Source organism: Motacilla alba, chromosome 2, assembly GCF_015832195.1.
Source record: "Motacilla alba alba isolate MOTALB_02 chromosome 2, Motacilla_alba_V1.0_pri, whole genome shotgun sequence".
Taxonomy (NCBI): Eukaryota; Metazoa; Chordata; class Aves; order Passeriformes; family Motacillidae; genus Motacilla; species Motacilla alba.
Window position 1 is genome coordinate 15,926,622 of NC_052017.1, and position 62,664 is coordinate 15,989,285.

A 62,664-nucleotide genomic window follows, 5' to 3' on the forward strand; every position below is an offset into this window, starting at 1 on the left:
CCACATTCCTGGACAGCACATGACAGGAGGTATTGGCTCATAAGGAGCTATTTTGCAATTTAACCATGACTGGCTGAAGGGCTTGGAAATAAGAAGTGTTTTTCCGCATGGACGCTATTGAAACGTGAGCCTGAAAGCTAGTCCAGCCAACAGCTGGGACTCACGCCTCTCTTTCTGTACCTTTATTTCTTGGTCCTGCCAAGAGTGGGTAGTATCTGTCTGTTTGATAGGTTTAAGACTGGAGAAGGCCTTGGATGAGCTGAGGGAATCTGTCTGAAAGCAAATCATAATATCAGGGTTAAGAAACAGGCAACTTTTGTTGCTGGTGCTGTTTTCTGCAAGAGGAGTCTCACTGTTGTGTGCTGAGCACCCCAGGCCAGTGGCTCAGGTACGAGGCTACTAGACATCACATCAAGGAGTGGCAGAAGGGGCCAAAAATACCTTTTCTGCATGATTCTTCTTCCTAACATTGTGTCTGACTGGTTCCAGTCTTCTGTGACCACAAAAAGTCCTGCTCAGGTTCCCAGCATCTGTTACTGTAGGGAGATCAAAAAATGTCTTTCTCTGGAGAAAAAGATTTCACATGTTATGTAGAAACAGAAAAAGAAGCCTGCAAGATCTCTCATCCAGAGCACCAGTTTTGAGGCTGTTTACCTACTTTGAAGAGGAAATATATTGAAGTCCCTGTTCTTTGTCAAAACAACAGGGTTTTAAAGTCTTTGCCTCCTTCTACTAAGCGAGAGAATAACTGTTTGCTGGCTCGTGCCTCTCGTGAACAGCTCCACAGACAGACACTCAGCTTGCAGCTTAGCAGTTTGGTTTTAATCTTTACTCTGGCTAATCCTTACACAGAGCAGAGCAGCTTTAATTGCAGATGATGAGCATGTGAGAGAGCAAGCGAACCCCAGCATTTCTGGCAGCCAAGTTTGGGATTTGCCACACAGATGAGCAATTTGAATTTTCCTCCTCCATATGTTTAACAACTATTATGGTCTGCTGGGCTTTTCTGAAATAGAGCTGTCTGCCTCTGACCAGAAATTCTGTCATGGCTCTGAGAAGATACCCCATGCAGTCAGTATTTTCCTCTTGCTTTGTCCCAAGGCTGCTGCTCTGGGTGAGTGCTGTTATCACATCAGGACTTGGTAGTGGAGAATATTCCATTCCTGCTGTGCTCACCAGGACCACAAAACTGGACTGTTAACTTAAAAAATGCTTTGGCTTAGACATGGAGTTTCAATAATTCTTGAATTTTCAGCAAACAAGAAACCTGCACTGATTGAATGGGTCACCTTGTTTTCCTGTGTGTTTTTAAAACAGCACCATTGAGCCATAGCAATAGCAATACAGATCCATGCACCCTTCACAGCATGTGGGATGGCATCTCCCCTGCACCAGCCTCCAGAGTTGAAGCCAGGAGGTTTGTGTGGGGAGGGGAGGTGGGATTTTACTTCACTATGCCTAAGGCAGAACAATGTTTCCAGCCAAAGTAAGTCTGTATGCAGCACACCCTAGTCATGTACCATAGGGGTAGAGCACTTCCACAATCCCCTCTCCTTGTATTTGACATGTGTCATTACTTACCTGTCGGAGGAGGAAGAAGTTGGCTTTGCCATTCCCACACTCTTCAGTTGCTTTGGTGGGACAAAGCAGCACAGCAGCTGACACCCCTCTGATGTTCTCAGTTCCTTCTGCATGAAATTTACAATGGAAAGGTTAAAAATTATCACACCACTTCATATTGCTAATTCTTTTGGGTTGTCAAAAATTGCTGTGCTGCTATTTATCCCTGGATTTTTTCTTCTTTTGGGCAAATAAATGAGATGTGGAGTGGGAAATCCCTCAGCCTACTACTTACGGCTTTACACACAAGGCTGGGGTAAAATTTGGAGGACAAGCAATGGGAAAGACCATCTCCAGTGGCACACATTAATGGAAGAATGGATACATGTGACAGAAGGCAGGTTTTCTGTTTTGTTACTTCCTTTCTGAGCCTTCTCAGTGCAACTATACTTCAGAGGCTTATACTAAGCCATGCTTGAGGAGAGGGAAATGAAACCAAAGGATCCTCCATCTCCTTGGGGTTGGGAGGCAGCTTGGGTTTTCTGTGGGGTAACTGGGGCAGCATTCAAAAGGTCTTGTGGGCTTTGCATGCTCAACTTGTTCAGCATACTAAGTTGCACCCACTGGCTAGTCTTTATGAAGCATTTAATTCTGTAGTTTTAGAGCTGTTGAAAAAGCAAAGGGAAGATTTATAACAACATTTGCTAACTCTAGGCCAACTGGTTTGGCACAGGAAAGAACTATGTTTTTCAGAACAGATTTTCAACATTCCACTGTTAGCTAAAATGTATGAAAATTACAGTTTTTAAATGACCAGATGTTTTTGCTGAGAAAGAAATAGATTGCCTGAAAGGGGAAGATGAGGCCTGAACTCGGGCTTCTATGCTACTACTGTCAACTTTTCAGCTAATGGATGACCTACTACCATCTAAAACTACTAAATTTGTGTGATTAATGCTGCTAAATTGCAGCCACAGTATATTTATAATTTTCTCTGTCAGCTTGATACCATTTGTGCAGCATCGCTATAAAAGGTGAAGGAGAGAAAAGGCGATTAATCTGTTGTCCTTGTACAGAACAATATGGCATAGCTCTCCTCAAAGCAGAAGCTTTCAAGTGAATTAAACTAATGGTTTCATCTGTTTCATTTCCAGCTCTATTTTTTTTTAAATCAAGAGCAGCAGATCCTTTCCATGTTGTCTGCTTCTCTAGACAGAAACCGAGACTAGAAATGTTCTTGCTTTTGGCTTCAAATTGCTCAGCACAGCGTGATCATCCAGTACTTTATTCATGTGACTTATCAAGAGCATGGGGATCTTATTTTGGCCACCCATAATAGTCTAATTGGACTGGCCTGTGTTAGAAATCTGTGCTGGATTGATGGGATTCTTCAAATGCTTTTCTTATTGCTCTGTTGAGCAGTTACCAGTCATACAAGATTAAGAACAAAGAGAAAATGTGATGATCTTGGGTCGCAATCCTCCTCCCTACTTTATAGCCATAGTTTAAGGTGTCCAAAAGAAATCCCATAATAGAAAAGCTCTTTTTGCACCTTTTCCTTCAAAGCAGGCATTTGTTAAGGGGGGAATTAAATGAAGCTGAAGATGGTGGAGGAATTACTGAAACTACAATTACTGTGCAATGTCATTCTCCCGTGAAAAGGTGCCAGATCCTTTGCAAGGCTCCATGCCCAAATACCAGGAGTTCTTGTATTGCCACCATTGCACTCTAGGTAGGAGCAGGAGCACCCCGAAGCTCCCTTACCAACCCCACAAGTGCAGCTTAGCCCATGCAGGAGAAGCCAGGGGCAGTCAGCACCATGGGAATCAAGCCCAGAGAGCCCATGCTTCTGCTCCTAAAAAGGCATTATCATCTGGCTCTGCTTCTCTTCTAACAGAGTTGACAAAAAAGCTACTTAAAAATCTGTTTAAAATTACGTATTCTCTGCTTGAGGGTTTGCTAAGCTCATTATAGAAGAGGAATGAAATTCCACAGCACGTTTAGCATTTTTCTTGTTCTTATTTTCTGAGCTTTTCCAACCTAATAGAGAATGACTGATCCTACTGGTGATCTGAGAAGGACACAGTGGAGGAATCGCAGCAGGCTGAGCACCATAGCAATACTGTGACTACCAGTTTGGCTACTTCATTGTGCAGGCTGATCCAAGCAGGGATTAAGAGGATTTTGTTTTCCATTTTTTAAGTTGAATGGGCTGGGATGAAAGCTTTTTACTGCATTTCTGAACAAGTCAGGATATTTAGAAAAGCAGTAACAATGGACTGCACCAGACTTGGATCTTGAGCAATGTGAAATAATTTTCCATAGGAGACTGACTGTATGAAACCACCCAGCTTCCCCGTCTTTGATCCTTTAGTGGTCACTGATGACCTCTTGTCTTTCTTTGTTCCTTAAAGCCTTCTGCAAGGAGCCACCCTGCCGCTGTCTGGCAAGTAATGGGAAAAACTCAGCCCTGGAACGAATACATTCCCGATTGCCAGGATGTATTAGAGTCTGAGGGATGTGTGGTGGTTCAGATCAAATACAAATCAACCATAAGCCATGGCTTAAATTTAGGTTGACCTTCACCTTCTGACAGGTTTGAAAATGATTGATTGTTTTTCATTTGTTCCTCGGCACCCACCCCTCACCCTCCCCATCCCTGATTTCTAATTAAGGACAGAAGCAAAGGGAACAACTAATTGTTATCACCAGTTTGGATTTCCAGACTAAGAAACGTCAGTTCAGGGAAATGTTGTCCAAATGTTTTGCTAAACTGACCCACAGCCAGGAATTTTCAACACTGCACTCATTGCTAATCTGTATGCACCAAATGATGCACATTTTTCTCTTTTAGCACCTAGCACTTGTGCCTGAGGACCGTTCAGGTCTTGACCAAAGCTTCTGCCATAGAGGCAGGATTATTTTTTTCCAGTAGCAAAGAGACTGCAGGCGAGGAGGGAGTAAGCCTCGTGTTTAATGACCAATACTACATTGTAGATTACTGACTTTCAGTCCCTGCCACCACAGCCAGCTGCAGACTTTGTTGACACTTTTGTAAAACCAAGGCCTCAGTACCTCAAATATATTAGTTTTCGTGACCCTTTGAAGGCTACTGCTATTTAGATAACTTCACCCACATATCTGCTGCTTGATATGTACTCGTTCGATGCAATTAAGGGCTTTGCAGTTACCTCACCTAAATTGGGCACAGTTTTACAAAAACTATTACCAAGGTTGTAGAAATGGCTAAGCAAGTGCTCAGTTCAGCAGACTGCAAAGGAAAAAAGGGCCCCTTGATTTGAAGCAGGCAAAACAGAACAAAATTTGTTATTAACCATCTACTGCAGCTCCTGCAAAATTGCACAGTAGGGTGGGCACATATGGAAGCAAAGGTTCATCATCTGCCTCTCAGAGGAGAGGAGAAGGTGGGTTTGTCTTCTTTCCCTCCCTCCCCATCTGTATCCCAGCAGTTATCTTAGCTGGCTCGTGTTATAAATGACCCAACTTCAAATCTTGCCTGTCTGATTTGGAGGGCTCCAGAGGCTTACCCCAACTTTTAGCTTCTTTCACAAGGAATACCAGACATCTACACCAAGCAATTATTTTATATAGTTTCCCTTTAGGTCATCTTGCAGCAGGAGGCCCACCCTGGGAATCACTCCAGTCCTAGCACATGGGGACTCTCAACAGGCCAACACACTGAAGGACTGTTTCTGCTTTAAGCACTAACAGCAGCAACCTGGGCCAATAAATCTTCTATCCTTCACAAATGAAAAATCAACCAGAAAAACCTGTACAGAATCTTATCTAAACGTAGGTCACCACTAGATTATCAGGTGTACTAAAGTCTATTTTTGTGCTTAGTAGTACTCATCAGAAATCTACCAGATTAGAAAATACTGGAAAGTTCTTTTTCAATATGTAGATGGGAAAGGTGTCAGAAAGACAACAGATACTGCCAGCAATCACATGTAATAATTTGGAAGTACGTTACACCTCTAAATGAAGCATGTCTGTTAGTGTTCACACACATCACTGTGTCTGAGTTTATGTTTAAAGATCATAAATAATTGTGCAGCCAAAGTAATAAAGCACATGCAAGCTACTAACATAGAGACTGCATGACTACATCAGTCCAAACTGTCAGGTATAGTTTACAACTTCACAAAATTTTGGAAACAACAACTGTGAAAACTGGCTATCCGTATGTAGCAGAAATTTCTTCTACTGGCTGAAATCAAGCACAGAGCTGAATCCCATATGTGTATTTTTGTGAGTATCCACACTATAGGTATATATGCACACATATTAAGACCACCAAAGATTTTTTTTTGTTTTGACAATTCCTAAAGCTTATTTAGATTTTTCTCTAACAGATGTAATTAATAACAAATAAAGCAATTAAAATCATTATGAGGATAATCCACTACCATTCAAAGTTTTTAATAATATGCATAGTTTTAAGACACATAGCCAAGTATGACTGATACATTTCAATTCAGCCTATTGGTCAATATATTTGGAAGATAACTTTTATTTATACTGATACCATGCAAATGAATTCCAAAGGAAGACAGTGTAGTCAGATTGCTCTGTGTGAATGATGTTATATTTATGAAAATGCATACATACATACATACATACACACATACATATATATATATATTTGGTGTATGTTATATATATATATATGTTATATGTTTTATATATCTATGTTTTAACTATATATATAGTTAAAATACTGTTTACAAATAAATATCAACAAATTCTGTCAAAATCTTAATCTTTTAAAATTTATTCTTTGGAACAATACATACAAACTTGAGCTTGGTCTTGATCTCAGTCAGTGGAAGAGGTTTGTTGGTACTCTCAAGCAGACATTTTTCACAGTTCTCATTTCTAAACTTCTGCAAAGTAAAAAATCACACCTGAAAATTACTACTCATTTACTGTATTTCAAAATTGCTTTGTTCAGAAATAAAATTAAGCTTGTGAAATGGCAGCAGCTATACTTTCTCATTAGTTCAGACTACAATTTTTGTGTAGGGCATTTCTATTTGAGTGTTTTGAGTTATCACTGTTTTTTAATTGTACACGTGATAAGTAAAATCAACCAGATTCACAACTGACTGTGAAAGAACGGACTGTGGAAAGCTCAGGATATATCTGAGCAGACAGTGTAATGTTAATTACAAACTTAGAGGTAATTCCCTAAAATTTTATTGGATTGGTTCTGTAAAATATGCAAAAATGATGCCCATTCTCAGTATTAAACACTTTAGAATATTTTCAAATACATGTATTTCTGTTTGTTGGATTCAGTTTTGCTCATTTAGTACTTGAAGCCCTCGGCTGAGATTTTGAGGTGAAAGAGTTAATTCCCATCAGCTTGTCTTCTTTCTTTCTAACTGAAGGACAAAATCCCCATCCCTCTCAAACCGCTGAAGGTTCAGGTTCTAGGCCAGAATCTGACAAGAAATGTGTTTGATGTCAATCACTTTCTCTTGGGTCTCTCTGTTGATCTGTTCCTGTGGGAGACAAGGGGACCATCACAAGTCAGTTTCTCACCTGGTGCTGTCCAAGGTAACACGTCCTGCCACGCTCGGCTACCCCGGACTGTTCCATGGCACACAGCTCAACACAGCCAGGGAGAGCATGGCATCAGCAGCACTGCTTCCATGTTTGTGGGACTTGAGTGTCAAAGTCATGGCTGAAACCTCTTCCTCCGCTCTAAAGGCAAGACATCATGCACAGATCCAAGCACCAGCTTTTCAACTTCTCTGAATCTCAACAGGCCCCCTCAAAACAACTCAAACCAAGCAAGGTTAATATCCTTAAAGATCCTGTGAAATTTTGGCAAACATCTAATCACAGTAATTCAAAATGCATCATATATTATTTCAAGCTTCCATAAACTCCCCAGAAACATGCCTATTTGGTGTCTCAGTAAGTCTGGTAAAGTCAAAATTGCAAGGACACAAAAGTAGCATTTTTAACAGAGACTGCATGCAACCACAGAGATCTACTTGGCAGGAAGGGAGAAGGAGAGATCTGTGTGCATGCTTGCATTCACCTTCACTGTTTCAGGCAATGTATAATAATTTCCTTTGTGAATAGCTATAAAGTTATTGTAGCATTAAAGCTGGATAGACCTACAGTAATGGTATTTCCTGACTTTTCCAAAATGTTAAAAGGTCAACAAAAACAGTACGTATGGAAACAATCTCTTGTCATTACATTCTAGCATGAATTAAATAAACATTTCCTCTTTTTTCTCCCTTCTCCTGTCATTCAGTGTAAAAACCTAAACTACACTATGCCACCAAAACAGCATGAAGGCAGTAAGAGCTTTAATTAAAGAAGAATTCAATAAAAGCAATCTATTCAGTTTCAGTCCGATCCACTTTTTCTTCACTTACTAAGAGGTAATAAAATTACAGCAGTAACCACTGACTTAAACATGAATCTGTTCAGAGGAACTCTTCCTCAAAAGGAAACTTCTAGTAGCAAGAGCCACCCATCCCTAACTAGTACACAGCCTGTTAACACACTGTGTTAACTGCCTTTGCTTCACACATTGTGTGAGACCACAGGTCCCAGTGAAGCATAAAAGTTCAGACTCTACCTTGTACACACTGAAAAGCCCATCAACAATAACTTTTTAACTGCTTATGAAATCAGAGTAGGATCCAGCTGCTCTAACATCAGCCTTTATCTCGATAGGTCACACATTAATAGACAGCTCAGCACTGGGAGGGCCAGCACAGATGGGCAATGCCCATAAAATCCTAGAATCATTTAGATTGGAAAGGACCTCCAGGATCATCCAGTCCAACCTGTCATCGAACATCATGTCAACAAAACCAAAGCGCTGAGTGCCATGTCCATATTTCTTGAATACCTCTGAGAATGCTGACTCCACCACTCCCCTGGGCAGCCCATTCCCATGCTTAACCACCTTTCAGAGAAGAAATTCTTCCTGAAGTTTAATGTGAACTTGCCCTGGCACAACATGAGGCCATATTCTCTTGTCCTGTCACTGGTTGCCTGGGGGAAGAGGCTGACCCTCCCCTTGGCTACATCCTCCTTTCAGGCAGTTGTAGAGAGTGACAAGGTCTTCCCTGAACCTCCTTTTCTACAGGCTAAACAACCCCAGGTCCCTCACTGTTCCTCAAATTATTCACTCTCCAGACCCTTCGCCAGCTCTGTTGCCCTTCTCTGGACATGCTCCAGCACCCCAGTGCCTTTTTTTGCAGTGAGGGGCCCAGAACTGGACACAGGTCTCAAACTGAGGCCTCACCAGTGCTGAGCACAGAGGGAGCAATGTCACAGCCTGACTGTCTGGTCCACGAGAGAAATGCAGCTATTTTTGCAGGATGGATCTGAGACACTAGTTCTGCACAGAGGGCAGAGGTTGCCCTTTCTTAATGGCTTCTTATATTGCCAGACAGCATGGATAATGTCTTCAGTGTGTTAAGCTGTAAATATTATTTCATGTAAAATCTTGGTGGGCACAATGATGATCTGCCAGAGCATGACTGGGCTAAAACAGCAAAACTGTGACTTATCTGACCTGATATTTTTACCAGATGACCTCATCTATTAGACTGGAGCAACAACTAACACGACAGGTTCCATGAAGAGCTGTCAATAAACTTTGAACCAGACTGTTGGCAGCAATGCTTACTATAAAAGCAATAGCACTGTGAAGTTCCCTCAAGCTGGGTATAAACAGAACCCTTTTTCATGATGAGACTGAAAGGCCCTGAACAGAAGACCAGCACTGCAGTGCAAGAGGAGTGGAGATGTGTATTGACCAGGGAGAATGAGACTGTCCTGCTGCATCACCCTGGAGACTCTGCTGTGTTCAGATGCATATGGCTGTAATGTACAGCAGGTGTGAAGAGCTACACTAGCAATATAGCATGAGGTAGAATATACTTTCATTAAAGCCCCTCACTTTGGGCCACTGATAACATTATTTTTTAGGTTTGCTGAAGTTCAGGGTGAAAGCCAGTCTTCCTCTGGAAAAACTGCAGAAGTCACTTAGCTTTTTAATGGACCCATGTAAAGAAACTCATGTCCACCACTTCTCTATTGTTATGGACTTCTATCACCAGTCCATTTAATACCCTGTTTTGGTTGTCTCTATCCCAGTTTTCCATTTCTCACTCTTGAGTGACCTCACTTCATCTGAAAATTATGACAATATTTAGGCAAATACATCAGGAACACATGCATTACGTACAGATACTAAGTCCCTTGGATGAGGAATTCAGACTGGTGTTTTGTGCTGCCAACAGTGGGAAAAGGCCCTGGGACCATCAATCCCATATTACAATGGCACTTGATGATAACAACCACCCAGGGACAAAGAGGCAATAATAAATCAAAGTTCTGGTCAATGAATCAGTGCTATGAGAGCCCTGACAAAGTATGTCTGAAGGAGCAGGCAGCTCTGTCAAAGTCAGTAAGTAAGAGAGACTTGGAAATGTCTTTTGCTGCTGCAATTTGTTTCATTGCTGCAGATGAGTTTCCTGTGCTTTCTCTGTATCTAAATACATAAACAAATAGATAAATAAGTTGGTCTGTACCAAGGATGTTTCTCACTTCGTCACCAGTTTCTTTCTTCTGCTGAAAATAACCTGGTAAAGCACAAGTAAAAAGGAAGATTTCTAAAATGGCACCACCACCTCTGCTGTCCAAAATGCACTCCCTCAGGCAGTACAACCACGCCAAGTTCTCTTCCCTCCCAAAATAACCAGCTGTGTCTGTTGGGGAATACCAACAAAGCTGTTGCTCAGTTTTGATTCTGTCACAAGGCCAGTTTACTCTAGGCATCCTCAATGCTTTTGGTACAGCTCACCAAAAACATCTGGAGAGCAGCCTGACATAGTGAAATTCTACTTTGCTGTCATGTTGTGTGTGAGTGTGACAGTAAGTTCTCTTGTGGCCCTCTGCTTTCATAATTAGTGCTGCTTCTCTTGTCCCACATCTGAAACAGGGCCTGAAAACTGTATCCCTCCTAAAGAGAAGCTATTTGCCACCCTGGCTTTGGCACTTCTTGGCCTTCTAGCCCTCTGTTATCTTCAAATGACTTTTCACAGACAGAAAATGCACGAACTCATACAGTGGGGGTTGCACTGTGCATTGTTACTTCTGTCACCCTCTCTATCCTAGGGTAATTTTTTTCTTCTGGAGGAAAAATTACTTTTGCAAACATCTGGAATAAGGCATTCTTAGCATTTGGACCCACTGCTTTCAGCTGCACAGTAGCACACACCTAATCTATGCGCAGAGGATGACACTTCACCTTTCAGCAGACGTGTAGCCTCACATACGAAATGGAAAAAGGAGAGGGTCTGGTAAAGTAACAGTTCAGGCATAAACTGCTGGTCAGATCTTCAAACACACCCCATACCCCTCACTTCAGAGGAAGACACATGAGGCTCTGAGGACAGATTAGGGTCAACTTCAGGAAGTTCCATCCCAAGTTTTCTTTCCAGGACCTGGACCCAGAATGAATACGGTAGGAAAAGCCTTCCTAATAAGTCAAACTCTTTCTTCTTGCACTAAATAAACCAAACATTTTTCTAACCTGTATTGTTTCTGGCTCCACTCACTGCTCAGCCCCTTATTACAGCTTACTCCAAAATTCCTTACTGGGTGTTTGGCAGAGTGAGTATGATCTATAGCGTGACCTTGCAATTCAGTGCACTGCTGTCATTCTGCATAATGCACTGTAAAGTGTAGCTTTTATTGGAAATGAAGCTGCATAAATAAACACTCTTACATTAATTTGAAGTAAAACATTTTGTATTACCAATGTGTAGATATATTTTGGGAGAAATTAGTTACTAGGGAGCCAAAAAAACCAAGCAGTGATGTGCCTATATTATTTTGATCCTTTAAAAATGTAGCCAGTGTCTAATAATTTTTTTCAGCTTTGTAGTCTTTCATTAGGGGGAAGATTTGTTTGCATACAATAGAAAGCTGAAGGGGATTAAACCCTTCTCAGGAGCTCTTTTCGTCCATGTGAGCTTCAACCCTCTGGTCCACTATAATATCTATAGATGGACACAAATTGGATGAAGTAAGGAAAAAGCAAAGTGAATCCAGTTTTGCAAACCTGATCAAAGATGAGCTCTGCTTTAGTTATCTAAGTGTAACCTCTTCATCTTTACCACAGTAGCTTTACTTTTCTTACATATTCTGTCTGACAGCTTGTTGAAAAACCATCTTGCTAATGTATGCACTCTAACATGCTTTAATTTTGTACTTTTTCAGCCCGTTATTAATTGACCCATCACTATTTGTTCAGAATTCAAGGCTGACTGCCTCCAGTGCACTTAAAAAACATATGGGCAAAATTCATAGGCATCAGCTTTGCATACCATACAGCATGAGAGGTGACAGTACCAATTATGTGTCTGGAAGGAGACGCTGCAGCCAGGCTACAGACAGTTAGCTAATATTATTCCAATGTGTCATTTTGAGAAGGAATAAACCTGTCGTGATCATCAGCTATGTAAAGTGCTGGGATCATTAGGCTAACCCTGGCAGTATCACGCTGGTTGGGTTGGTTTTTCAGTAACAATGCTCACAGTCATTCAGTCAAATACTTGTGCCAGAACTTTCACCCCCAGAAAATGCTGCTCCTCCTTTACGAGCACCTTGGTGCTTTGCTTAACAGGTTGCAGTCTCACATCTGGCACCCGTTGGAGAGCCAGCAATAGGCATTCAACCTGGTCTCTGCAGCGGACCATTCCCAGAAAGGTTGTTTGCTCCAGAAAATATACCCCAAAACAAAAATAAGAGAGAACATAATGAATAACACAGATCCAGAGGATAGGAAATACATCTGCTTTCTCCTGCCTCCATTACTTCAAGGCCATCCCTGCAATATGGGTTTCATTAATGGCTCAGAGACAACACTGCAGAATTACAAGTTCAAGATGTTATTGGAAAAGCCATCCCATGACATTTTAAATTGTTTGGGACAGGGGTGGGGAAGAGTATTTTTAAAAATCATTATTTTTAATTTTTTTACTTAAAAAATTATTATTAGGTGCATTGTAACACTGCAACAATTGGGCTGGAAGCGAAAATATGCATATACACTTAACCAACAGCAAAAACTTTCTGTTCAGCTTTGCCCAAAATAGAAAAATAAAAGGCATAAATACGAGACATAAGCTGGGTTTGAGCAGCTGAGTACAGCACTTGAATGTGCTCAGCTGAAAGGCCTTTGGATCAGGGTCAGTTACTTCATCTGTGCTTAGACACAGATTGATGGAGCTCCCTTCCCCTATTCACAGTTATCTACTAATTCACATGAATTGTTACTTCACAGTGTCATCATATTTGAAAATCAGGTAGTATAACAGTAAAACATTATGATATCAGATAGCACGATGTTAGTGAACTAATGAAACACAATCTTCACATTGAGAAATATCTGGATTTCACCCTAAATATCTGGGTTTCAACATAGCCAGTTACCAAAGATTCAGATATATGAAAGAATTGTATGAAATCAGAGTGGAAATAAGACAGTAAAGTTCCGAAACTACCTCTAAGACACTAATTAGTATTTGTGGCTGCTGTACAGCCAGCCCCAGCACTGGCCTTGCAGCCCAAGTGAGTGCTACACCCATTGCAGCTGAGCCTGGCTGTGGTGGCAGCAGGGCACCAGTGCCAGGCTCAACCCTTTGATCATCCAGCCTCAGCTGTCACTGTGCCCCACCACACACCACATGGATACCCAGGATACCCAGATCTCCACCACTCAAACAAGTGTTTTATTCATGGCTGGCAAAATAGAATAATTTTACAAAGCCTGAATTGCAAGTCAAGAAGAACCTCTCCCAATGTGTAGCAGGATACCGTGGCCTCAGCTGGGCAGAGCCTGACAAAGCCCAACTGCTCTCAGCCTCCCTGAGGTTATCCCACTTCTCTGACCAAGCATGTGGGAGAGCACAGTGGGGCGGCCTGCACCTAACAGCCCCCTAAAGAGCTGTTCATAAAGCAATCCTACTGGATACATTCACCAGAAATGGAGAACAACAAGAAATGCTTCAACTGATGACGCTGCTCTGCTGCAGTCCAGGACAAACTGACAACTCATGTTCCACCTGCTGAGAGAGGAAAGGGCCTGTCCAATGAATGCAGGCTATCCAGTCTCTTGCATTGCATCTACAAAGCTAAAAAAGTCAATTAAGAGGCCTCTATTGTAGAGGATATTTACACATAAATATTCTAGACTAGGCAGACTTTCTATATACACTCCATATATACTCTTATGTATACATGCCATAACAGGTTTCCTTGGGCATTTGTGGTGAGCTGTCCTGGTACTACTTGTTAGAGAAAACCCTGGATCCTGAAAGTCTGCTTAGGTCTTTTCACGCACTACTGGCGTAAGAATATTAAACTCAACCCTCCAGTCTTGCATTATGTATTCTTTGCCTGATTATTTTTTAATTGTTTTTGTATGTGTGTGCACAAATCCCATATGTGCAAATTAGGATTCCTGCCCCATGCCAGTCCGGGCACATGATTTGTTTACATGCTCGTTTAAAAGTGCAAGTCTTGTCATTTCAATCTGCTACAGTAATTTAGCTCTAATGTGGAACTGGTGCCAGGAGTTTGAAGGGTTATTTTTCCTCTCTGTGGACAAACTGCTATATTGTGGTTACATTCCTACTTAGTGGCATGAAGCCACTTAAAAGAACTAACCTGCCCTATGCAAATGTTAACAATAACAATTTTCTGGTAATACCATTCTACTTAAAATAGAAAATCAACTGCTGCTGTTACAGAAATAGGCAGGTACTCTGACCCATGGCATGATAGCAGAGAGTACTCCTTTGCCTGCATTTCTGTCACAGAGAAAAGCTTGACATGAGCTCTGAAATAACTACATTGCTCTGGATATGTTTGCAAATAAAATGAGCATACTGTCAGCTCAATGCAATTGTCTCTCACAGCATATCCCATTCCTTTCTATAGTGTGACAGAGAGCACCACAGGAATCCAGTACTACGCACCATGGCTAAATAAGCATCAACAGCAGACTTGGAGACAGGTAGACAGATCTGAGGCCAAAGCAGGGGCCCAAAGCAAACCAAAGGATAAGAAAAGTGCTGGCAACTGGATGCCATGTCTGGAAGATGTATAACTTCATCTTGCAGATGTTGAGTTGAATGGCCAGAGCAGTTGTCTTCAATTATGGTGAGAGCCAAAGGGCAGAGAGAAACAAAGAGGGTAATGAGAACTAGATACTGTTCTGCCAGTTCCTGAAAGATTATATGTTTATTCATTTAGTTAGTTACCAAAACACCAAGTGTTCTCAAGAGAAATCTAAACTTTGTATATGTCTGGGTGCAATACAAGTGCACAAAGCAATCTGCGTGCAGGATGGTAGTTAGCTACAGTGGATGGCAATGTTACTGATGTTTATTATTTGTAACACCCTCTTGGTAAAAATCCAGGATTCTGGCATATGTAGTGGCATTATGAAATCCCCCAAAATTATCATCACAAGTTACTCAGAGATTATTGTCTGCAGAACACCAAGAATGTGCTTTGTAGGACATGCTGTCCTTGTCTTAAATGCTTATATTCCTGTTTGAAATGTCACGCGTCAGGAGGGAGGACATTTGTCCAGGGAAAGTTTAAGGTCAGTAATGGCATGATTTATTGCAGAAACATCATTACTCTGCTCAGGAGACATTGGCAACTCTTCAGGAACTGTTGATTAGATAGTGAAAAGCTTAGCTTTCTTCTTCATGGTACAATATTCCCTAACTGGGTTTTTGTACTGAAACAAATTGTATATGAAGCAAATGACAGGCAGAGAACATTGACTCAGATGGAGAAGAGACTTAACTCATGTCCTCAGCACCTCCTGCTTTCAGCATTGCCTTAAGCCATGCAAAACATCTCTTAGAGACACAGGCAGTACAGCTACAAATAAAAAATCAGGCCATTTTTAGCTCTGGCCCTGTGAGTCTCCACAGCTGATGTCATTCACAGCTCCCCTTTCTGCACTGCCTCAGGTTTAAGTGTAACTTACTCCCAAGGCTGTGCCTCTTCCTGCTGTTGGATCTGCTGTCACAGGGCATCATCCCTCCCTTCCTGCTGTCCATCCCTGCCTTTGGGTCTGGGCACCACTGTCTACCACCTTCCTCAGTGCAGCAGTTCCAGAAGGCTGATTGCTGCTCAGAGCATCCCAAGGAGTCAGATCAAAACCAAGCTCCTGCAGCCTGCAGGACTCGTCTTACCATGCAAGGGCAAGTTTCACTCCTGGCACACTGGCATCTTGTGATAAATGTTTTTCCCTTTACTCTATCAGGTCTGGTTTAAGTTGTAGATGTTACTGGTTAATGCTGCCCTTTTACTTAATTTAAGCCACCTTGAAAACTCTGGGTGGCATTAAGTAACTAAGTATGTGCAATAAAATAAATGGATTGTATATACTAGTAGGATAACATTCTTTAAATGGTTGGAATCTCAAATGAAGCATGAATAAGAAGCAGTCTAACACCTTTGCAGTTAGACAAACTTGAACCAGCCAGACTATGGGTACTTGGCTTTTCAGATGTAAGAAATCAGTAATTTTATTTGTCAGAACCTACAGTAGGCTTTGAATGTTTTTCTTATTCCTTGACTAAAATAATAAATCAAAGAAATACATGGTGTCATATGCAAATGGAGACACTAGCAGTTCAAAACAGAAGGAATACAGCTTAAGGCCTGGCTCTCTGAAATCTTAACCTTTTAAATGTTAAAAAAAAAAGAAGAAAAAGGACCAAAATGATTAATTTTGCTACCAGTTCCAGCAAAACGTGGACATAATAAATTACAGCAAAGACTGAACTATGATTCTTATATCTGGATATCCACCCAATGCTTCAGGCAGCAGCACTACAAACTGTGCCCATAAGACTCATTCTTCTGGTGGATTGAGTGTCTTCTGTTAAGCCTTCAAAGTTTCAAAACATGCTCTTCTGAAGTCCACAGCCTTTTGAATCAGTGGTTTGTGAAAATAATTCGCAACACACAATGGTTTGAGTACTATGGTATGTAACACTGTGTACTGGCTGTATCAATCCTAGCCTTAGTGTCAAGGACACTGTGAGTTAAATACAAATTGTTTGCCAAAGGAGAACACCACCTGGAAAGAAGAGAGGTTACTCAAAGTCTTTTCTTCCAGATCAATGAATGCCTTACTTTTGAAGGTTACTTTTACCATCAAGTTGTTCACATGTGCAGGGCTATAAAAAATTCCACCATTGAAGTTCAACAGATATTTAAAAAGTAACAGGCAGAATGCTAGCCAAGGAAGTATTTTACCTTTGTAGACAGAACCTGTTAAACTAAGTTTCACATTTTTCACAATCAATTTCTGCTCCTGATGGAATACGTAGATGATAAACACATCTTGCTGTTCAAAAGATGGCTGTCAAAGATTCTTACTTCTGCAAACACAAATATATCCCCTGATTTAGCAAATAAACACATCATCTTATGTTTTTGTGGTTGATTTTTTTCAACTCCAACCATGATGAAAAATCTTGAACAACCAATTTATAATTTATACCTGTGCCAATGAGCTATTTGATAAAACTAGAACTGTTAACTAGCAAAAATATTTATTTCTCCCTCTAGCTCCATCTTATCCTATTTACAATCTGATAATCTGGTTTAAAATAGTTTATAGATTTATAGGAGTCATATGTGGTCAAACAAAGAACATGCCCTTGAAAATATATATTTGAAGTATTGTCTCAAAATAATAAGTAATGTTTATTTACCTAGAATCTGTCTACACATGCAAAGTATCAAGAGTAATTTGAAACTTAAAGATCCATAATAAAATTCTGAACAGAAAAATAACTGCTATGAACATATGCTTACAACCACTCCATAATTATAAACAAGGCTTTCTTTATGAACCCTTGTTTCTCTTAGTTGCTGCTTTATTTAAATCCACACAGGACCACAGAAAGGGAAACATTTCAGTTCCTCTGTAAAGTACAACCTTTTCCCTTGATGGTAAGAGGAAAATCATGCTGCATAAGAATTCTTTAATATATTTGCCTTTAGAGTTTATTGACTTTACGTCTACTGGTATTCTACCATGTAGGAATAACATTTCATTACCAAAACTGAATCCTCGTGGATTTAAAAACCCATCCATTCAACAACAGTTTTGAAGGAGTTGTATTAATTTAAGTAGTATGAGGCTAGCTGGACAGAGAACACTAGGTCAACGAACTATATTTTAAAGGTTTCTTTCTTTAAAAAGGGGGGGGGAAATCAAGCCTAAAAACATGCACTATAAATCAGGATTCGGTGACTGAAAGGTGGAGCAAACATCCCTCTGGGAAAATAAATCAAGTTAGTACTTGAATTTGTATCATCTTAGAACATCTTTCAACTTTATTTATTAGGTAGCTGAAGGATTTTATCTTATCCATGTGTAGTCATCTAGTTCTGCCTGTATCAAGCTGTTCCAGACAGCATCTCTCAGAGCAGTAGCCTGTACTCTGTTGGAAAGAGGCTACCATTGATGAATATGGTTTTGATTTTGGAAAAGTGAGCTGTCTGTCTTTATCATGGATTAAGGTATCATTCAAAGGCACACAGTACACTTGGCTCAGAGTGGGGCAAGGTAGTCTCCATCCCCAGCAGCCCTCCAGCCAGGCTTCCCATCTGGTTCTCATAAGGCTCCCCAGCTACATTTCATCCTTGGAGCTGAAGAGACGATGCTAGATTAAAAGCAGGCCCAGCAGTGATAGGTTTCAGCAGTTGGGGCAGGTATTCTAATTATGTAACACATGTAGTCATTTCTGGTACATAAATTGGCTTCTCACTGGTACATATTTTATTGGTACCAGTTTCTCCAACAACAGGAACACTAAGGTAAATGATATCAACCTGCACCAACCCATCAGGGTAAGGAAAATTTCTGTTTGCTTTGCCTCTTTAGTCCACGTCTATCTTTTAATTAAATACTAGAAGACTAGGAAATACAACCTGCTAAAACCCTTGCAGCCCCAAAGATGTCATGTCCTTGGGCAGGCAATGCTACAAGAGGACTCATATTTTCTCAACCCCATCTTGTCACTCCATTTTCAACACTGCAGCCTCCACTTTGCCACAAAGTTCACCCTGGCACAGATCCTCAAGCTCGCACAAACCCCCCTCAGAGCTCAGTGGGATTCAAGGGCTGCAAGCTTCCTAACAGACAGATCCTATTGCAGCACTGGGGACAACTGAACCAGAAAAATGTGATTTAGAGTTGCCATAGGTACTATCTCAAGAGCAGCATACAAATCCATGTAGCAAGCATTACACTTGCTCAGCGATATCCTTCTGTGTATTGAGTGAAGTTACTTCCATTGTTTTTGAAGTAGAAATGATTTATTTAGGCCCATCTTCAGGAATGCATTCAAGTATAATTTTAAGTATAATAACCTAGAAATAGAATAAAATAAATCATCTAAAGTACATTGAAATATCCAGCATGGAATTTTTTCTGAAACCTTTTTAGTAGATTTCTGACATAGTTAAAACAGAGCAGAATTAATGAACATCCTAATGCAAGGAATCATATGATTTGTTTGGTAAATAAAAGGTAAATAGCCTCTCTCAGTTGAATACTGACACTTTAAAACACAACCTCTCCAAAATCAAAACAGTCAGTTTGCTGGAAGTGGTACAAGCCAGAGGTAATCGTGTATGCTATCTCTCTGCTTTAATGGAACAAGCATCAACCCTTTATGTGTTTCCCAGATAATTTGGCTTATCAAGCAAAACACTGAATTTCTATTGTTTTTTTCTGTGACAGAAATCAACACCTAGTGCTAGTGTCACATCAGGATCTGGTCAGAGGAACAGGTATATTTGCAACAGTTGTCAGCTCTGGTGTACATCACTGCAGGCCAACCTATTTTAAACCTATTGATCAGCTCCATGACTCTTTTGGCCACCCAGCCCATGAACAGTGAACTAGCAAACTGTTTTGATTTACAGCAGACTTGAAAACTCCCCAAAAGTTACCTCTACCTAGTAGAGAGGTTTTAACAGATTTATTGGATTTCTCACTCTTACTTAAACTCTTGTGCCAATAAACAGAATACCTTCATGCTTGGTATGAATCTCACATTTCTCCTGAACTGCACTGGAATCTTGAACTTCCACCTGTCTGACATGAAAGGACCATTTCACAGAATTTACTGTTTACTGGCATTTATTCTACTGAGTTCCCTTTTTTTCTCTTACTCCACAGGAGGTTAAGGCTTTCAGACAGTTGAAAAAGTTCAGCAGGGGATAGCAGTATACACACTCTGTGTGTATACTGCTATCTATCTGTATTTAAGAACACATTTAGTTACAATTTATTTCCATGGCCTGCTTTCTTTTTCAGCAGCCTGTGTGAATTCTTTTAGGATGACATTAAATCAATCAGCTGCACCCATTGTGTTGGATTCAATATAGAGTGGACCAAAGAACACATAAGCCCAATGCCACCCTGTCTCTTAGGAATTACATGCTTGCTTAAAGTAAATTACGGTGTATTATAATACAAAAACTGTCATGAGTTATTTGTGGCTAAACACCAAAACAAAGTAATATATTACAAGATCTGATACTTGTCACTGTCATATTTTCTGAAAAATTCCTTCACCAGGATTTCTTCTCCTGGGAAGCTGAGAAGCCGCAGAGAAAAATGAAAACAATAATTATCTGATCGCTTCTCCTGTGTTATGCTGCTTTGGAATGTGGTATGGAGATTGTTTATCAACAGGTGATTGTTTGATTGGTATCATGTGAATTGTTTTAACTTCATGACCAATCACCATCAGCTGTGTCAAGACCATGGAAGGAGTCACAGGTTTTCATTATCATTCTTGTTAAGCCTTCTTGTCTGTATCCTTTCTCTATTCTTCAGTATAGTATTAGTATAGTATTCTTTAATATATTATAATATCATAATATAATAAATCAGCCTTCTGAGAACATGGAGTCAGAATCTCAGTCCTCCTTCATCCTGGGGACCTCAGAAATACCACAGATACTCAATTGACTCCAAGATATTTGCTCCAAGGAATTAGTTAGTAACCAAAATTATCGCCATTAACTTGTTCTGTAACAAAACTTTGCAGGAAAAAAAGCAAAGGTACTGTATATGGCCACAAAAAGCCCCATCCTTAAGCTAACACTCAGCTACATGCTGGGCCAGCCATCTCAGCCTCATTCATTCCACCTAAACTGAATAAACCAGGCATTTTACTTTGAACTTGGTCTTCCCCATCCAGGCTCCAACTCTGTGTTGATCTGTTCCTGTGCCACAAGCCAGCTCCAAACTGCTCTCATTACTTTTCATTTCACCCATTTTGTTTCCCCAAGCCCTCTGGAGTCATCCTGACCAGAGTATCTGGATGCTATCACAAGGCAAATAATCTGAGGTGTAAAAAGACCCCATTCCAAAAGTGGAAGCAAGTGGACTCTTGAAAAGAATGTGAACTTGTCTAGAATAAATACATTTCAAATATTACTCAAATAACTTGCTTTCATCTCTCTTTTTATTTCTTTAAAGTTAATTGGAAAGAAAGAAGGAAAGAAGTCACTGGGACACACATTCCAGGAGTCTCCTTGGTATAAATCAGGCAACACACGCACTGCACACCAGTAACAATGAAGTGACCCCTTAAAATACTGCATTTCTTGCCAAGCATAACTTCTTTGAAGACTTTAAACTTCAGTGGCCAAAATTTTTGAGTTCAAAGTCCTTCTTTTCCTAGTTCAACCTGGGGCACAGTTCAGAGAAAGGAAGAAAAGACTAAAGCAATTCATCTCAGTTGATGTTTTCAGTAGAAAAGCAGGTCCAACAGTTAGGAGAGATGCTCTTGGCCTCTAAACACCCAAATTCTCCTTCAGGCTAAAACTATCAGACTCCTGTCATTAGTACTTTGGGCACATCCCTTTCCCAGCACATCTGTGGAAATCTGTCACAATTGCTGTGCTTGGCCCACTCAGTTTCAGACAAGATCCAGCCCTGGGGTCCTCACCAAGCCAGAGCACAAACTTGAGGACAGGGGAGCAATGTCAGAACTGACTCAGGGTGGACCCTATTTGGGCTGTACTGCAACAGTACATCGACACCAGAAATCAGAATCACAGACTCTTAAATTAAACTTAATCCATTTAATTTAATATTTAACAGAAGGCAAATACCACAGAATCTTGTTCCTTGAGTCTTCAAGTTTACAACTTTGCTACTGTGGCTCCTGCGCATTTGATTGATTGGATACTAATGGGCCACAGGAAACCAAAACAGATGACTAACATTAGCCAGTAAGTGTAAGCACCAGGGAAAGCAAAAACAGGCTGCTTTTCACTCCTTCCATGTTATCCAGCTACTCAGAATAAACACAAACACTGAGAAGATTATTTGTAATTTGTACTTAAATAAAATCTTCTATTAATGGGTATCACAGCAGTTTATGACTGTTAAGTACTTGGTACTAACAGGATAAGTGTCCGACGCTCATCAGCAAGAAAAAAATGCATGAAAGAATAGGAGACAGTCAAACTGCACAAATGTATTGCACACACCACTGTGGGTGTCACTGAAAATGTGGAAAACCTTTAGAAGGGAAAGTGAAATGGCTCAAATAGAAAATCCTTTATGGCATAAGACTTTAGAAAATAGTTCTTTTCCCATATGTTTTTCCTTCCACTGTTTTCTGTTGGGGGGAGGGGAAATCCCCTCCTTCCACAGTCTCTTCACAGTCACAGTTCTCTTCAAAAGAAAATGAGTGTGTTGATTCTACTGAAAACAGTTGTGTCATGAAACTGAACTCCAATTATCTGAGGAGAGAAAAATCCCAACAGTTTTTCTACCTCTTCTGTTCACAGAACTCAAGTTGTTTTGGGCAATTATTAACAAAATAGTCACACAAAGTTAAACACTTATAAAATATCAATATAGGCCAGACAACTCTCTGTCACTCTCCCCACATCTTGCACACTAAACCCTTACAAATGCTAAAGCATCTGTGCTTGTATTTAGAAAAAAAAAAAAAAAGTAATAAAATTACCTCATACCAAACAACAGAAAACAGTTTTGCACATAAAGTAAGGTTCACAACTGATCTACACTGGGACGATTATAAGGCATGTGTACCAAGAAAATAGAATTAAAGCCATAGACTGAATGCCTATTCTGTAGAGCTTTCAGGAGATCAGTCTCCCAGTCCAGTTGACAAAATAAGCTACTGCCATCTTATGGAAGAGAACTTGAAAAGCACTTGATGCAAAATCCATTCTGCTCTTCCTCCTTCCCTGCACTTCTCCACCTTCCTTGGTCTACTCTGTAATAACATTTTTTTTTCCCCAAGAATTTCCTTGCCTTGCAAAAATATCCTTATTGTGATGAGGTATTCTTTGGGGAAGTAACTTTTTCACCTCTGATTTTACAGTAACTTTCACAGCATCCAGGAAGTCAAAAGGGGTAGTTTTCCAAGGAAGGGAACAAACCAGCCAGGCTGTTAATCCTGACAACTGCCTCAGACGGACGTTTCTTGTAAGATAAAACAAAAGCCAGCTGGAGCCATTCAGCCACTACAGGATAGAGTCATCAATTTTGCCCAGTTTTCAGGCAGTCATTTCGTGTGTTCCATCTGTGGACTTCTCTATACAGCCAGCTTGAACGAGTTTAACTAAAGGTGTGACTTATAAAATGCTAAAATAAATAAAAATAAGCCAGTTTAAGCCTGAAGCCAGCACAAAGGTTCAATTTCTCCATCTGTAAGTCACAAAGAGATGCATTTGCAGAACACCAGAGGGATTTGTTGAGAGATTTTGCTTTTTTTCTGAAAGGAAATTCTTTCCACAAGTTCCCATGTTATGCTTTATAGGAAACCAAGTTTTCAGATAAGGACTTTTTGTGAAAGGAGAGTGTTCAGCAAGGCCAAGATACTGCATTTGTATGAACACGGGGCTCATGCAAGCTCAGCTCTCATCATGACCTAGGACACAATATTCAGTTTGAACATCTAAATCATTAGATTCCAAAAATCATAAATATTTTTGAAAGGAGTATGGCCAGTATGAGAGGAGCCAAGCATCCTCCTTGTCCCCTGCAAAGCAGCTAACACTGACACTCTACCAGCAAACCTGAGCTTCCCCAGCCCTTCTGGAACTTGCACCAAGCTGTAAAATACAGCCACTGGTCAAACATTTGTTTTATCTGACCTGAGCTCTTCTTTTTCCTCTTCCTCCTCATGAAAGAGTTTTCAACCCACTAGTAACCACAGAAGATGTTAAAAAATTCCTACTGAGAATGAACAGCTCCAATGCAATAACCCTACATTATTAAGCTGTACTAGCTACATTTGGGTAGTATGCAACCAGGGCTCCTACAACCTAATAGCCATAATCCCCACTTCCCTATATGCACCTAAGTGAAGTTTATATAGAGCGCCTGTGAATTATTACAGGAAAGCTACAACTACTGAACTAGGGGGAAGTAAGTGGGTGGCATTAAATGGGAACTCAGGTATGTTAGTTCAGGTCAGTGCAGGTTTCTGTGTCCTTGTAAGATTTTACACAAATAATTTGTGCCCAAATACTCAGAGGGAGTTTGCCACCTAAATGCTTCTACAGCAATCAAGACCCATCTTTGCAAGCCTCCCTCTACACACTGCAGAGGACTAATGATTATGGAGAGCTCAAGCTTTGGAGAGGGCCAACTGTAGGTGCCAAAGACAAATATCTTCTCTCTCTTTTATCAGTTTGGCAAGTCTCAGTTATGTCTGAAAAGATCGTCTAATGTTCACATTGGCCTTTAAATAAAAATTCCAGCACTTTCATGGCCGCTTATTAACTGAGAGACATAAAATTTCAATAAGGAAAGAGACTGTGGTTTCAAGGGTCCACTTAGTCTCTAATCAGAGCATAAAAGTTTTTTTTAAAACATATTCTATAAAAAACACATTGCCTTTTTTTCTTATACTTTTTTTTACTTTTGTAACAGATTCCTCCAAACACCTTCATTTAAAACAGTCTTTCTACAGACCCCAGTGTTTTCTTTGGCAAATTTGGAGAGCTGTGTTTTGGGATAAAAGTAAATTGCACCATAAGACAAAAACAGATTGGGAGATTTGACAGGACTTGATAGAAATCCATTGTGCACAGGCAAAGGGAGAGCTTTTCTATAGGTCATTTAAAAGATAAAAGCTCTGCAGAAAAGAGTTCTGCTTGGTGGCAAACTCATCTAACCCTTGCAAAGCCTACAGTACAGGCTGCAAGGGAGGCAGAAGTTGAGAGGAGGCAGAGCAGGAGAACTCACACAAACTCTCTCCCATCTGAAAGTTATTTTATACATGCTTAGGTATCACTTTTCATACAATGCACACATGCAGTTGAGCAATGGCATAGTCCAGAAAAGGGGCATTTATGTCCATCTGACTTGCAAGCAGTTGTGGGGTGGGGGAGGCAAAGAAGAGCAGATTCTCTCTTAACACAGGCCATCCCGGGTCCATTCAGCCCAGCTACCCTCAAAATCCAGCTCAGTATGACACCTGGATCTCCACCCTTGTCTCACATAAGGGATCCTGGCAAGTAACCCAGTGCGCAGAGCAGACAGGAGCCAAGTACCACCACTTTAGCTCCTGAGGGGGGCAGCTGGAGCAGTAAGACCCCAGGGCACACTGTGGGACAGACGTGCCCCACAGCTTTGAGGCACATGGTGTAGATTGCCTTACAGTACAGCTTAAAATAAGGAAAGGGGAAAGGAAGCAGCTTGCTGTCATACTCCCTGCTAAGAAAGGCTATCTACTGCTGCTACCGAGAGTATGTTTTTCTCCACCTAACAGCTCCTATCTCTCAAAGAGAAAGTTGCTCCCATCCCTTCTACAGTTTACATATCTTCCTATGCTTCTACAGCTCAGTGACAGGAGAACTTCACCAGCAATGCTTTCAGCAGCACCTCAAAGCACAGCTCTGCAGAGATTAAACTTCCTAATTTTCAAAAGCAATTCAACCATTTTCAAGCCAACTTTTTGCTGTATTTCCTTCATCAAACAGACAACAACAAAAAGGCTGGAGTACTAAAACAGTTTTGTTCTGGCAGAAAACTAGACAAACCAGGTACAGATTCACTAGCTAAACAGAATTCAGCTCCTGTCATGTATCTCAGTAGTTCATATCTTTTTGTTTCCAGCAATACACAAGGGCACACAGAGCACAAGGCTCCACATTTTCCTGGCTGACGACTGACAGTAAAAAATACATATGCCCACTAACATTGATAACATGTTGTTTCTTTGAGGTACGAAGCTTAAAAATGCAAGCTACACCATGAAATCTTTCCTGTTCATTAAGATCTGCTCAACAGCTCTCTCACCTCTCATCCCCAGCTCCCAGCTGCACTGAGAATTCTGCAGTCAGTAAGTTTGATGTCTCATGATTCATATTCTGAAGCATACCCATATTTTGCTTTAATTGCATTAACATACAATTAACAAGCCACATAGGTTTTCAGACATGTTAAAGCTAAATTTCCAAAAAGCCCAAGAAACAGCGCTGTTAACTTGGAACCACTAGCAAATTGCCTGGCATGACACAACCCCAAGACCTCCTCTCCTGAGAAGGGTAAGCGGTGAGGAACAGCTACTTCAAAAGAATCTCATCTTTCACTCCCCACAGGACGTAACAGCGTTTCTTGCCCCTATGTTCTGACACAATAGCACGTCAGGTTTGCTGCAGCAGTGTGCCTGCAGTACTGCTCTGTCATTGTTCGGCACACACAGGCACAACCAGCGGCACTCACTGAACAGAGTCAGGAATTCAGCTCCTCTGGGAAGCACAGCACATCGGTCTCTGTGGCGCAATCGGTGAGCGCGTTCGGCTGTTAACTGAAAGGTTGGTGGTTCGAGCCCACCCAGGGACGGAGGAGATCCCTTTTAAGGGCCAAAAAGAACCTCGTGAAGCCCAATAAGGGGAAGTGCCAAATCCTGCCCAGGGAAGAAATGACCACAAGCATCCGTATATGCTGTGGCCATCCCACTGGTCAGCAGCTTCACAGAAACGGACCTGTCACAATGGCACTTTGCTGGCTTATGTTTGTTCAGTGTCTGCCAGAACCCCCAAGTCCATTTCCAGGGAAAGCTCTACTCTTCAAAGAATATTCTGAGTTGGAAAGCACCCAAAATGTTAATCAAAGGCCAACTCCTGCCCTGCACAGGACCTGCCCCAAGAGTCACACCACGAACCTGAGAGTATTGTCCAAACACTTTTTGAACTTTGTCAAGATTAGTGCTGTGACCACTGCCCTGGGGGCCTGTTCCAGTGTCCAGCTACACTCTGGGTGAAGAATCTCTTTCTAATATCCAACCTAAATCTCTCCTGGCAACTTTATACCAGTCCCTCACATTCCCTCCATCTTGGTTCCATAAGCATCTTTATTCCTGTTCTTCTGGATGACACCTGCCCACAGGCTTAGCATGCATCTATCTATCTATCTATCCATCTTCCTCATACCTACTCTGAACTAATTACGTTTAAAGCTGAATTTCAAGAGATGACAGATAATCCTTGATGTAAAAAGTGTTTACATTCATATTTGTTATTTGTGTTAATAAAGTAGTGTTAGCTATATTAAACATACTTACTGTTCCACGCATTATAATAGTTTCTGTTTTGTGTGCACAATGTATTTCACATTATTAAAACTGTCTTCACAGTTTGGGGGGCTGCTACTGCTCTTCCTTGAACCCCAGTTCACAGCTTCACTCCTAATCCTAAGTAGCTACATCTGGACCTTCTCATTACTGTTAAACAACAAGTTTTGGGCTGTCAACAACATCTGGATAGCCACATTCCTCAGAAAGTCCAGCCTGACAAGCATTAGGAACTGGGAACCAAGCATTCCTGTCAAAAGGATCCAAGCAGACATTACCAGATGCTAGTAAATCCAGAGCTGATGATACACAGAAAACACTAGAAGTTTCCTTCCAATCATGATTTGACACTTCTATATTTAAGCTTCTAAAATAAAGAACTAGAGCCCAGAAATTCTAGAAGTTGACTGAGAATTTTGCTATCATTGTACATAAAATGTGCATAGATGTTACAGAAACTGGGAGCTTGAGAAAAAGAAATATTTACTCACTGTGACCATTTTCACTCTAACAGAAAGGACCAGATGTTACGCAGGCACAAGGATAAGGACAAAACTTCCATTGCATTAAATCAATCACAGAACATATGCATGCAGTAGTTTGAAAACACATCTTCACAGTTCTTTGCCCATATAACACGTCATAAATTTTTAATTAAGGTGCCACAGGTACTCAAAAACAAAGGGTGTAGAAACCAAAAAAAAAAAAAAGTGGAAGTTTTAATAGAGAGAAGTTCTTTTTTTTTTTTCTCCCGCTGCTGGACAGTGGCCAGGAAAAACACTTTGTATTTTGCCCTTCAAGGCTCAACTAGGTCTGAAATGTATGTAGTGATTTGTCTGGCAAGATAAAAAAGTCCTGCTCATGCTAATGTTGCTTATTGATGCTTTCATCAGTGTGGCATTACTAAGGCATCAGTAAGGCATGGAGCAGGACAGCAAAACACAAAACTACCTTTTGACAAAAACTGGCTTTTGACAGGATGGATGCAGCACCATGACCACTTGCAACAATCCTCCAATAGCTAAAGAGCAGTAACTTGTAATAATCACAACAGAGGCTGCCAAGTATTGTAAGTATTTGAAAAAATGTATCAGTTAGGCCTCAAAACATAGAATTATTGTACCAAACTACAGGGCAAAATTAGAGGGGTTATTCTAACTCACTATATATCAGGTTACTGGAAAACAAGGGAACTAAAAAGGAATCATACAGAGCAGTTATCACTGTTGTACACAACAGCAAGGCTGCCGTGCCCTGAAGTCCTGCCATGGCTGATGAGGCAGTCACTCTTATTGTCTGGGGACACACTGAACTCTCATTTTCATTTAGTTAAGACTTAGAGCCAGCTGTTGACCTCATTATTGCAGCAGCAGAACAGGAAAAGTGATGCTGCAGTTGGGACAAAAGCTCCACTAGCAATAAAAATCCCAGCATCTTGAAACCTCCATCAAAAGCCTGCCCCACCTCCCTTTTTAAAACAGCAGCAGAAGAAATACAAGACAAAACCGTAACAACACTTAGCAGTATTCTCAAGTGTAAATTTAAGATGCAAGTGCTGTGCTATATTCTTCTAGGCCAGTGTAAAGCCTACAAAAAACACCTGCCAGGCCTGAGTACTAAACTGCTAATCAGCACTTTGACTAGAGTAAATGAGCTGGAAGCAACTTTACCTACCTTTCACAATCACAGAAGTTTTAGTTACCTCACTGTGGTTTCGTGCTTTAGTGTATAAAACTTCCTGCCACGGACAGGGAGTTTTATACACTCCCAGCGTATAAACTCCCAGTCCATGGACATGGACTCCTTCTCATTACTTGATGAAGAGCAAACAGCTCTCTCCATTATCCCTCTGCTGCCTACTGAGGTAGGCTGAAGGACCTCTTGCACATATTTTTCTGGATGCAACAGACCCACTGTTGCACAAACAGGCCCACATCAGTTTTGAGCAGAGCTTATGGTACAGCTTATAGTAGTTTCAGATATGCTTGTATTGCAACTACAACAGTGGATGTGCACTTAGAGATAACATGACCTACAAAGGGGGAAAAACTTGGGAAGCATGGGAACAGATTTATTTGAAAGATGGCAGCTGCACAACCCACAACCTCATTAAACAAAAAAAAGTCAAGAGAAAGAACTAAAAAATGTAGCACAGTAACTGTTGCTAAATTTTCTTCAACAAATACTGGAAGTGCAAGAACCCAGCCTTCCAGTGCAGAGCTTCTTGACAGAGAAATTATGAAAAGTGACACTCTAGGAAAAACATTCCTCAAAGACATAACTAAACATGCTTAAAAGATGAAGACAGAAAAGCTAGTTGCAAGTCAAGTAGAAAACATCTACTTAAGAAAACCACCCCTCTAACTGCTTTCAGTTTCACTAATTATGCTGTTTCAGAATACTTCTCTTCCAGAAATATTTTGCAGCGCAGAAAGGAATAAATGATTTAATTCTTTCACTGAACAATAGCCACTATTCAGAGGGCCCTGCCATTCCCTCCCTCAGACAAAAGCTGTCAGATCTGGCAAAGGCAGAATAAAAGATGAATCCATGTCCTGTGATAAAAGGACCGTCTGAGAACCCAAAAGTTGAGTCTCTTCTAAGCATAGGGATGCACCCAAACTAGGGGGAAAACAAATATGGAAATAAATTACAAGCATCTGCCAGCATCATGATACCTGCTAACTACTGCTGATGAAATTAAGTTGCTCAGTTTTAATTTACCTACAACTTTCCTCTACTGTGAGGTTACAAAAGCCAAAATCCTTTGACCTCAATGCTAACAAACACGATTTGCTCAACCCACATATTCTGCATGCAACAGTAATGCAAATCTAAGATTTTAATATAATGTTTATGCATATTTAATGTTAATTACATTTACATATTTAAATTATCCTACTACATTAACAATACTAGATACAATATTTAGAAAAAACAACTAGCATGGTTAAGCCTTCAAATTTTGGTAGTTTTCTATCAAGTATAAAACAGAATAGAAAACAAAGTTTCCATATGAAGAAGAAAACTTATTTTAACAGAAGCAGCCAAGACCTGTTGCAAAACACAGGTCACGTATGCTGACATTTAGACAAAACCTTGTAGTAATAAAAGATGCTGTCATTCACTATATCTACAAGAAACTGCCTAATAGTTCATTTACTGACTGCACTATCTCGATTACTTAAAAATCCCGCACAGCATCTTTGTCTGTCCTTTAGAAATAATTTGTACATACAAAATGACGTTGTTTAAATATGTGCTAGAAAATATAGAACTCTGCAATAGAAAGAGGTTAAAAAAAGCTGAATACTGTGGAAAAAAATTTATTTAAGTCTATACAAGTCTTCTGAAACAAACCATTGGCTTTGATACAGTAAATTCAAGTGAATACTCATTGCAATAGTATTTTTTCATACAGAGATAAAGAAGCCCTATAGCTTCCCATTTAGTGTCTGTGACAGAAGTTTTATTTCTGAATAAGTAGCTGCACAAAGCAGACGTGATAAGAGATCTCACAGTCACAGTGAGCTACAGTTGAGATAAACTTATATTACAAACATTTCAGAAAATTAGGAATCCATACTGAAGTGTGGCAAAATGATTCACAATGAAAGAACAATGACATCACTGAGACCCCTTGCCAATAATGAAGACTTTCTGCAGCAAGTCTAGAGCAGACCATCATAAAAACCTAGAGTGCAAGAGTACCACAAATTTAGTATATAAATATCACAGGATTAAAACTCCAGTTAAGCCATCAACTGAAGTGATGATTAAAAGGAAAACATGGCGTCTCCCAGCTTTGCAAAGGAAGCTTTCAAAGCATCTCTTCAAGAAAGTGCTGATGCCAACTAGGGCCTGTGCCAATTTGTGTTTTAGACTGCACTGCTGTAAGACAAAATTTTAGCAGATTTGTCTAAGAACTGTATAATCCTGCTGCTTTTAATACCTTAAAAAAAGCATTTACTAGAAGAGATGAAATGTAACATTTATAGCTCATACTGTTTCCAAGATCTGTGCACACTATATAGTCCTATAATTTCAACAGAATTTAAAAATAAGACAAAGAGCAGACAATGCAGTATTTGTTAGATGGATTTGTTTAGAATAGTTACACAATTAATGTATACAGTTGTAAAATTTTTAGTGCATTTGTTCTTGCACATTATTAATGCTACTTATAAAAACCTGAAGATTGCAAATCGGGCATGCTTACCATAACATTTTCAGACTGGGAAAGCTGCAGAACATTTTTTCTACAAGTGTTCACTGCCATGATACAAAACAAATATGTGCAAACTGCAAGGTCCCTAAAAATAGCATTTAATGACTTTATGTACAGAAAGATGTAACTATCTGTTTAAATATGCAAAGAATAAGCTTCCCAAAGTTTATAACATAGAACAATATCCACCACATGCTCCTCCTCCTCCATATCCTTCTTCCTTGTTTGATAACTTTACACCTCTGTTTTGGCTTTCACTTTCCCACAGTCCAGGAGTCTGAATGATTTTCTCAACAAGTTCTTCAAAGGCACACTGCACACCATCACATGTTTTTGCACTTGCCTCTAGAGAAGAGACACAAAAAGTCAAGTGTTAGCATAACTTCTGGTAACTTGTTTAATATTTCTCTTTCAGTTAAGTTTCAACCTACAACATACTTAAAAAGTTCTACAACCTATTCCTAAAAACACAGTGGTGCCAAAATTGGCAACTATGTGGATTTGTCACCACACAGGTAGCACCCCAAAATATTTTTAATAGAAGAGCTTTCAAGTCAAACTTCACCAGAACATAAAGATACAGCTATAGCTTAGCTTTATTTTCCTGTGGAAGGCACTCCAGTAAGAAAAATTTGGATTCTTGTCCGAAAAACCTGTTTGCTGTTCTGTATTTCAGTTCTGCACATTAATCATAATTGTAGTACCACCGACCATAGGAATCAAGGATCCATACTGCAGGATTCTGAGTCAGTCTCCATGATAAAACTCATCTGATAAAAGCAGTAACACATCTCATTCCTTTTGCAGTTTGCAGAATTCTAGGTAATTTCACTCAGGATCCTTACTTTGACCAAGACTAAGAAACCTGTCCACAAGTTATGTTACGAGAACAACAGACACCATCAGAAATTGTTCAAGCCCCACAAGGGCTTGCCCTGCTCATCCACGCAGCCACATAGATACTTAGCATATGTAGCATGCATATATATATATATACACACACACACACTCTCTCTTACGGTCTAATTTTTATTTTTGCACTTAGTAGCTTGTGCCTCAACTTTGAATTTTTATTTCTACATTTGACACTGTGGCTAAAAAGAAACACAGCAAGGCACTAAAAACAAAAATAAGTCTTCAGTCAGAGAGGAAAAATGCAAGCCTAAGTACAAGAATGAATGAGTAATATCAATGAACTGCTTTGCTACTGGAATAATCCTGTAAAATAATCCCTTCTGATCCTTACTTGAAACACATAATAAAGGTATGCATAAAGAGTCACTTCAACACCCATTTTTAAATTTATCATTACATGGCTTTGCCTACAAGACCCATTTCATTTTGCAGCAAGATGAGACCAATATATTTGCTCCAGTCATAATTATGTCATTATTCAATCCCACCCACCATTCATAAGTTAATTATATATCTACCTGTTTTTACATCCCAGTTCTAATACAGATTTCTCTCAGGTACCAGCCATTTTGCTATACTGAAGGCTGGCCACTAGCACCAGTTTTCCCTCTTTCATTTTGCTTCTGTTATTAATTTAGCAAGTCAGCTGGGGAAAGAAATCAGACAAAAGCCCAACCCAAAACAGGTTTCATCACGCTATGGAGAACCTGTACTCTGCCCTTCATCCTTATGAATTTCTAGATAATCATCCACAGCTAGAACAGGTATCTGGACAGGCACAATTTTAAAAACAGGAATACCCATTATCTTAGTGCCCAGTGCAGGTGAGAAATACCATTAATTGGACTGTACACATAAAGACTCTAAATCCTACAGAAGCAGTACTGTTCCTTATGTAACAAAAATCAAGAAAGATCTCTGCAAGTATCTATCACATACCTATGAATAACATGGAATGTTTTCTTGCAAATTTGAGGCCTTCATTTCTGTCAACTTCACGGTTTTCCTATAATAAAACAAAGCATTAATATTCCTTATTAACAAAATACACCAGCAGATTACTTACTGCAGTTGAATTTGGTTTACCTTATCAATCTTGTTTCCAACTAACATTTGCACTATGTCATTCCTTGTGCAGTAAGTTTCCAATTCATTTAACCAGTTATCCAGCTTGACAAAAGTATCTCTTCTTGTGACATCATAAACTGAAAGATATTAGTGATATTATTTCACAATATTTTTCCAAGAATTACAGCTTACATTACAAAAGTAGCAAAAATGATGGCTTTTTTTTGAATCAGAAAACTGAAGGAGTTCTAAGGATTCAAATTTACCTTCTATACGAACAACTGGAAATAAAGGAGGACATCTAACAGCTCAAATCACTGATGCAGAACAACTCCAAGCTTCAGCCACCTACAGTTCTCAGACAAATATTCCTTGATATACCCTAGCTTACACACTAGAGACTATCATTCTCCAAGGAACTCTACACTAGCTGATCCCTCATGTAGGATACCTAAAATCACTAAACAGCTATGCAAACAGGATAGCACAACCTTCAGTACTGAAGCTATGAAAGTGCTTTTTTCCTTTGTTTCCAAATCCCACGTACAGATAGGCATAAACAGCTTCTTTCAATCAAATCTGTAACTTGGTTTGCATGAACAACCTTATTTTTTGGAAGACAGGTAACAAAGAAATATCAGGAGATATTGAATAAAAGGGGAGAGCAAATGTCAACAGCTGAACCACCTATCTTCCAAACAGTGCCTGTTTACAGCTCTCAACAGTAACTAAGTGGCAGGTTCAGTGCAATCAAGTGACTTGATACAACATGTTTTGACAGCACCCTTCTATACCAGGAAGATAACACAACTCTCAACTTGGGAAACCTACCAGGAGGTCACATGACAGATGTTATTCCACATTAAACAATTTAACTAGACACTATAGCTTAGCAAGATTCTCTAAAGACAAAAGCAACTTCAAGAAAATTAAACGTACATCCTTGCCCTTACTTTAGTCCGCTTCTCCTAGCAGTGGAAAAGCAGAACTTCACAGCTCAGTGCCTAGCAAACACACTTCCATACACCAAAAAAAAAACAAGCACAAATGAGACTTCACCATGAAGCTGAAATTATGGGTTTTGCCTGGGTTTCTCAAACACAGATTGGTGCTTTCTACACGTCCAGCTGGTCTTTTCTAAGTGATTCTGACTGAGCAACATTCCATCAGTTGGGAAACAAATAACAAAAATCCTCATCCAAACTGCACATGGTTTATATTATTAATTTCATTAGGAAAAAAACAATGGGGAGAAGAAAAAGCTGTATCACACTGATACAGAGAGACTACATTGAGGATTTTTTTTTTTACTCTGCATTTAGTAAGCACAGGCAAAAATAAAAAGCAATAAATAAAAAACAAGTTCATGACAGCAGAAGGACAACAGCTCCAAGCTATCCTTTCAGTTAGCAGTAGCTTTTATTCTCATGCAAAAATCAGAGGTTCTCAAGCTGGTCAAATGGACTACATGAAAAAGAAGTTGAGACACCAAGTTGCTTTTATATGAGTTGTTCAACATAAATACAAAGATTTTAAATATCACTTAGATATTATATAAAGGCTATATGAGTTTGTGTAACTCCAATGCATGAGAAAACTCCAAACATTTGAACTAGCATGTAAAGATATACTTACCTAGGATAACACCTTGTGCACCTCTGTAGTAACTGGGGGTTAGTGTTCTGAACCGCTCCTGACCTGCAGTATCCTAATAAGCCATTCAAAAGTTCCATTATTCAGAATTTGAGCAGAATGCAGTTTAGCTTTCAGGCACTCTACTTCTAATGAACATACAGAGTAAGATTTCAATTATATTCCACTAGCAGATTAGCTGAGTTATTCCATCCCCTGCTGTTTTACTACACATTAACTTTGAGATTTTATGTAGTCTGTCCCAGGAAGCACCTTTGAACTACTAGATGTAGTATGTAACTGGATTATATAACAGTAAGGTGGCCATTTCTGCAAAGGCACTTGTTCTGCAGCTAGTATTGCAGCAACCAGCAAGAAAGCAGCATAGGTGCATTATTAAGATTTTCTAACAAGCATCACAGCCCATGACAACAAAACCAGTTCCTTCACTTCAATCACTTGGTCCAATTAAATTTGATTGAGTATCTGGGTAAATAGACTAACATGCTGTAACACAGCAGAAGCAGCAATAAGTCAGAGGTTTCTCTGGTTTTAAGCAAAGTTGAGTTTACATCCTAAAATTTAAAGGGTCAATAGCTCTGAAAAAAAAAAACCAAAACCCACCAAAATTAGACTGCTGTTTTCTTGTCAGAGATTGAGTTATAGTGCACACTCATTGAAGGCTTTATGCACAGAATATTTAAACAACTTTATCAATTTAGCCAGGTTAGAAGTGACACATGAAACACTGTAGATTCCCTGACAAAGAACCTGGATAAGCCAACTAAACTTCAGCATTCTACAAGCCACTCAGTCAATGTCACACATCTAAAACTGGTTTTGTGTCATGATGCACCTTCACAAGCTTTTCTTTTCCAGTTTACCTCAGGATTATTTCTTTCTATTTATCAAAATGAAAGAAAAAAACCCCTAACTTATCATTCCTTGTTTTGCTATCAGTCTGTTTTTCCTGCTGTATGCATTCTTTATTTTCTGTCAAGCTATTGCATTTATTTTCCTTGTCAAACCCATTTATTTCACTGATGATTACTACTGTAACTAAGACATAAGTCTTGTTTGTTAGTGAGGCATGAAGCACCCTCCAAGCTACAGGAACACTGCAATACACGTTTCATGTTCTACTACTACTTCCCAAAGAAACAAAGGTCTGATATCTTACTCATACAAGAAACAAAGTTTTAATCTTGCTAGGTATGAGAAGACACAACTGGGTCTGACTATTCAAAAACATGCTTCAAGTCACAGAAGTGTGGAGGCTGGCTTCCACAATGGAGAATAATTTTTAAAAGCTTGGAAGTACTGTTTCTTCGCTTGCTGTAATGGAAGTTCTACTTTTAACTACAGCAGAAGTTGAACACACTAAAGCTATGATTACATATACTGCCTCTCTCTTTGAAATGCATCTGCTACAAATAATTCTGATGATGAGCCTATGAAAGTCTTCTTATGATGGCTATGAAGTTTAGACAGAAAATGGGTCTAAAGAGGTAACATATGAGCACACAACTGTAATTCTTAACCTATTAATACACAACCTCAGTGTTATAGGCAAAATTTAGTAAAGAAGTGCACCCTTCTACTGATTTGATACCACTTAGTTCCTCCTTTTCTCTACTTCTTTCCCAACCAGATCTGCAATTAGTACTGCAGAAGCTCACAGGCAGCAGAGCTACCCTCTCAGCCAATTGTTGCACAGTTCACTGCAACTTCTGAATTCTGCAGCATTAACCTCCCACTTCTCCAAATCACCTTCATACTAATAGAAAAGAATTCTACAAAAACTATACATTATAGAAACCCTAGCTATTCCTAAAGCAAAGCAGCACATGAAGAATTTAGACTTAGAACTTAGACTTACCCATATTGCCAGTTTAGCTTTGTTTCCATCAACTGAAATAGTTTTCACCTTGAAGTCCACACCTAGAGGAAGAAAAATATTTTAGCTCTTCAAATATATTAGTTATCTTTGAAAAAGACAATAAGGAGAAATGGAAAAAATAAAATCAAACTCCAAAAATCCCATGTTTTGACATGAGCAGGAAGAATAAGTTCCATTAGCTATTTATGAACCTTGCTCAAAATGTAAGGTTTTCTTGCTGACATGCTTTTGCAAAAGCCTAAGGGCCTTTTAAGTCATTGACTCAAAATATTTTATGGAAGTAAGGCAAATATTATATCTCTTGCACTAAAGCATGTATTCCAGGACAAATTTTCAAGTCTATAATTCAAATGGATTAACTTTCTATTCATTACTCATAAACAATCTCCAAACAGACAAGGTAATGGTTCTGCTGGTCAGTCATCTACTCCAACATGTGACAATTCTTCCCCCTTCATGTGTCCTCAACCCCCAGGAACTAGCAGCCTATCAACTGCTCAACGACAAGATGCACAAAACTCAGGCCAAGGAGAACAGCATGCTAGTGACAGCAAATTTAAAGGATTTAGTGGCACACATCTGTCTGAGAGGCTCATCAGAGTTATGACACATTATGCTTTAATTTAACCCTTAGGTTACTAATAGCAACTAACTACAAAGAAATACGTTTCAAGCATTTTGGAGTGACTTTCACTTCTCACCAGGCAGCAGCTCTAAAATTAAATAGCAGTATGGAAAGCTGACACTTCCACAAGAACAACTTTCAAGTGCAACAGCAACCTTTTTGTACTTGGGATTACAATGTCAATCACCACATTCCTGATCAGAAAAAGAATTAAACCATTCTGACACAAAATGAGTAGAGCTTGGGATGAGTGCACTGCACTTACATTCCCAAATTCACGCAGATTACAAACAAATACAAACAGCTGCCAAAACACATTCAACCGAAAGTCACAAAGGATATACAGGATGATTAAGAAACTGCATATTAGAAACAGATTAAAACTTTAGTTGCACTGAACTTTAAAAGAGCTTTGTTTCTAAAAAGATAAATACAATTTTTATTCCACTGTTTCACAGCTTCAGCTTACTGAAGTGTTCCCTGAAGTTTCAGGTGTTTTTCAGACAACATTCTGCACTAGGTAGTAGGACTCTTAGACCCTAGCTTAGCAGTAATATAATGCTCAATACCATGCACGGGAATGGTACAATATTCTGCAGTTATGTTCACAGAAAACAACAGTTGTTATTAACTTTATTTTAAACACCAGTTCTTAGAATGTTACCTAGTTCACCGAAGACTGCTACGCTAGCAATTTGACTCAATCCTAGAGAACATTCTGTTCTGTTCTCTTTTCAGCACTCAGCTGTAACTTTCAGACTAAAAGAATCTCTTTCTTCCACTGTAATTGCATGTTTCTTCCCCTGAACTCAAAAAATCCCCATCTGCAGTTAGGTCAGCATGTCCAACAGTTCACAGTGCATTCTTTTATCCATTAGTCTGGCACCAAAACCTGTAACTGCAGATATTACAAGTCTGTTGGATACTTAACAAAATACATCATAATAACTTCAAGAAAGAAAATTTCTTCTTTAAGACAAACATATTTTATGTATTCTGAAGCCACAGTATCCTCCTTCCATTCAGTAAACAGATTCAGTATCTTGTGCCTGCACAGTTCATCAGCTTTCATTTAATGGAAATATACACCTTTATATTAGCCTTCCTGCTGGTTTAAAATTCACTTTAAATTTTGCAAGACCAATGCAAGTAAAACAAGAAACTAAAATAGTGACTAAACCCTATGCATTAAACTGACTGTTGAAAAACAAAAGTGTGAAAATGAACTAATAACACACCAAAATCCACCCCTGAAAGTGATTGAGGCAAGTAAAATAGAATTCAAACAAAGGAGCTCAACATATATAAAAGCCAATTAACAAAAAGAAAACTTTTAAATACTTAGGGTTTTGGTTGCCTATCTGCTATAAGAAAAGACAAGTAGAAAAAAAAAATTAAGGCTCAAGAAAATCTTGTCGAATTGAACAAACAGGGTCCTACAACCAACAGTGAAATACAGACATGTTTGTGTGACAGGTATCAGTTCTGACCTTGCAAGAATGATGTGTCTACCCTTGACAGCAGAAAGCTGACAGTGCTTTCCACCATGCCTTGGAAGGCAGCCAGAAACAAGACAGCACCACTAGACTCTACTCCTGTGTGTTAACACCTCCTGCCTCAGCACTACACACTAACATACTACGGACTTACAATCTGTAAGAAGCAGCTCTGACACTGATACTGCTCTCACATTCAGGCCACTAATGCTACACTGTGTTTACAGGAAGTGCACAATTAGCTACAGTGTAGTATTTGTGTTGTAGGTAAGTGACAAGTTGGACAGCTTAGGAGTTTGAGGGCTCCAAATGCAAATAAAGCTAAAAAGCTAAGAGACATCAGATCTGTGCAATACATAATTTCATTTGCAAAATACGGATTGCACTGAACACTTATCTAGAATCCCTTAAACAGAGAGCAAGCAAGTGAAGACAAGCATGAGCAGTAAGGATAACAGAAAATACTGGGGTACAAGTAATCTGGTAAGATCCATGTGATGAAGCCCAACAAACAAGCCAGCCTCAAGAGAATACAAGGACAGGTAATCTGCCAGGTTAAATACAACATGTTTAATCCAATTGAAGCTACTAAAGCTGAACTATTTGCCAAAAGCAGCTTATTCTTTGAAGAATATCACAGGATTTTCACTATGTTCTGAAGAACAACCCACATGAAACAATCATTTAGGTTTCTTTTAAATTGCACCCAATAGGTCTCTGCAATCTATGAAGGTTAAGTTGTCTCAACAGGTCATCACAGGGGACCAGTTGTACTGCTGTCAAGGCTTTCCTCAGTACGGTGGGTTTGTGTGCAGTTCTTGCTATATCTTAAAGAAAACCAAACCAAACAAAGTTCTCCTAACTTTCTAATCCAAATTTTAAAAAATATAGTCACATTAGGCAGTTCAGCCATCAGTATGCAGATGACATTGAAAGAAGACGTTATTTATAGTCCATTCATTTTGAAAAAGCACCATACTCTTCAGTTTCAACAGGAAAGGCTTTAAAACCTCTTCTGTCCTTCTGTCCCCCAACTCTCAAAACAAAATAGAATGTCTAATTAGCACAAAGAGAACTCCAAGCCAAGACTCACAAAGTGTTCTGACATTTCACCATCTTGTAAGTACTGGAAAAGACATCTAGGGTTTGTCTTCATGCAGCAGAAGAGTTACCTCTAGGAACTCACTCCAACTGCTTTATCGATATGGACAACAAATCACGTCCTGAATTGAAAGGTGACATTTTGCTTCTGAGAAATACATCCACCAGAAAAGAGGCAATGGTACTGGGTAGTAGTTTAAAAAGAAAAACGAGAAAACAAATAAGAGCCCAGACTCTGTCCTCTTCCAGTTAAGCTGACAAAAAAAATGAATCTGCTACCCTCTAGGAGCCCCACACATCATGCTGTAGGAATTGCACAGCTGGGGTCACAGTAGCTGTACTGCACAGCACTACCTCAAACATCAGCTGGTTGGGCCTAACAGGGTGATTGGTCTATGCCAGCATTTCTCAGTCTCTAGAAACTGACTTTCCCTGCCAAATGATCACATTCATTCCAGATTAGTATATTTGTTTCAGAACTCAAATTCTATCTGAAGTAATGCTTACGTTGAGTACTCTTCCTCCTTTTCCATACCAGAAATAGAGCAGAGTAGGATCTGCCAGCATCAACCTTGAATTGTTGCTATTTAACAATCAGCGATTAGCTACCACACATGCTGTTGTGCATGTTTACAAACCCGAAGAAGAATTACTTCAGGAAATATTTCCTTCGTTTCTCAAATGATGCCAGTTTTTGACACAGACACAAACAGCAGAATGGAAAAAAAAGAAACCCCATCATTAAAAACAAACAAAAAAACCCCAAACGATAAAGATGCCCACTCAGAGACTGAGCTACTCTTTAGGTATCCAAAACATCATGAAAGCTGAAGTAGCTATTTTGCACTAACTGCCTGGCTCGCATGTTTGGCATATCAAGAAAGTAACAGGACCTGAAGTATATACAGTGCCAAAACAATTAGATTAGAATCCAAGATTGCCATCTTCACCACCTGATCTATTTCATTCCTGTTTCCTTCCACGCTATCCTCCCTCATGAACTGAGGTGGGGCTACTTGCACAACTTCATTTTTTATAAGCAATGGAATGAACAAAAACAGGCAACGTTCCTCCCCTTGGCTTCTCAGCGCTTTATATGAAATAGTACTCCTGAATCTTATAAATGTTAATGAAAAAAAAGTTCAGTTTATTTAATTCTTAATAAAATAGAGCTGGTTTTGCTTACCAGCAGCTGAACTCAAAAGAAAAAACTCTATATAAGCTCTTAGACAGAACTCTTCCTACATAGAAAGTAAAAAATGCAACTGAAATGATGGTGTGAAAAAGTATCTCTATTCTCCATAATTTCAGTTATTACTTTGGCACAGAGTTGCATCACAATCTTAAAATTTCCATTTTGCTTCCTTTGAGAGCCAATCCACTTAGTGTATCCTGCATTCTGGAGCACTCTCCCCCAGCACAACTGACCCATGCTGGTAGGTATAATAACAGCACAGCAATGACACGTCACTGCCTTTTTCCCCAGCAGCTCTAGATTCTTGGCTCTCTTCCACTTTCCTCAGGAGCCTAGCTGCCAGGAACTGATTGCTAAGCAGAAGAAAAAAAAGCCACATTGTAATTTCCTCTCTACAGAGGAAAAGCAGATGCCACGCAGAGCCCAGTGCACTCCAGTATGGTCAGAAGTTGGAAGAGTTAACACTACCTGCTACAGAGTCTGAAGACAGCTACCAAGTATCATATTACACAGACACAAGGCCTGGACAGCAAAATTATTAGTCAAAAACCTGACAGCTATTTTGCACAGTTAAATCAGTAGGAGAGTAGTAGCTCTTACAGAACTGTATGTTAGACAAGTGTGAACAAACCACAATTTTACACTGAAAATGTTATCAGTTTTTCTAAGGTAGTATCAGCACATACTTACCAATTGTTGCTGCAAGTTCTGGGTCAAACGTATCATCTGTGAACCGCAGCAAAAGGCTGATAGGAAAAAAGAAAAAAAAAGAGATATTATTATTGCAGCACATCCATACCTTGCTGAAAGCCCATAAATTACAAGTCAGAAAGGAACAGCAAGATCACATAGCTAAATAAACTCACATCTGATTTTTTAATTTTTTTTGGTAGGAGATAATATATGGAAAAAAGAAAAGAACAGAGCAGACACGCTCTGCTACCTGAGCCCATATCTCTGCAGGTACTACCAAGAATGTCTCTTTGAAAACAAAGTACCACACAAGTTGTCAAAGCAGTTGCCTGAACAGTTATGTGATCTGCTTTGCAAAGCATTTTACTTCAACCTTATTCTATTTTTCTTCTCCCAGAATTCAGTACAAAAGTAGTCTTTTTTGTTTTGCTTCAATATTGCTTCACACAGTATTTCTGTAATCTTGAGAAATAAATTCCAAGTCAGCTTTTCATTCCAGAAATAACTCCTTGAACTGGGCACACAGGGGAACAGCAAGGACAACACCCATGAGAAATAAAGTCACAGAAGCTCAAGAGTAGAAATAGCTCCCCAGCATTTCATGATTTTGTATTTCTTTGTATGAACAACTCATGCACACAACATTTCCTCCATGGTGATGAATGTGTTTGCTACCAAGAGAAAAAGTTGCAGCTAAGATTAAACAGCACATCACACCACAGCAATGCAGGGTCCCTTAAAAAAGTGCCCATAATGCCACTGGTGTCAAATGTAAATATTTTTGTGAGAGACAAAGACTCTGAGCATGCAGTTCCTAAAATCAACAGTCTCGTGCATCTGTGGCAAGTGCATGTGGCAAGCAGCTGTTTGCTACGACCACAGCTTCTACTCATTTCCAGGATAGAGAAACAAAACAAAGCCTTATTTACTTTTTGGTCTTCCCCACCACCCTGTTCTTTTCTCCTCTTTTTGCATGTGAATTTAGAAGTCAAGTGGTTTTTAGCATTTGGACACAGTCCTGCATTGACAAAAACAGTGACCACTGAAATTCCTTTATTTCAATGAGGATGAGTGACGACTCCAAGTTAATCTCAGACCAACTCTTTTTCTCTCCTTACTCCAGAAACCCAAAAGCAAATGGTAGCTTTACTCACCAAAAAATAATTAAAATAATAATTTTTTTTTTAAATCACAGCACACATATTTTTAGATTTCACAGATAGTTCTATAAGTATACTATTTAAGAGCAGCTATCTTTAGTTACAACCAATACTAGTTTCATTCAGAACAGAGAAATTATGGAACCCTTATACTGCTACTAGAATAAAACCATCATTTTACCAGTCTTGCTTGCCCAGCCCAGCCAACTTCTACCTTTTATTCATATGTAGCTATCATGTTCTACAAAGCACAGCACCCTCACAGGGACCATGTTTAAGACAGCATTTGTTCAGAAGTCAGGACTCCAACCACTTACTCCACCTTGCTACTACCTGTTTAGCATCTGACCTTTCCTAGTCAACCAAGAGGTAAGAGACACAAATTTAGGAATATTTCAATAATAAGTTCCTGTACCTGAACAACTCCACTGTTACCGTTTAATAGCATTTTTATTTCCTCCACATAAAGCCTCTTTTAGCAAGCTTTCTGATGTAATGAAACATGTCTATAAATAGGTATGTAAAACCCCTGTGTTTTATCTGCCCCAGGAAAAATTCTTCCATATGGGCACTCATATGGGAGGTGACATCAACTAAAAGAAATTTGCTCAGGTCATGTCTGTCACCAGGGCCCTACTGTACTTATTATCAATTCAGCAGCTAACTCAAACGAGTGACTGACAGACTTTGAACAAATATGGGCACCTTTTTTCCCTAAATAGCAACTCGTATGTAATTTGGGGTCATGGCAGAGGACATATGTTATTGCCACAAAAATATCAAATATAAAATTACCTGTGTGGTACATTCCCAGACGTCCTCCTGCATTTATATCCCAAACCCTTTAGTAAGAACTATATTACTATCAAAAAAAGTTTTAAAAAAAACCAACAACACACAAATAAAATCCCAACTCCTTAGCGCTGCTATCTACACCTTAGTCAAAGCCATGAATACAGCAGGGAGGAAGAACTCAACCTCAATGTACTTGATAAAGTCTATAAGTGGCAAAAAACCTGCTTTAGAACCACTTTGCTGCGTCCCCGTGCTCCCCCTCACACACCCAATGCTGGGTCACTTGAGACTCTGCACACAGGTATTACGGACTAGACGTTAACCCCAAAGCGCTGTGGAGCTGTACAAGGGCACCTATCTCCGCACGACGCAACGCTGCCCCGGGCACAGGGGCAGCCCGACAGAACCCCCGCTTCATGGGCGGGCAGCTGAGCCGGACAGACACCAGCTCGGGGCCGGCGGCTGCGGGAGCGCGGAGGAGGGGGAAGAAGAGGAGAAGGAGGAGGAGGAGGAGGGGGTGAGGGGAGAGCTGGCGGGGAAGGGAGCTCCCCCCGCGGGCCCGGCCCTGCGGGGCGCAGGCCACGCCCAGACGGCATTGTCCGACAAGGGGCCTAGGCCGGAGCCGGCCGGCCAGCAGAGGCTGTCGAAGGCTGGCGGGCGTCCCCTCACCTGGACTTGCCGACGCCGCTCTCGCCGATGATGAGGATCTTCAGGGTGGTCAGCACGTCCTCGTCCATCCCGGCAGCGCCCCCGGACCGGCCCCGACCGCCCGACGCTCCGTGCGCAGCTGCGGCGGCGGCGCTGCGCCTGCGCGGGGCCGCCCGCGGTTTGTTTACAGCGGGCGGGGCGGGCCGGGCGGTGCGCGCATGCGCGGGGCCCGCCGCGGGGAGCTGCGCGGCCGGGCCGTGACCTGAGGGGAGCGGGGGGGGCCCGGCGGGGTTTGCAGCTGCTGGCGGTGTCAGAATCCGTGGCCGAGGGGAGAAAAGACAGCAAATAAAATGGCAGCGGGTTATTAGACATTGGAATGGGCTGTTCGGGGAGGTGGTGGAGCCCCCGCCCCTGCAGGTGTTTAAAGAAGGACTGGACGTGGCACGCAGCGCTGCGGTGTGGTTGACAAGGCGGATCGGTCACCGCTTGGACTCGATGAGCTCAGAGGTCTTTTCCAGCCTCACTGACTGTGCGATTGCTTGCGCCGCACCAAGGCGGGCGGCCAGCGCCCGGTGCCAGAGCCGGGCCAGCTGCCGCCTCCCGCGGGGAGCAGCTGGTCCGGAGCCTGCTCCCAAAACATGGGCTCGTCTGGGGATAAACCGGCCCTGGAGGCCAGCTAGTACGGGACACCCACTTGCTTTTCTACCAGCATCTTGCATTCTCTGTTAAAAGCCAAAAATGTTGTTTGGTCGTTTTTTTTTTTCCCGATTCCTATGAGAAATTCTCTTTATAACCAATTCAGCTAACCTGCTATTATGGCTTGAAACCAACCTCGGGCCATGTGTAAACAAATGCAACTCTTCTAAAATTAACAGCATACATGTCAGATGTGCGATTCCTCGACCGATGATGTAGTCCTTGGCCTATCTGGGCAGCCTCTGGACAGGCCAGAGACAGACTCCATCAAATAGAAACAAGTTCAGGCTCCTCCATAGTCACATCAGTCAGTCACACAACCAGTCGCTCCAAAGGAAGAGATCAAGCCATGTCAGCACTTTGCACAAGGCAGCTGCACTTGTTAGGCCATCGTGGTTTTTGTCAGAGCGATGGCTGCAGAGGGCACAGCTCTTCCAGCAGACTCCTGACTCTGCTGAGCATTTGCCTTCACCTGAGTTCCAGGGTCAACACAGAAACCGTTCTCTTGTGTTTTTGTGGTAAACCTCTCTGTTCCCTGGCTTCTTCCACTTTCAGGATCTGGTCTCCCGACTTTTTTACCTCAGAAAAATAACTCCCAGGATGAGTACAATAACAGTAATTATCCTATTAAACTATGGAAACATATTCTATAATTAAATGTGCAAACATCTGGCTGTGTTTACAACAGCACTGTGCCTGTTTGTAATGAATAATCTAAAATTTTTGGAGGTATGACAGTTTTTGTAGTTTGGATTGTGCTTTGCAGTTGTGTGAGAAAGCAGAATGTCTACACTCTCCAGTTTTTGTTGAAGTGTGCAGGAACTGCGGGGTCTTAGCATGGATCAGGATGAGGATTTGAATTTGGAAGGCATATCCAAAGAGCAAAGTATTTCACTAAGGCTACTGAATCTCTTGAAGTCAGAGAGTATTTGTATTCTGGGATTTGTTTTTTTCCCACTGCAGCCATAGAATTAAACTATTCCATGTGGATATTAGTCCTGATTCACATCATAATGCTCTACCTCACTCAGAATGAAGGGTTGGTCAGGATGGCATTCAGAACTTGAATGATGAGCATATGCAAGAAAAAAGGGAAAACCTGCCCTAAATGAACAATTCTGTAACTCATACTTATGGATGTGATGTTTTAGACCTTCTTAGGCATGCCCTTTGAGAACAGGTATTTCTCCAGGTTGTCCTCCTTCAGGTGGAACTATGTAGTCTCTCACCTTGAGACTGAATCTGAGTGCTGCAGTCAGCCTGTTTGCTGTCTGCATATCTATTTTAATTCTGCAAAACCAGGCCTATTGCAGGAACCATCTATTGGATAATTAAGGTGCCTCAGTCCTTCAAAACAAGAATATTATTTATTCATTGAAAGATGTACAATGTTTAGAACATCTTTCAACAAATTTTTGTATAGTTTCTTCATTGAAGTCATCTCTGAACTGGGAGAGACATCTAACCTGCTGTAGTTCATGGGTGCCTGTCTTTTTCCTTGCCTGCCTTTCCGTACTCTGCAGGAGTCCTTGTTTACTCCTAGCAACTAGCCCAATCCCTTGAATAGGGCTGGGAGGGTTTCTCTTTTTATTGTTTATTGTCCCATTTGATCCTGACCTCAGATGTGGCAGGGTCAAGCCATAGCAGTGTGGTTAGCCCTGCCTGATAATCAGTCCTCCTAGAAGAACATTGGAGATAATATTTATAAATAATTATGGATATATAATTTCTGTATTCTAGATACACTGCTAAGGGAAGCAGTCTGATGGTGGAAAACTGGCATAACTTATTCCAAGGCAGGTCACTGCTATGGGGAGACAGAGACAGACAGACAGACATCAACTTTGCCCTTCCCCTCACTCTTTACAGTCTTGCATGAAGCCTGCCTGGTTCCTGGTTTGATACAGGGCTCAGACTAGAGCAATGTCAGGTCCATCTCAGCTTGTGCAAATGCATGCAATCAGTGTTCCTGAGCTTTTGATTACTTCAGGGATGCGACAAAGGAGGGACATCTTGGCGATGATATCGTGTACTCTCACCATTAAAATTCCCTGTCCATTGGATTACAGACTTGGCTGTATCTTTGACCATGAAAACAGGTGGGAGACTATTCATAGTCACTCCCTCAGGGCTGGGATCAGTAAAGAAAGGACCACTGCACTTCAGGTACTCTCAGGGGACTGTACAGCAGTTGCATAGTGCAGTGCCCTTACGCAGGCACTGAGAGCAAGTAAAGGTGAGAAGGACCTCCACCCAGTTTGTTCCTGCTGAACCAGCTGCAGGGTAACCTTGGCAACAGAGACAAGTGTGTCAATAATAATCAGCCATTACCGTGAGAGACAACCTGGAATGAACAACAAAGAGCTCCCTCAGTCTCATTCTGTGTCTGAAAGACACCTGGGAGCCTTTGGTAAGTTCACTTGAACCATCTGCCTCACTTCCACAACTTCAATGTGGGGATAATGGTGTGTGCTATTAGAAGACTGCAGAAACAGCAATGGGTCAAGGGAGTTAAACTGCCAGCACTGCTTTGTTTAGCATAAACTCTGAAATTCAGGATGGGAGAGTGTCCCCTTAACTACATGGCTGCCCTCCTGTCTCTCTATGCCATCACAAGTGAAAACAGGCCTTGAAATGTATAGGTTCTGTTTAGGCTGTCTAGGTACACACAAGTCTCAGGAGCATGCACTTCTTGAGGTGACAAAGTCCTTAATTCATTGACACTCTCAAAGATTTTCTTAGGCCAGTCATGCGCAATGTGCAGCAGAAACTGAGAAGCTCAGCCACTTCAGAGAGAAGTTGACAGCAATGTACTGCTGCAGAGAGTGATTCTGCTGTCCCATTTCCACATTGTGAGGCTGACCCATATGTTGTTGTGGCAGCGAGTCAGGAGTTATGATTCACAGTGAAACAAGCATGATTGCTAAACTCACCAGTCCCACCCAGCAGAGATGACACACATACACACACTCATTCTTTTTTGCTGCTTCATGAGGTAATTTGCAAGGTTTGTAAAACTGGCACTATATGTGTCATATTAAAGGAGGTTCCTTCTCTGTGTGACATCCTTAAACACACTCAGCACATCTATATGATTCACATTCGATGAATTAAAGCACGGAGTGAAAGTGCTGCAGCAGTCCCAGAACTCTGGGCAGGATTCCTCTGGAGACCACACTGCAATGTAAATGACTCTGCTATGTCTGGCCACTCCTTTTCTAAAGAATCCAGCCTATTTTTATGAAGAAACTACATAATTGTCTTTCTCTCTCCCCTTCCAACAGCAGCCAGAGCTGGGCACTCCCATCTGTTGATCTTCTCAGTGTCTGCTTGGTTTCTGTGAACAGTAAGGGGGATTTAAGACTATAAGCACATTAGCTCTGGGCAATTAAAAAACACTGCTTATAGTCAACACAGTTTAAAAAAGCATTGGGGCTGTGACAGAAACTGGTTTGGGGAAGAACAACAGATAAAATGTTGTTTCAGCCACTCAAAGAGCCATGGTTGTGTATGAGAATGATATGCCAGTGTTTTTCAGAGGAAACCAACATTGAAGATCATTAACTGAGACCTGCATAATAACCATCAGTGGATTGCTGATTTTGTGCTAGAATATTGTGATTGCTGAAAATAAAATTAAAAACTTGATTGCATGCTTTGCGGTTTTATTTTGCTAGATACAAGGTGTAACTTATGAGACACCCCATCTTACTTCTCTACTGAAAATTATGACAAAGACTAGCCACTTCCTACTTACATAAAATTTGGTTCAGATAAATTGGCTAATCATTTAATCCCGAGTACTCAAGCAGTAATCTTAATACCAACAATTTATCTTTCTGCATTGTGTAATGAACCTTATACCAAGGACAGCTTTTAGTACTGTAAGACCTAAATACTATTTTTTAAATGTCTCTAAAGCAACCATTGCAATTGCAAATAACAATGAGAGAGTAGATTACTGTTTAGAAATGTTAGATTCCTTACAAAACATAGATTACGTTTTACACAATAAGAAAAGAGCTTTGCTATTTGAAGTGAATCGATCATGTACTGCATCAACAATGAAAAGGATGAGACAACATGAGATTTCAAAGGGCACAGTAAAAACAACAAAGTTTGGATGTTAGAGTTTTCCCACAGTTGCTCTTCATGTGCGCTTCATGAACATACTGAACTGTGAGTGCTGTGAATTTGTCTTTTTTCATAGCAAGTTTAGTTGTATCCAGTGGAGCGCAATATATAATATGTTTACCACTCAGATCCCAGGATTGCTTACAGTGGAAAAGACCTTTGAGATCATTGAGTCCAACCTTTGAGTGATCACCACCCTGTCAAGTAGACCATGGCACTGAGTGCTACATCCAGTCTTCTTTAAACACCCCCAGGGACACGGACTCTACCACTTCCCTGGGCAGCCCATTCCAGTGTTTTACAACCCTTTCTGTGAAGAAATTTCTCATTATGTCCAACCTAAACATTCCCTGGCACAGCATGAGGCCGTGTCACAACCTGTGACATGATCTCCAGATCTCCCAACAGAGACTTCCTGCCCTCCACCACAACACTCCCACCCAGCTTGGTGTCATCTGTGAACAAATCAATCCTCTCAACCAGAAATCAGAGATTATCTGACAGACCAAATTGATGGAAGTGTTTCCTCTCAGTCTTAATGAAGTAAAACCAACTAATACATGTCCAAACCTTACTATTTCCTCACTGGTGCCTCAGTTTTTCAACAGGCAGTCTAGGATTTTCTTTAGATTTCCTGTGTTGGTGGACAGCTAAAGATGGATTTTATGAATACAATAGACCTGTTAAAGGAGACAAAGTAGCCATGCATCTGTGTGCAGCACCTTCCTGCTTAAGCAGTGTCTGTATTTCTCACAAGCAGAACAACTTGGGTTCCTTCTCAGAAAGCAGCTGTTCTGAAAGAACTCTTTCAAAGAGGGTGTACTTCAAATTATCATTTCAAGGTGGGGGGGAAATATGGAATGGAGTGAGTTTGCATTTAATAAAGAACTTATTTCTCCTTCCCCAGTTGTTTTCAGTACGTAATATAATGTTAAGGGGGAAGGGAAGGAATAACCCCTTCCCTGCTGTGAGACTATCTTATCCATAATCCCCTCTGAAGGGATAACACACCTCATCCAGCATTAGATCGCACGCGCCTGCAGGATTAGCTCTGAGAATGGGACAGGGTGGATTGTCTAACCTCTGCCATCAGTATCCTGCTCTTTGCACAACACTGTGTGAAGCAATTCTGGTAAATCAGAGAATCTAGTGGGCAAAGGACAGAGACATAATGTCAAGGCAGGGATTGCCAAGTAAGCCAAAAACCAATTTGTATTAAATCTACAATGATCATTGAAAGAAATGCACACAGAAATGTAAATTTATGTGGAGGGAAATCAGGGCCTACTATGGCAACAGTTTTATCAGGTCAGAGCAGAGTCCATCTGTCACCAGTGATAGTGGCTTTGCTTAGGCAACAGCATACAGACAGGACAAGCATGAAACAGCACTTGCCAAGAGTGTGACTGCAGACTGGAGCAGCTTGTGACCTAGGCCTTTTTGAGCCCATTGTGATGGTGTCTTCATATATAATAGCTGTATTTCTCCTAAAGAATAGCAGTATTTCTCTTCATAGAAAGTAATTTCTGATCCAGGTATTCTTAACCCAAAAGAGCACATAGAGCCTCCTGTGGCAGAGTTGCACAAATTAACTCCATAAATATCTTTATTTTTGTTTTATTCTTTCTACGTGTTGCCTGCATTTGATGTCCCTTCTTAGATTAGGCACAACTGTGAGCAACTGTCTCTTTGCTTAGTCTATACCACACATGATTTTGTAGATTTCCACATACCCTCCCATAGTTCTAATTTTTTAGCCAGAAGAATCATGATCTGTTTAATTGTTCTTCATATGGAAGCCATTAAAACTTTAATTAACATCTTTTCACTTTGCTGTACAGTTACTTCCCTGATGTATCATTTTTCAGATGAGAAGACTAAACTAGAGAAAGTACAGAAAATATAATACCCTTAGGGCTGAAAGTAAGATGTTTCTGGTTTATTCTATGAGAGTTTTTTAATATTTTCTAACAGTTGGTTTGTTTTAATGGTTACCGATTAGCCCTGAGCTAACATTTTTGTAGATCTGTACATTATAATGTTTCCTAAATCCTTCCTTTGCCTATTTATTCCTGTCCTTTTACTCCTACACTTTAAACAGTACTTGTCTGTTTGAAGTCCTGCCCTCCCATTCATTCTGGGGTGGTAACAGCCAGGTCAGTGCTCTTCATCACAAATGCACTTTTACGATATTTTTAAAAGAAAAGGAGAGAATTTCTTGCATTTTAATTTGTGCTCATTTCCACTTGGATACTGCTGAGGGGGGTCTGGCTCTATCTTCTTTACTCCACTATCATCAGGTGTTAATCCATATTGACAAGATTCACTGTGAGGTATCTGTTCTCCAGACTAAACAGCCACAAAAAATGCCATGAGGGATTCAAAACTCTCCTTTATCTTGCTCTTTACTCATGTTGGCCTTTTCAATAATTCTAAAACTGCTACAGACAGGTGGCTTACAGATACTCTGAACTTCAAGTATGGTGTCCTTAATATAATCTGAATATCACCTCCATTCTACCCTTTAGTCATCTTTAAAGTGCTCTTCATTGGAGTTTTTAAGGGGTTTTTTGGATGCAGGATTTTCCTCTGTTTATTATTCCTGCACAACCACTGAATACAAGTGTTATTCTAAGACTTTTTCATAGTTGCATTTCAACTGTGAGTCCCTTCCAACTCAGGACATTTAATGATTCTATGATTCTGTTCCCATCATCCAGGCCAATATCAGCAGTTGTAGTTCCTCTTGTGCTGAGCTATCTGTTTAGAGATGTGGTGATGCATTCTGTTTCTCCCTCCTTGGGGCCACTCAGTGATCTCAGGAATTCTCATTAGGCCTCAGCTTTTGTATAATGAGTTGTAGGAAGTGTCCATTGACCCCAGCAGGAACTCTTACAGTGCTAAGGCTGGGACAGCACTGATCATACCAGGTACTCTTGTTGCCTCACTACAGTGGGGAAAAAGAGATAATCTATCACCCCATTATAGCCTTGGATCATTCCAATTTGTACCCAATTTGTAGCCTGAGTGGAATGGTACCATTGTGACTGGACTTTTGAATATTACAGTAGTTATTGACCTGTATTGAGGCCAGGATGGAAATTTACTGATAACTAAATCAAATTTTTTTCGGGAGCCTACAAACAGTGGTTCTAGGGGACACCCTTTGAGATTTCCTGAAGCACAGTGGGCTGCTACCAGCACCTCCCTTGGAGTAGGACACGTCTCTGAGCTCACCAACTCTCACGTTTACAAAACTCAGAGGACTGCCACTGAAAGCCAAGGACAGGTCCTAGGCTGATACTCCCAACCGCTCCTCAAGGCTCAAGCCTTGCCCATTGAGAAATAACAATGCATTTGATGTGAGTATTTCAAAACAAATTTTAACTGGTATATCCTTATATAGTTATGTATATATATATTTGTGCCTAGGTGCATGTGTGTTTGAATTGATTTAAATCCAATAGCAAGTATAGTATGAATATTGCCATCTCAGATCTGTAATAAAGTCACTGTTGTGGTTGTAGTAAATCCTACTGAGTCACTTGGTAAACATTCAATTAATCCTTGATTAAGTGCTGCTAAAGCCTTTAAATATAAACCACTTACCCAATCTGAGACTAAGATTGGACCTAGCTGTACTTAGACTGCATCAGGAGTTTAGGAAGCAAGGGGTCCCTGCTAAACCTCATGATTCAGTGGGAAGGTCTCCTTTGTCCTTTTGCATCTCTGGTCTCCATGTAAACCATTCTAAATTGATTATAATCTATTTTTCCTTTGTATGTTCCAGCCCTGTAGCAAGTAATAGACTGAACTTGCAACTGAACTCCGTGAAGTCGTGCTTTCATTAAATTTATATTAAACCTGCTTTTTCTAATTCCTTTGATGTCCATTCTTTAAGTGATCTAAACCAGTCATTCCCGACAAGTGAAGAAATTATTTTTTTTAATCCAAACCTGTGTTCCTAGGACCATGTCCAGACATTATATTTTAGAGTTAACAGAAGTTTTCATTATGGTTTGAGTTTCTTGTCCTCTCCACATGGCTGAGAAGCTCTTCACTTCATTGTCCCTGCGGTCACCTTGGTCAGGCAATCCATTGCCCACTCCTAATCCTACGTGGTTGTTGTCTGCCTGTTAAGTAATCAGTTTCCAATCAGGAAAAGTCTTAATACTAATATTCATAATAACCACGTGGCTCAAAGTTTGCTCTAACACTCAAGACAGCTGATAAGATAGCAACTTACAAGCCTAGGAGAGAAGCCACATAACAATTCCTGTATAGCACATGGGGAATGTGGCAAAGGGAGGCAGTGGGAGTGGCCATTTGGAAGAGGCTGGGATATCTGTCTCTGGAAATATCTCCAGCAGATGGAGTACATCTAAGTTTGGGCTTCACTGTGAATGCATGGGCATTAGAAAGAAATTTAGCATGAAGAATGTGACATTCTTTTCTCCTTCATGAGCACTGTTTATTTCATCCACCAACATACTTGGCAGAGGACCCTTGGTTTTTTGTCCAACAGAGAACTTATGCCAAGTGTTGTGTAATTTGACTTTGGTTGAAGCATGTTCCTTACTAGGTGGCCATGGCAGCGTGATAACAAACAGTGCATCATTAGATCTTCCCTTATAAAAACTGCACCATCAGAGTTTGGGAATGATTTGCAGTAGTGTGTTTGAGTAGCTCTTCTGCAATTTCATCAGGTTTCTTTTGCACTTAGAGTATGCTAATATTATGAAACATTCTGTTGAGACATGCTGATAATCTATTGCACCTCCCTTTCAAGAAGAGATGTAGTAGTCAGTTCTTACTGCTATCAAGTCTATAATAAAAAAATTACAGTGATTATATAATATATTTGTATAATCCCTTTCTCCTAAGGAGCTGGATGTTCCTCTGGCTCTGGTCCAGGGGGTTTTTCAGATGTCTTCTGTCCCACCAGAGTCGCCAGAACTGATGCCTTGTGAAGGCTGACCTAGAACAGAGGCTAGACAGAGTTAAAGAATAAAGCAGGTATTTAATAGAAGGCCTCGATGGATACACCTTGGGCAGTACAAGAGCCCAGCCAGGGCTATACCCAAGATGAACCCAAAATGGTCACAAAACAGACAACCAGTCATGAGGTCCCTCACCCCTGTAAGTTCTGGTCAACCAGCATACTGGAGTCAGTTGTCCAACCACAGCTCCAGGCCATGAAGTTTTATCCTTCCTCTTCTCTCTTCATTGTTTATGCTCTTGGGCCTGAGATTTGGATCAGTTGTCCTTGGTCCCCAGCTAGAGAAGGAATTGTTTTGTCTTCCTACTCTGTGAAGAGAGCTTACTATCCCTTAATATGAAGCTCAGAACTGCACACTAAAGCAGCACAGAATCTGAAAAACATAAAAGCTAAAACCTGAGGCATCAGTGTTATCTGTAAAATTTGTAGGAGGATCTTTGACGTCCACTGAAGTAAAGCTCTTTGAGGTGGAAGCCAGAATCTGTGAGACATATCAACTCTGAAGACCAGTTTAGAAGACAAAGCAAGGCAAAACACAATCTCCATTTGAAGCTGAAGCCAAAACATAGGTGGACCCAGTCAAAATGTAGTGATGCTAATAGTACCCTTCTACTGTTACAAAAATTGCAATGGGAATCTACAGCTCATGTTCACAATCTTTTTCCTTATTTCTCATCTGATACAAAACAGTGCCAGTAAATGAGTAAATCTCCTTAATATCAAGCTGAGGTACTGATTTCCTGTTATTCCTATATTTCCACTGCATGAATACCTGGAGACTTTCAATAGAGCAGAGCCCCAACTGTATTCATTTCTGCACAATCACAGGCTTCTGAAATTGCTGGAAGAGAAAACAATCCCTACTTATTCTGGCAGGAATTTTTCCTATAACACAACAGTTTTTTTGTGGTGATATCTGTCTTATGATAGTGATCAGGCCACATGTCCTTCATAACAACATTAAGTATAATCTGCTGTCATCTCATGACAACATGTAAGCTAAAACACTTGCAAATAAACCAAAATATTTTCTTCTGGATCAGGAGTTTGAATTATATGACTGCATTTTCCTGGCATGAGAGTATTATTCCTTGTCTTTCTCCTAATCCTCCTCTGTTATACAATATATATAATTACACATAGGGGTTGTTTTTTTTTTCCCATGAGTTTGAAAAGATTACTTTTCCACTGGGTTTCCTGCATCACTGTAATACTTCCCCTTGATTCTCTGGTTTCGTCTGCTTAACTCTGTTTATGGAGCGTCCGGTAACCTGAAGGAAGTTATAGTTTTTAGATCTGTCATTGAGTCTTTGGATAGACTACTAGAGCAGTCTATCCATCATTTGTTCCATCAACTGCTGTCCATTGTGTCCAAGTAGTTTTTCCCACAGACATTTCAATTATGAAGTGATACTTAGTATTTGCTAAGGACTTTAAAGCCTTTGGTTTATATTTGTCACTTGAGCTTTCCACCTCAGGTCCTAGAAGGGTGCTGAACTTTGGAAGCACTTTTGCAGATCTCATATATATTTGATCCTTTGATGTTAGAATCCTTTGCACTCACAGTTGTTTTGACAAGATAATACAGGTTTAAATCACCTCCATTACTATTTGAGTTGGTGAGGCATGGTGTGTTCACCCCTATTCTGAAGTCCCGTGACAGCAATAATTTCCTGTTTTCTGTGGCCTGTGAGTAATCTGTGCACCTTCAAGCAAAATCGTTTTTCAAGATGCAACACCTGTGTCCTCATCTTGACTAATACTTGACAATGCACAAATACCTATTACTACTGCGTTTCAACAAACATGTTATTTGGCATTTCCATGGGCAGTCAGGGATCTGGACCTCCATGAACTTTTGAGTTTGTTTGTTTTGTTTTTTTGACCTCCATGAACTTTTGAGTTTGTTTGGCTGTTGGTTTTTCCAGGAGTTTCATGTCCGTAGTGTTATTAGTTAATAGTAGACAACTCAGAGGTGCCTTTTCATCTTCATTGCTGAGTATAAACACTTATGATCACTTCATGGTTTAGCTTTTTCTCAGCTCCTGTTGAGATAGTGAAATTAATCTCATCTTCACTGAAATGTCAGCACATAAAGTTCATCTACATTTTTTTTACTTGCAAATAATTTCTGAGCTTTACACTCAGTTTCAATGCATTTATATGCAAGTGTAGTTTGTGATAGTGGAGAAATTTCTTAGATGGTGCTAAGAAACTATTAGGTTTTTTTTCCTATAGTTGCAAACAACCTTTGATGTTGAATTGCCTTCCAGGAACCTGGCAACTTTCTATAGAGCTATTTAACCATGAGCTTTTGTTATTTTGAATCTGTGCATGTCACAATATCTGAATGCAGACACTGAGCATGAGAGGATGTAAACTGCCACCAGTTCAGTACCAGATGTCTTGTTTTCATTCACTACCCAGTTATACAGGGTTTGATCCTGATCCTGCAAATTACAATCTCATGCTAATTTCTGTGTAATCAGAACTAATTCATAATGGTTTCCTTCCTTCACACTCTGCAGTGATTTCTTGAACAGAATTACTGGGTGTTTTTAGTCTTCTGTTGGTTTTGTTTCTTCCCTGTATTTTAATTTGATCTCAACTGTGATTTCTTTGTGCATCACCTTACATTACTTAGTTTTTTAAGACTCACCGAACAAACAATTGCAAGAATATATTTTCTGTAAGTTTTTATTCATTTCATTTGGTTTGGTGTGTTGTGTTGAGAGGACGATGTTCAGGGCTATCCATTTTTACGTAATGTTCTGCATTCAGGATGTGTTCATCGACTTGTGTAGGCAGAAATGCCTGGAGACTAATTTATTAATGATAACCAACAGTCAGCATCTTGAGCTATTTGAGATACTCCAATACTTCCCTGTACTCTTCTAGGAAGGATGATGTAATTTATCAGAAAATGTCAGAATCGTACTACAAAGAAATATGAAAGAATGGTAAAGAATTAGTGTAGAGCTGTTCTCAGAGACAGAGTTCACCTTCATGAAGGGATCTTGGAAAAAGGAGAGCTGTGACCTGAGGTCAGGATAAAAGAGTGACTGTGGAGATTAATTTGTGGAAGATAGACAGGACAGAGGAGGCTAGTCAGGAAACCAGAGGATGTTTTTCAGCCACATAGAAGGGTCTGGATAGATCAGAAATTCCTCCTGCCTTGAAATCTTAGCAATGGCCTAATTTTTGACCAAATAAAGAAGCACAGGTTCTATACTAGTGCCTTTTATATACATGTACAAGCCAACAGCTCTTAAAATTGCTTAGAGCTTATTTTGTTACCCTTTGTGTTCAATGTAAACAATCTCTCCCTGGGCATGGCTGCAGGAAGTTTCATGATATATGACTTCCCATACAAACAACAGGTGTACCACTCTGGCTGAGTACACACAGGCAAAGCTCTGTTATGTAGTTAGATTACACCACAGTGACTTGGTGACCAGGGTGCAATTTTGAGGCAGTTAGTTGGAAGACCTATAAAAATTAAATTATATATTTATGTTATTGTTACCTTCCTTTCTCCATCTGTAAATTCAGTACAAGAAAACAGGCTCCTTTACAGAACATTTCTAGTGATGGAAAGCATCATGAAAGAGCTAGACATTGCTATAGAACCATACTGTGAGGCAGAAGCAGTGTGAAACTTTAGCTCTGTCTGCTGCCTTGTGTCCTTACAAGGACTACAAAAGCAAAGAAAGGTGATATTAGAAAACTTCCTTTTGACCTTAAGATGCCTTAAAAGACAGGGCACATCTGCAGACTGGCTGTCATGGGAAGGGCAATTCCATATTACAGACATAAGCACTGCTGTCCACAACTTCATAGCTTCCTTTTATTCTAAACTTGTATTGCCTGCTAAGATCATACTTCAGTCAGGTCCTACCTCTACATTAATCCTTAAAGCTGAAGGCACAGTCCTGCTGTGCTGCCTGTAGCATGTAAGGAACAGCAAATGAAGATTGTACATGGTCTCTATGCTTTGGGAGCAGACAATGCAGGGGCACACTGCTAGATGTTATTACTACTAGGGAGAACAGGGCAGCCCCAGACTGCCAGCCATTCCCTCACTAATTCCATGGAGCTGCAATAGATTACCTGCACAAGCCAATTTAACCCCAAGACTGTACTACCAACATAGAAAAGGTTCATTTTTTTCCCCACAGCTTCCATGAAAAGGCCCTTCCACCAGGATGAGGGCTCAGGCTGAATGCAGGTTTCAGGATTTGTCCTTTCAATAAACAAAATCAGAGGAGTTTTTCTTCGTCTCTTAAATATGTGTTAAATTAAGATGTGTGGCTATTGGCAAAAATATCCTATTGATTCAACTGGTATAAACAAAAGGCTGCTGCTTTGTCATTCAGATATTCATATGTACCATTAAAGGAGCTGGCAGGCTCTGCCTGGATATTACAGTGAACTACAGGCTTTAAAGGGTTATAGACTCTAAAGCCAAAACTAAATGAATTATTAACTAGTAAAAGAGATTGATTAGGTCCAGGGCAAAAGTTGAGATTATAATAATCTCTAATTTAGGAAGCACATAATGTTATTATTCTCTCACCTCACAAAATGAAGGCCTCCTTCCTAATATGTTAATACCCAGCAGCACTTTTTCAGGATAGAAATATACTTGTCAATACAAAAAATTAGTATCTGACTGAGGGGCTGCAACATGATGAAAAGAGTTTGCATAGATTCTACAATCTTATTTTCACTAAAGCTAAAGGTTGACTTTTTCAGCTGCTCAAACTTAGCACAGGCACCCAGGGAACATGCCACAGGCTGCAGAAGCCTCTCTGAGACCACACTGCCGTCAAAGGTGGGTACCTTTTCTTTTTTCCCACTCACAGTTACTTGCCCCCACTGCCTCCTGACCATGAGCAGGAGGAAAGCTCCAACTCCTGATTGAAAACAAACTGTGCAGAAGGAAGGGTTCTGTCAGAACACCAAGTTGCTCTCCCTTCCCGGTGACTGCATTACATGGGCAGAGCTGGCACAGGTGCAGGGTTAGGAGCATGAAACCAAAGGGTGTGAGGGAATCTCCCCACAATTTTAGGTCTACTTGTGTCACTCTTGCAGTCCCTACTCAGTATGAATTTAGATTATTTCATATTATGCAAATCCAGGAAACTGATAAACTTTATGTCTGTAAGAAAATACCTTCATTTCTATAGCAATTTACTATTAAGGTAGCTTGCACTTCTTCATGTTAGTTATGCCAACGAAGCAGGGAAGAAAAAGGACTTTTTTATCTCTACCAATTTTCTTTAGTTTTTGTTTAGCTTTATTTTTGGGAAAACTTGTGAATATATTTATACAAGCAAATAGGTACCACAAAGATAAATAGAACCTCTGAGTCAGAATCTGGCTTCTAACAAAGGATATAGCCATCTGCTTCTAGCACCACTGTTATAGATTCTGCAGACAACTGATGAAACCAACCTTTTTTAATGGAAGGTATTAACTTCAAGGGTAATTTCAGTCTAGGAATTCCACCCACCAACACTGTGGAAACAGGATACAAAATTGCAAACATTACATCATCAAAATTATATTACCTAATTATTCCCTTGTGTACATGAAACAGGAACTAGCAGCTTTGGATAGTGGTTGACATCTTCTCCAGACATCACATACACTGCTGGGCTCACTGCGGTGTCCTGGGAGTTCATAACAAGCAGATCATGTATCCACAGGTGGTACAATCTTCCCTTGCTTTCAAATTACTTGGGGGTTATATACAATCCTAAGCTTGTTGTCTCTTTTCATTTTTCCTGAGTGGTGATGTGAAGATTGATACAATTCAAATCAAAACAGGATTGTCGAAAGAAAGAAAAGTTTTTATAAAAATTGTTTTAAGACTGATCGAATTGGATGACCTGGTAAGAACACATACTTCTCACCACTGTGAACTAGATCATTAACTATTGTTTTGCTAAAAGATGTCAGAAGAAGAATTTCACATTGAATATTTAAATATTTCAAGTTTAGGAGGCACACAGAATTCAGAAAATTTGAACTAATAAGCCTCTGTAAAGGATCGCAGATTCTTTTCTGCTACAGCAGCACTAGAAAATTATTAAAAGTATAGAAAATGCTTGAACTTTTTGAACCCTTGAGGGAAAAATTATGGAATGGATAACAAGTAAAATAAGCATTGTCATCTTCTGGTAGTGTTATGTTTCATTTATTGTTTTTAGAGCTTTTGGACTTTGCACTTTTCTTCCAAAGTTGTTTCAACATGCATGTTGATCATACAGAAATGAGATGTCTGAGATGAGACATGGCCTGTAAATAAATTCTTAGTAAGCAATCAAGGGCTGAATGGCCTTTTTTCCATAGTTCTTATAGTTTACTTACAGATTAAATGCAACACAAGACATTTCAGTGATAATACATGACATTTTCCTCTTAATTCTATAAAGTCTGTGCTACATACTTTTATCAAAAACATCATAATATAGTTTTTTCTATCCTATCTTTTAAAAGTGTGACTTTTAGTCCTAGTTCCTGAACCTTTCACTGTATAAATAGTATCATCCTTTTTTTTGTGCTTTCCATGCCTCATTTGATGCTGGGTGCCTGGCACATCCCCTTCCATCGCAGCAAGGGGTGAAGAAACCTGACCATGGACTGTCTGTGTACTCAGCATTCCATCTAGTGAAAAACAGAACATGATAGGTTCATAAATTGTTTCCTATGACCTAAACTGAGCTGTCTAAAGTCTGCTCTTTGGGATTGTGTTGTAATTGCTGTCTAGAAACTTCTTTCCTGGTTGCTTCCTCTCAGCCCTGGCAAAAACCCCATCTCCTGACAAGTGTCCTTCCAGCAGAGAAGCACTTAAGAGTCTTTCACCTTTTGCTCTCAACTTCATGCTGAGCACAGGAGGCTGGAGGAGGCTGCTGAGGGGTAATAAGAAGCCTCTCTTCTCCCTGACTGTGTCCTTGTCCCCACAGTTCTCCCACTGGCTGGCATCTGGGAAAAATCAGTGTCTCTGCAGTGCATCACAATGGTGCAATGCTGAAGTACAGCTGTGTAAGTCTAACCCTGTGTAATGTAGTTCATCTCCTTTTGTCTGCAAATCAAGGTAGACTCCTGCAGACGTGGCATACTCACAGCCTAAGTACAGATAACCTCTGAACTCATTTTTCAGGACGTGTGCCTGGTTTCACACTGGCACAAACTTGGAGTCAATTTAGGGATGCTAAGGAGTTACTAAACAGCAGCTGAAGAGGCTGCTGGAGCAGCCACAGGACCTTTCTGCTCCCATGTGGAGGTTACACTTCCTTGCACTGCACTGGGGCTTACAAAAAAAACCTGTAATGCCAAGGTCCAGATGGCTAATTGTCCCCTGCTGCAATCTCAGCCTGTATTTCCATAGATCAAATCTTTTCTCTTTATTAGGCATCCAACCCTTTGGGCAAAAATTCCAAACGTTCTTTATGCTCGTGCTGGGCCCTCTGCCTTATGGAAATTCATGATGCATTATGGAATTACTAGCGGAAACCATCCAGAATCAACAGGAATGACAGGTGAAACTCACAGTTTCCCTTGTTTTACTGCTCTCCTGTGATATCTGCTTGCTTTGATTATTAGCATTGCTATTGAGCTCTTGCTGGCTAGCAGGGAGAAAGTACTCTTGGAGCTGTCAGTTTCTAGCAATGTATTTGACAGTCTGCCAAAATTTTGCAAATAGAGCAAACTTACCAGGTTTGGGGTTTGTACTGTTTTTACAGTGGTACCCGTCCACACCCCATCAGCAACAGGAAGAGTAGGAAAATAGTAGTGAAAATACTAGGAAACTGCATGTTGACTGGACACTAATCTGGAAATAATTTCTAATTCACTTGCCTTTTCTGTAATCCTGCTTTTGAGGTCCTCAGCTGGCAGCAAAGGGCTCTGCTGTTGACCTGGCAGGAGCAGCATGGCTGATGACAGTGAAGCACTGGCCCTCTGCTGCAGTAGGTGCCAAATTCACCCCTGCAGCACCCAGTGGTGGGGCCTCCTCATTGCTCAGATAATTCTGGTTACCAGATAAACTTTGCCAGGTTCTTCTCCCTACAGAAAGGAACTAGCCAATTTGAGGTATGTGCACTGAGTACTTTTA

General features: G+C 40.3%; 1 protein-coding gene and 1 non-coding gene across 2 annotated transcripts; one reads left to right on the forward strand and one right to left on the reverse strand.

Moving 5' to 3' along the window:
• Positions 1 to 26,453: 26,453 nt before the first annotated feature.
• On the forward strand, positions 26,454 to 26,527 carry TRNAN-GUU. Its single transcript has one exon. It is a non-coding gene; the product is annotated as a tRNA-Asn (tRNA).
• Positions 26,528 to 30,084: 3,557 nt separating this feature from the next.
• Positions 30,085 to 44,892, reverse strand: RAB18 (RAB18, member RAS oncogene family). Its single transcript, XM_038128161.1, has 7 exons — positions 44,735 to 44,892; positions 42,108 to 42,163; positions 36,980 to 37,041; positions 35,104 to 35,176; positions 33,487 to 33,605; positions 33,340 to 33,406; positions 30,085 to 31,830 (listed from the first exon to the last, which is right to left on the reverse strand). The coding sequence occupies exons 1-7, from the start codon at positions 44,800 to 44,802 to the stop codon at positions 31,652 to 31,654; spliced, it is 624 nt and encodes a 207-aa protein (XP_037984089.1). The 5' UTR covers positions 44,803 to 44,892; the 3' UTR covers positions 30,085 to 31,651.
• Between the last annotated feature and the right edge of the window lie 17,772 nt (positions 44,893 to 62,664).

Bases quoted from the DNA above. Each gene is read 5' to 3' on its own strand.
- RAB18 (XM_038128161.1), bottom strand. From the start codon at position 44,802: ATGGACGAGGACGTGCTGACCACCCTGAAGATCCTCATCATCGGCGAG. The intron at 42,164-44,734 runs GTGAGGGGACGC...TTTTCCTATCAG, and splicing joins AGCGGCGTCGGCAAGTCCAG to CCTTTTGCTGCGGTTCACAG. The intron at 33,407-33,486 runs GTAAACCAAATT...GTTTTATTATAG, and splicing joins TTGGAAACAAGATTGATAAG to GAAAACCGTGAAGTTGACAG.